Here is a 72,089-nt window from a genome sequence, read left to right as displayed (position 1 = left end):
TCCCGTAGATTTCAGGGTGGACCCCGACCACGACGACAGTGCTGGGCTCTACCATACACTCCTACGCCGGTAGCTGCAACCCATCATAGACCGCATTACCGTGGGGAATTAGAGTGGGATCCCCACCCTCCGGTTGTTCCGCAAGACACAACTGCTACGGCAAGCAATGCTTTACCGTGGGGAATTAGAGTGGGATCCCCACCCTCCGGTTGTTCCGCCAGATACAACTGCTACAGTAAGCGCATCCGTTGATGTACAAGAGGTGGAAATACAATTGACTAGTCCGTCCCATTCCAGATCTTATGGTTAACACGGGTATTACGGCACAAGAATCACTGGCGACATTTGTTGTTTAATCCTAGATGGATATAAACCCTTGCAATGGAACCTCCACCATATCAACACAATCCATGGTTCCATTGCCCACCACATAGTCATATTCATAGTTATGAAAGTAGTGGTTTTGGTTTTGATGCAATAGTGATAACCATAGTACTTTGCAAGTAATTTGATAGAAATACTCAAATGACATGAGCAAGTGATGAACTTGCCTTTCTTGACTGCAAGATTATGCAGGCAAGGCCTTCGATACGCAGTAACTCCAAATTCTGAAATAACATCATCGTCCGGTAAGGACGATGTTTAAAAGATTGGCAAGGATGCAATAATGCATAAGAATGAGATGCAATCGCTCTAAGCATGACCTAACCCCGATGATTTAGGATTAGTGAGTTGTAATGATTAATTTAGGGTGTGTTGCACTTTTTTAGAGTTATTCACATACAAGGTTCTTATTCAGGTGTGATTACTTGGTATTATAAACAGGTAGATAATAAAGCATAGTAATCAATTGAGCACACAAAGAATGATAATTGGCATAATGTTAGCAAGTAAAGAACAGTGGTTAGTTTTAGTACTATATGGCATGGTTAATGATTGATTATCATATACTTCAAAAGAATAACTTTTGAAGAACATGTTCTTTGATAAAGAACAAGTATGATAATTAGGTTGGGTTTCTATGGTTGAGTATGGCTTCATGTAGTTGCTAGAGTAAATATTAGATGGATCCCAACAAAGTTGGATTCATCAACACTTAGGACTTGTAAGGTTAAGATAAGCTTAGGCGTCCTAAGCAATTCATTATACATGGTTGTTTGTCAAGGTGGTTTATTTTGCTAGTGATAGCTGGCTAGGGTTTATAGGTCCTTATAAGCAGGGTTGATGATGATTCCTTATTTTCTTCAAAAGAATAACTTTTGAAGAACATACTTCTTAAGTCATGAGAAGTATCGCAATTAGGTTGAGATTGTCTAGGTTTTACTGTTGGTTCTATTAAGTAAGGAATAATTGGCCCCTAAATAGGATAGTGGATAAGTATCCCACACTAATATGGTTTAGTGGAACAGGGTTATGTAAAGTAAAATAGTAGGTTTGGTTGCTGTTAGGGTTAATCACAATAGTGTGATGCTAGATAGGAATGAATAAGGATGGCGACTTGGGTAATAGGATCTAGGGTTTACACTTGGTTAACCCTACTTAATTATCTAGGTCTGATGAAGATGAACACATGGGATGCTAATTAGTAGTGATAGGGTCCCCATATTTTATGTGGATTTGAACTAGTATTTAGTTGCTAGATATGAATCTATGATTATTGATGAAGTAACATGATCACATGTTACTTATGGTTTAGGTTTGGGAATAATTTAGGTTTCACACATAAAATAGTGGAGCTAGGGTTTCTAAGGAATTAGGGTTTTGGGTTTATACATGAAATGATGAGTTCCTAGTTTTCTTCTTTATGGAACTTGGGTTGCATAATTACTGTTGAATTCCTAACTTAATAACTTCATTAATAAATTTGAAGTTATTAATAACTTTGAAATAATAATATTGGATTTGGTATTTTTATTACTTTTCCATGAATTAATAATTAAGATAATTATTAATTAGGTTTAAATCCTTCTAATAAGGATTTAACAAAATAATAATTAAAGAAAATAATTTATAATGTTTTATTCAACTTCTTACTGGTTTTTATTTATTTTAGAAACTTTTCTTAATTTATTGAATTTTAATTGAATTTGGAATTAAAATTAAAGGCTTAATTAATAAGTATTAAATAAATGAATTTTTATTAAAAATAAAAATTTCATTTTATATTTTTATTGGATAGAGTTTTCTTTTCTAAGAATTTTAATATTTCATTTGTATTTTTCTGAATTATTATGAATTTGATACGAATTTGTAAAGTTGCAGCATTTATTGAATTGAAATTCAAAATGGAAATTGCTAAAGCTACACGGACTGAATACCCACGCAGTCAATGACTGGTGGGGCTTAGCCACGTTGGCTGCCACATGGTGCCGATGTGGCAACCAAGTGCTCTGCCGGCGGCCAGTGGTGGTCGACGCCGGCGATGCAGGGTTCCCGCGAGGGCATGCGTTAGTGCATCGGAACGAGGACGACAAGGCGATGCTAGTGGTGGTCGCGCCGCCACCAGATGGTCACCGGAGCTTGGCCGGCGGCGATGGTCTGCGGCGGTGGTCACGGGCCTATGGTGATGGGCTTGCTAGAGGAGGCTAGGGGAAGAGCTAGGATGCTCAGGCGAACCAGGAACTCACCGCGGACACGACAGGCTTGTCGGTGAGGCGTGAGGGGGTCGACATCGCCGGAATTTGTCAGTCCCAGCGTCGGGGAAGACGATCTCGACGGCGTCGATTTAGCGTGTGGCGGCTCGATTCCTCTGGCAGGAAGAGCAAGTCGAGGACGGCGGTTTCGTTGGTGGTCACGGCGAGGTTAGGGATGGCTCTGAACGGCGGCGAGGAAGATGACCGGGGCAAGCTAGGGTTTCGTCTGGGGAGAATTTTTGGAGCAGGGAGGAAGAACTCGAGGCTAGGGTTCGTCCTGAGGCTTTTATACGGCGTCGGAGGGTGCCTCGTCACGTCGTCGAGGAAGGAGAGTTCGACTGCGAGGGAGGAGAAGAGGAGCACGGCGTGCTGCTGGCGCCCATGCGCGTCGTGAGGATGAGGATGAACTCCTCATCGTTATTTTTTACGAAGGGGTATGTGGGCTGCTTAGTGGGCTGCTCCTGGGTGGTGGTTTGGGCTGTGTTGGTGGACTCCTGCTGGGCTGTGCCGGCTGGTAAGGTCCAGGTAAGTCTCCTCTCCTATTTCTCTTTTATTTATTTTCTGTTTTATATTTCTATCTTGAATTCATATTTGAATTCATATTTTAACTCTTTTCTGCTTTGCAGGTATCTGACAATATGTTAATTTTATTAAGATGTGGTGTAATGCTTATTACACCACTATTCTATTTGACACAATTATCTGGTATGAGATTGAGTTTATATGTGCTTATTCAAAATAGCAATTGGACATGAGTTTATATTTTAATTTTCTTTTTCCCATGAATTAATTCTGTTTGGAATGATTAGTGTTGATATTTTCAACTCAAAGTAATTCAGGTGTTGAATTAGGTCTTGGTTTCCATTTGAGAAATGATTACTTGCATGTTATTTTATGTGCACAATTATGTGTTAATAAATTAGAAATTCTACTTAAACTTCTTCCAAGTTTAGTATTAAAATTGTGGTTTAGTAACACTTTTAAATTTACCTAGAGGAAGTACTACTCTCCTCATGGTTTGGTTTAACTATAAGGATAAGTGGTTGATCACCCATATGGTTTTAATCATAGTATTTAGCACTAGGATAATCTTAGGTTCAATAATTGAAGCCTAAGGTTTAGTTTGTGAGCAATTCTAAGGTTCTACTGATATTCACCTAATGGCATATGGTTTGGAATTTAATTGTGACTTAGGTTTTAGTTGTGATCACCCAAGTGGTTCATAACTTGGTTTGAGATATAATTCTGGGTTGTAGAATTGAGATAACACCATAGTGCATTGGCTAGGGTTTAATCTCCCCTAACCATGGTAATATGGTTACTTGCTACATATCTTATGTGCTTCTCTAATCACTAAGGATTTGAGAATGGGCTCTATCTTATTCCATTGGACTACTATTAGAATCCTTAATTCATCATTGAAGTAACTAAATTGGTTATAGTTCTTTTTATAGTTAACTTTGGTCATATGGATGTATGGTTTCTCACCATATAAAATATAGAGTTTAACTCTAAGGTTTTCTTAGGTTCTTAAATCTATGGAATATAGATATGGTAGGATTCTACTTATGATCACCAAGTGATTCACAAGTTAAGGTTGGAATATAAGCATATGGTTGCTTACTAGTGATCTCCCCAGAATTTCATGTGGGGAGGAGATCTACTTATCCTAGTAGGGTTTAACTTATCCTCACATACCTCAAGAGCATGATCATGGATTAGGCCTGATCAACTTGTTCTTAATATCTCTACCTCAAGTTCTTAGGGTTTATGATCATCACTCAATTTATAATGATCAAGGTTTGGCTTCCTAAGGTATTTCTCATTAAATAGGTTTCTCATTCCCATGATCAAGCATTGTCTTGATCAACTAGGGTATAGTACTTCTAATTTACCTTCTTGGATGGGACTACTATGGTTGCCTCTAGAGTTTATATCCCAGGAGAATGCCTGAGATATTATGTTAGGGTTCTACTCAACAATGATGATATGATCATCTGGTCATAAGAATAGTTCTCTCTCTCAAATCCAGGTGTTGCCTCATCTATTTTTAGTGTAACTCCATAGTTTGAGTTCTCTCTTATAGGAATGGTTTATTCTAGGGTTTATGGTGTACTCCTAATATTTATTTAGGTTGCTGAGCTAAAGATTTAATTGTCTAACTTAGTTGGATTAGTCCAACCCTTATTTCACTAATTCATGGATATAGTCTTATTCCACTTGGTATTTGGTTATCTCACCACTCCAAGATGAAATGGTTTACAACCCAATTCTTTAGTTCAAAGATTGTCCTCTATTCATTAATAGGTAAAGCTAGAATTGATATGAATGGGCTCTCTCACTTGGGAAGGACTTGAATAATATCCTAGGGTTTCTCTTTAAGATGATGATTTGAATACTTGGATGCATATCCAAGGTTTAGCTCAAGGTTTGTTGCTTCTCTAATAATTATTGTAGAACTCTCATCTCTCTTGGTTTGATGTATACTAATATGGAATAGTGAAGGTTATATATATTTATAGAGTTGATCTCCTTGTCTTGTTTCCAAGATTGAAATATAATGGATACCATGAGGTTCATGGTAGGTTCAAGGATTAGCTTAAGACATGGAAAAGATAAGTCAGCTATGGTTTCTCCATTTTATTGTTACTTGATTTATAATTAAATGGATGTTCATAAGTTATGGCAAGGATTACCATATTATGGTTTGTTATAAGATCAAGCAATGGATCATTGATTGAAGTGTTGTTGTGTTAGATTTAATTCCATTTGATCTAACCCCTTAGATCAAATCATCTCTACCCCAAAACAAGGTTTTAGCAAAGTCACATTGAGGTTTATAGCGCTTGACTTGATGAGCTACTTCAATTCCACCAAGGTCAAGTGAAACTTCATTTACTGTGACTGTTTTACTTTAAAGCGCGAAAATTCCCCATATTTTCTATGCATGAATGCAATGCACACATCTGTTTCCTCTATATTTGTAACCCCAATACCTGGGATATTACAGTCTCTACCCCTTAAACTAAACTTCGTCCTCGAAGTTTGATCTCTCTCACGTTTCCGGAGTGTGGTTCTGACTTATGCAGACTTAACCTTTCTAGAACTCCGTAGTGATCTCACTGGATATAATTGAATATATCCCTTGTCCAGATTCTTCCTGGAATCCATTAAGGTTTGTCTCCGAACCATGGTTCTTACTTAGATTCATTGATCTCTTCCAACTCTATAAGCTTGTTTCCTTTCCCATTGAAGATTCAATGATTGAGACTTCTTCTGATGTTGCTAGTCTTAACTGAAGACTTGTTTGATAATAAACTCCTAATTGATAAATAGGTCTTTGTTTTCCCTTACTACCAAAACTGCAATAATGGTACTTGGTAAGGTACTAAACATGGAATGGTCGTGATGGTTTATTTTCCTAAGAATGGATTAGACTAATTTAGTCCATCCAATCCTGGTTTCTGGTTGATACCTATAACTATTTTGGGTTATTTAGGTTCCATGAAAGGAATCATTTTATTAGTCTTTGATATTGGTGTGTTCAATCTTCTTCATTCTTTGACCATCTTGAGCTGTATTTGGTCTACGGTATTTTCCTTATCCAACTTCTTTATGCTTGACTTACTTGAGCTTTCGTACTTCTGAGTAAATACTACTCACTTTCTCAAGTTATAGTCCACTTCTTACTTCCTCGAGGTATAAACCTCGGCTTCTAGTCTGACATCTTTCTGAAAGTAGTGTTCATTAATCTTATGAAAATAAGATCGAACTTCCTCTCAGTTCAGACCTTCTGCTTCTATCTAGCTTAAAGTATTGAGTAATTGTATATTCAACTCAATCTTTACTCTACCCCTTAGAGTTTTCTTATGGTCTTCAACTCCTTTTCTTCCAACCATTGGATTGATGGTTAGAATATTGGTCTAGGTGTAGCTTTGGTTTGTACTTCTTCTAAGGTCTCATGAAGAATGTTTGTGGTATATCCACTCAGTTGTGGACATCCAATGTGAATCCTTCGACTAAATGATTATAGGTCATTGTTAATTGGCTAACAAATTTTTATTTGTTCACAACTTCTTGGTACGAATAATCCAATTATGTACTACTTGATACCAATTGTGGCTATTTGTTATCTAAAAGGGTATTCTATTATAGGTTTTGATCAACTGGATGAGACATCCTCTACTTTATCTCGCAGTATTGATACTATACCAATTGTGGTCTTCTGATATCAACTATGGTCTTCTTATATCTGCTATGGTTTCATAAGTCATCTTCCTTTTTCGAGGGTTTATTGTTGCAAAAAAAAACCACTAGCTGACACTATGTATATAGTATCCTAAGTGATTTCCCATGCATTCCCTCTTCTGTGTTGACTATGGATCTGCTTCAGCTTCACCATAATCACAAGGTTTCTCACTTTCATGCTTCTCATGTACTAAAGTACTCCTCTGTTGAGGTAAAGCATGAGTTTTAGTTGGTACTTCCTTCTTAATATTGTGGTTGCTTCCCACAACTTTGTTTCCTTTATCTGATGAACCTTCATCTTGTCTTCGGAATCTTCCCGAATTCTTCGCTTCCTCACACGAATACTATTACCCTCTAGATCTATAGCATCAAGTAAGAACTTGATATTGCAACATGCATTTGCATATTGATACGCGTACAACATGCGTCCGTTGGGAACCCCAAGAGGAAGGTGTGATGCGTACAGCAGCAAGTTTTCCCTCAGTATGAAACCAAGGTTTATCGAACCAGTAGGAGCCAAGAAGCACGTTGAAGGTTGATGGCGGCGGGATGTAGTGCGGCGCAACACCAGGGATTCCGGCGCCAACGTGGAACCTGCACAACACAACCAAAGTACTTTGCCCCAACGAAACAGTGAGGTTGTCAATCTCACCGGCTTGTTGTAACAAAGGATTAGATGTATAGTGTGGATGATGATTGTTTGCAGAAAACAGTAGAACAGTATTGCAGTAGATTGTATTTCAGTATAGAGAATTGGACCGGGGTCCACAGTTCACTAGAGGTGTCTCTCCCATAAGATAAACAGCATGTTGGGTGAACAAATTACAGTTGGGCAATTGACAAATAAAGAGGGCATGACCATGCACATACATATTATGATGAATATTGTGAGATTTAATTGGGCATTACGACAAAGTACATAGACCGCTATCCAGCATGCATCTATGCCTAAAAAGTCCACCTTCAGGTTATCATCCGAACCCCCTCCAGTATTAAGTTGCTAACAACAGACAATTGCATTAAGTATTGCGCGTAATGTAATCAGTGACTATATCCTCGAACATAGCACTAATGTTTTATCCCTAGTGGCAACAGCACATCCATAATCTTAGAGATTTCTGTCACTTCCCCAGATTCACGGAGACATGAACCCACTATCGAGCATAAATATTCCCTCTTGGAGTTACAAGCATCTACTTGGCCAGAGCATCTACTAGTAACGGAGAGCATGCAAGATCATAAACAACACATAGACATAACTTTGATAATCAACATAACAAGTATTCTCTATTCATCGGATCCCAACAAACGCAACATATAGAATTACAGATAGATGATCTTGATCATGTTAGGCAGCTCACAAGATCCGACAATGAAGCACAATGGGGAGAAGACAACCATCTAGCTACTGCTATGGACCCATAGTCCAGGGGTAGACTACTCACACATCACTCCGGAGGCGACCATGGCGGCGTAGAGTCCTCCGGGAGATGATTCCCCTCTCCGGCAGGGTGCCGGAGGCGATCTCCTGAATCCCCCGAGATGGGATTGGCGGCCGCGGCGTCTCTGGAAGGTTTTCCGTATCGTGGCTCTCGGTACTGGGGGTTTCGCGACGGAGGCTTTAAGTAGGCGGAAGGGCAGGTCAGGAGGCGGCACGAGGGGCCCACACCATAGGGCCGCACGGCCAGGGGCCAGGCCGCGCCGCCCTAGGGTGTCGCCACCTCGTGGCCCCACTTCGTCTCCTCTTCGGTCTTCTGGAAGCTTCGTGGCAAAATAGGACCCTGGGCGTTGATTTCGTCCAATTCCGAGAATATTTCGTTACTAGGATTTCTGAAACCAAAAACAGCAGAAAACAAGAATCGGGCACTTCGGCATCTTGTTAATAGGTTAGTTCCAGAAAATGCACGAATATGACATAAAGTGTGCATAAAACATGTAGATATCATCAATAATGTGGCATGGAACACAAGAAATTATCGATACGTCGGAGACGTATCAGCATCCCCAAGCTTAGTTCTGCTCGTCCCGAGCAGGTAAAACGATAACAAAGATAATTTCTGGAGTGACATGCCATCATAACCTTGATCATACTATTTGTAAAGCATATGTAGTGAATGCAGCGATCAAAACAATGTATATGACATGAGTAAACAAGTGAATCATATAGCAAAGACTTTTCATGAATAGTACTTCAAGACAAGCATCAATAAGTCTTGCATAAGAGTTAACTCATAAAGCAATAATTCAAAGTAAAGGTATTGAAGCAACACAAAGGAAGATTAAGTTTCAGCGGTTGCTTTCAACTTGTAACATGTATATCTCATGGATATTGTCAACATAGAGTAATATAATAAGTGCAATATGCAAGTATGTAGGAATCAATGCACAGTTCACACAAGTGTTTGCTTCTTGAGGTGGAGAGAAATAGGTGAACTGACTCAACAATGAAAGTAAAAGAATGGTCCTCCATAGAGGAAAGCATCGATTGCTATATTTGTGCTAGAGCTTTGATTTTGAAAACATGAAACAATTTTGTCAACGGTAGTAATAAAGCATATGTATCATGTAAATTATATCTTACAAGTTACAAGCCTCATGCATAGTATACTAATAGTGCCCGCACCTTGTCCTAATTAGCTTGGACTACCGGATCATCACAATGCGCATGTTTTAACCAAGTGTCACAAAGGGGTACCTCTATGCCGCCTGTACAAAGGTCTAAGGAGAAAGCTCGCATTGGATTTCTCGCTATTGATTATTCTCAACTTAGACATCCATACCGGGACAACATAGACAACAGATAATGGACTCCTCTTTTATGCATAAGCATGTAACAACAATTAATAATTTTCTCATATGAGATTGAGGATATATGTCCAAAACTGAAACTTCCACCATGGATCATGGCTTTAGTTAGCGGCCCAATGTTCTTCTCTAACAATATGCATGCTTAACCATAAGGTGGTAGATCTCTCTTACTTCAGACAAGACGAACATGCATAGCAACTCACATGAAATTCAACAAAGAGTAGTTGATGGCGTCCCCAGTGAACATGGTTATCGCACAACAAGCAACTTAATAAGAGATAAAGTGCATAAGTACATATTCAATACCACAATAGTTTTTAAGCTATTTGTCCCATGAGCTATATATTGCAAAGGTGAATGATGGAATTTTAAAGGTAGCACTCAAGCAATTTACTTTGGAATGGCGGAAAATACCATGTAGTAGGTAGGTATGGTGGACACAAATGGCATAGTGGTTGGCTCAAGTATTTTGGATGCATGAGAGGTAATCCCTCTCGATACAAGGTTTAGGCTAGCAAGGCTTATTTGAAAAAAACACAAGGATGAACCGGTGCAGCAAAACTCACATAAAAGACATATTGAAAACATTATAAGACTCTACACCGTCTTCCTTGTTGTTCAAACTCAATACTAGAAATTATCTAGACCTTAGAGAAACCAAATATGCAAACAAAATTTTAGCATGCTCTATGTATTTCTTCATTAATGGGTGCAAAGTATATGATGCAAGAGCTTAAACATGAGCACAACAATTGCCAAGTATCACATTACCCAAGACATTATAGCAAATTACTACATGTATCATTTTCCAATTCCAACCATATAACAATTTAACGAAGAAGAAACTTCGCCATGAATACTATGAGTAGAAACTAAGGACATACTTGTCCATATGCTACAGCGGAGCGTGTCTCTCTCCCACAAAGTGAATGCTAGGATCCATTTTATTCAAACAAAACAAAAACAAAAACAAACCGACGCTCCAAGAAAAGCACATAAGATGTGATGGAATAAAAATATAGTTTCAGGGGAGGAACCTGATATTGTTGTCGATGAAGAAGGGGATGCCCAAGGCATCCCCAAGCTTAGACGCTTGAGTCTTCTTATAATATGCAGGGGTGAACCACCGGGGCATCCCCAAGCTTAGAGCTTTCACTCTCCTTGATCATATTACATCATACTCCTCTCTTGATCCTTGAAAACTTCCTCCACACCAAACTTAGAACAACTCATTAGAGGGTTAGTGGACAATAAAAATTAACATGTTCAGAGGTGACATAATCATTCTTAACACTTCTGGACATTGCATAAAGCTACTGGACATTCATGGATCAAAGAAATTCATCCAACATAGCAAAAGAGGCAATGCGAAATAAAAGGCAGAATCTGTCAAAACAGAACAGTTCGTATTGACGAATTTTATCGAGGCACCAGACTTGCTCAAATGAAAATTCTCAAATTGAATGAAAGTCGCGTACATATCTGAGGATCACTCACGTAAATTGGCATAATTTTCTGAGTTACCTACAGAGAAAACAGCCCAGATTCGTGACAGCAAAGAAATCTGTTTCTGTGCAGTAATCCAAATCTAGTACTAACTTTTCTATCAACGACTTTACTTGGCACAACAAAACACTAAACTAAGATAAGGAGAGGTTGCTACAGTAGTAAACAACTTCCAAGACACAAAATAAAAACAAAGTACTGTAGTAAAATAACACATGGGTTATCTCCCAAGAAGTTCTTTCTTTATAGCCATTAAGATGGGCTCAGCAGTTTTGATGATGCACTCGCAAGAAATAGTATTTGAAGAAAAAGAGAGCTTCAAGAGGCAAATTCAAAACACATTTAAGTCTAACATGCTTCCTATGAAGAGGAATCTTGTAAATAAACAAGTTCAAGAAGCATAATGCAACAAGCGTAGAAAGATAAAACAAGTATAGCTTCAAAAATTTCAGCACATAGAGAGGTGTTTTAGTAACATGAAAATTTCTACAACCATATTTTCCTCTCTCATAATAACTTTCAGTAGCATCATGAGCAAACTCAACAATATAACTATCATATAAAGCATTCTTATCATGAGTCTCATGCATAAAATTATTACTCTCCACATAAGCATAATCAATTTTATTAGTTGTAGTGGGAGCAAATTCAACAAAGTGGCTATCATCATATATAGGAGGCATATTGTAATCATAAAAGAAAATTTTCTCCTCAATGCTTGGGGGACTAAAAAGATCATGCTCATCAGAGCCAGCTTCCCCAAGCTTAGAATTTTCCATAGCATTAGCAACAATGGTGTTCAAAGCATCCATAGTAATAACATTCCCATTAGCATGCATATAAAGTTCCATGGGTTTTTTAATTCTCTCTTCAAACACATCATGTCCAAATTCAAGATAAAGTTCATAAAGATCTCTCATATTTTTGTTGTTTTCCATTATGCTTAACTAGTGAAATAAAAACATGCATGATATTAAGTAAAGTAAAACAAGTAACTAATTTTTTTTTTGTGTTTTTGATATAGCAAACAAGATAGCAAATAAAGTAAAACTAGCAACTAATTTTTTTGTGTTTTGATTTAGTGCAGCAAACAAAGTAGTAAATAAACTAAGCAAGACAAAAACAAAGTAAAGAGATTGGGAAGTGGAGACTCCCCTTGCAGCGTGTCTTGATCTCCCCGGCAACGGCGCCAGAAAAAGAGCTTGATACGCGTACAACACGCGTCCGTTGGGAACCCCAAGAGGAAGGTGTGATGCGTACAGCGGCAAGTTTTCCCTCAGTATGAAACCAAGGTTTATCGAACTAGTAGGAGCCAAGAAGCACGTTGAAGGTTGATGGCGGCGGGATGTAGTGCGGCGCAACACCAGGGATTCTGGCGCCAACGTGGAACCTGCACAACACAACCAAAGTACTTTGCCCCAATGAAACAGTGAGGTTGTCAATCTCACCGGCTTGCTGTAACAAAGGATTAGATGTATAGTGTGGATGATGATTGTTTGCAGAAAACAGTAGAACAGTATTGCAGTAGATTGTATTTCAGTATAGAGAATTGGACCGGGGTCCACAGTTCACTAGAGGTGTCTCTCCCATAAGATAAACATCATGTTGGGTGAACAAATTACAGTTGGGCAATTGACAAATAAAGAGGGCATGACCATGCACATACATATTATGATGAGTATTGTGAGATTTAATTGGGCATTACGACAAAGTACATAGACCGCTATCCAGCATGCATCTATGCCTAAAAAGTCCACCTTCAGGTTATCATCCGAACCCCCTCCAGTATTAAGTTGCTAACAACAGACAATTGCATTAAGTATTGCGCGTAATGTAATCAGTGACTATATCCTCGAACATAGCACTAATGTTTTATCCCTAGTGGCAACAACACATCCATAATCTTAGAGATTTCTGTCACTTCCCCAGATTCACGGAGACATGAACCCACTATCGAGCATAAATACTCCCTCTTGGAGTTACAAGCATCTACTTGGCCAGAGCATCTACTAGTAACGGAGAGCATGCAAGATCATAAACAACACATAGACATAACTTTGATAATCAACATAACAAGTATTCTCTATTCATCGGATCCCAACAAACGCAACATATAGAATTACAGATAGATGATCTTGATCATGTTAGGCAGCTCACAAGATCCGACAATGAAGCACAATGGGGAGAAGACAACCATCTAGCTACTGCTATGGACCCATAGTCCAGGGGTAGACTACTCACACATCACTCCGGAGGCGACCATGGCGGCGTAGAGTCCTCCGGGAGATGATTCCCCTCTCCGGCAGGGTGCCGGAGGCGATCTCCTGAATCCCCCGAGATGGGATTGGCGGCGGCGGCGTCTCTGGAAGGTTTTCCGTATCGTGGCTCTCGGTACTGGGGGTTTCGCGACGGAGGCTTTAAGTAGGCGGAAGGGTAGGTCAGGAGGCGGCACGAGGGGCCCACACCATAGGGCCGCGCGGCCAGGGGCCAGGCCGCGCCGCCCTAGGGTGTCGCCACCTCGTGGCCCCACTTCGTCTCCTCTTCGGTCTTCTGGAAGCTTCGTGGCAAAATAGGACCCTGGGCGTTGATTTCGTCCAATTCCGAGAATATTTCGTTACTAGGATTTCTGAAACCAAAAACAGCAGAAAACAACAACTGGCACTTCGGCATCTTGTTAATAGGTTAGTTCCAGAAAATGCACGAATATGACATAAAGTGTGCATAAAACATGTAGATATCATCAATAATGTGGCATGGAACACAAGAAATTATCGATACGTCGGAGACGTATCACATATCAAAGTCAAACTTCATGTATGGATCTAGTCAAACAATGAAAATCCATTAAAATCCAAGAAGATTCAGCTTTGTGTTTATAGTACACACCATCATAAGCCTGAATATACTAGTTGAGTAAGACATCTCTAAACATCAGGCTCTGATGTGTAGTATATAACACCACATAATATAGGTTTATATCGTGATACTTAGCACGAATATATGGGATTCTACTATTTATCTCAACATTTACCGTAATTGCACATTTGCAATGAGATAAACTGGAAACAAAGTGGTTTGGGATGGTTAAGATTAACCTTATTTTTCTTTGGAAGTACTACTTAACCTTCATTTTATTGGGAACTATCTCACATGATATGTCTAGGTTCTAACATTGCTACTCCAAACACATAACTATGGAAATATATATACTTCCATATGTTCTTACCATATAACTAGGGTTCTGATGTACTTGACACAGTTCCCATGGTTTTGGAACACAAATCTTACTCTATTGTTTCGCACTTGACTTATGATTGTACTTCTCCTAATTACTTTAGATGTTCATCACATAATGATTCTCAGGTGAATCATATATGATTAGCTACTCTACTATGTAGGTAGACATATAATATTCCTATCATTCTTCCTTATTTCCCATGATTGACACGTCATGGTCTATACTACCTCATATCACTTGTTTTTATCACTTACTATCAATTGTTTCACAAGTTTGGATAATTTACTTACTCATTACTTAACTTGGTCTACATTTTCTATTAGGATATCTTAATTATCTTCATCACTTGATTTACTCCTATTACATGTCTGAATAATTCTTACTTAATCATAACTTGTGTTGGTACACATCTTCCAATAGGATATCTTCCTTATGGTTGTATCCTCTCTTTGGACTACCATGTATTGTATACCAACTGGGGTCTACTCATCTATTGTTTTAAGGACTTAATTGTGTACTACATGTTTGGGATTAGCTGACTAACTTTACTTTATCTTGGTAAGTTAGGTAAGAAATGTTGACTCAAGTGTGTCAGGATTATTCTCAAGTGAATATCCATCTCAAGTCATAAGAAGATTTGGTTTAACTAATACAACTTCCTATAGACACTACCAATCCTATAGGTCTCCTTTAAAGGGTTTTAATCCTAGGTCAAAGCATTTGCTCTGATACCAACTGTGGTGACCCGGCATACCACTGCATGGTGTAGTATGCAAGTCTGATATAACACCAATGAAACACCATTCCACTAGTATTATATCGCTCAGAGTGGTACAACAGAAACATATGCGGGTCCAAGGCATGTCTATAGAATTACAACATTGACTCTGTTACATAAGATCATCACAGCCTCCTACTTTACAATGAGGTAAATCTGCAAATAAACACCAGAAGAACGACTCGTAGTCTAATCCTATCACGAACTCTATTTGTAGAGTATTTGACTAGCTATAGAGGCTATGAATAGATTCTAGCTAAGTAGGAGCTAGGTTTAGGAAGCTAGTTCCCTTCTATGGCTAAACTATGTTTTCGCCTTGTTGGATGTGGTATCTGACTCCTCTGACAGGGTCCTGTCTCTTGAAGTAGTTGTTGACTCCTCGGCCTTCGAGTTGCACTGCAGATCCTCCTTCGATGCCTCCATATCTAAGCAGGGGATTTAAGAGTGGGATGAGTATGAGCGTACTCAACAAGTTCATTATAGGAAAGAGGTGTTTAATGCACTAGCTACGGCATTAGACCAGAAAGTCTAATTCCAATGCAGGTTTTCAAAACCATTTCTTCAAAAGGTTGCTTTTATTCAGAAGAACTATGTCCGTCAGCCTTCACCGGTTTACTAGAACTTCATGGAGCTCCTTTCCGGCCGCGTTCGCAGTTCCATATCCCGGAACAGGGAGTGACAGGTCACGGTTCTTTACACTCTGCAGAGGTGTGTTGCTTTACCCATAAGAGATCTTAACCTTGGTGCCAACCGGGCGCGCAACCCGTCCACACTTCCTATGCTATGAGGCCCGGTATAAGGTCATAGTCAATCATATTCCTCCGCTACCTCGCACACCCACCCTTTGTTGCATGCCCCGACCCTGGGTCCACGCCGGTCCCATTATTCCCGTAGATTTCAGGGTGGATCCCGACCACGACGACAGTGCTGGGCTCTAACATACACTCCTACGCCGGTAGCTGCAACCCATCATAGACCGCATTACCGTGGGGAATTAGAGTGGGATCCCCACCCTCCGGTTGTTCCGCAAGACACAACTGCTACGGCAAGCAATGCTTTACCATGGGGAATTAGAGTGGGATCCCCACCCTCCGGTTGTTCCGCCAGATACAACTGCTACGGTAAGCGCATCCGTTGATGTACAAGAGGTGGAAATACGATTGACTAGTCCGTCCCATTCCAGATCTTATGGTTAACACGGGTATTACGGCACAAGAATCACTAGCGACATTTGTTGTTTAATCCTAGATGGATATAAACCCTTGCAATGGAACCTCCACCATATCAACACAATCCATGGTTCCATTGCCCACCACATAGTCATATTCATAGTTATGAAAGTAGTGGTTTTGGTTTTGATGCAATAGTGATAACCATAGTACTTTGCAAGTAATTTGATAGAAATACTCAAATGACATGAGCAAGTGATGAACTTGCCTTTCTTGACTGCAAGATTATGCAGGCAAGGTCTTCGATACGCAGTAACTCCAAATTCTGAAATAACATCATCGTCAGGTAAGGACGATGTCTAAAAGATTGGCAAGGATGCAATAATGCATAAGAATGAGATGCAGTCGCTCTAAGCGTGACCTAACCCCGATGATTTAAGATTAGTGAGTTGTAATGATTAATTTAGGGTGTGTTGCACTTTTTTTTAGAGTGATTCACATACAAGGTTCTTATTCAGGTGTGATTACTTGGTATTATAAACAGGTAGATAATAAAGCATAGTAATCAATTGAGCACACAAAGAATGATAATTGGCATAATGTTAGCAAGTAAAGAACAGTGGTTAGTTTTAGTACTATATGGCATGGTTAATGATTGATTATCATATACTTCAAAAGAATAGCTTTTGAAGAACATGTTCTTTGATAAAGAACAAGTATGACAATTAGGTTGGGTTTCTATGGTTGAGTATGGCTTCATGTAGTTGCTGGAGTAAATATTAGATGGATCCCAACAAAGTTGGATTCATCAACACTTAGGACTTGTAAGGTTAAGATAAGCTTAGGCATCCTAAGAAATTAATTATACATGGTTGTTTGTCAAGGTGGTTTATTTTGCTAGTGATAGCTGGCTAGGGTTTATAGGTCCTTATAAGCAGGGTTGATGATGATTCCTTATTTTCTTCAAAAGAATAACTTTTGAAGAACATACTTCTTAAGTAATGAGAAGTATCGCAATTAGGTTGAGATTGTCTAGGTTTTACTATTGGTTCTATTAAGTAAGGAATAATTGGCCCCTAAATAGGATAGTGGATAAGTATCCCACACTAATATGGTTTAGTGGAACAGGGTTATGTAAAGTAAAATAGTAGGTTTGGTTGCTGTTAGGGTTAATCACAATAGTGTGATGCTAGATAGGAATGAATAAGGATGACGACTTGGGTAATAGGATCTAGGGTTTACACTTGGTTAACCCTACTTAATTATCTAGGTCTGATGAAGATGAACACATGGGATGCTAATTAGTAGTGATAGGGTCCCCATATTTTATGTGGATTTGAACTAGTATTTAGTTGCTAGATATGAATCTATGATTATTGATGAAGTAACATGATCACATGTTACTTAGGGTTTAGGTTTGGGAATAATTTAGGTTTCACACATAAAATAGTGGAGCTAGGGTTTCTAAGGAATTAGGGTTTTGGGTTTACACATGAAATGATGAGTTCCTAGTTTTCTTCTTTATGGAACTAGGGTTGCATAATTACTGTTGAATTCCTAACTTAATAACTTCATTAATAAATTTGAAGTTGTTAATAACTTTGAAATAATAATATTGGATTTGGTATTTTTATTACTTTTCCATGAATTAATAATTAAGATAATTATTAATTAGGTTTAAATCCTTCTAATAAGGATTTAACAAAATAATAATTAAAGAAAATAATTTATAATGTTTTATTCAACTTCTTACTGGTTTTTATTTATTTTAGAAACTTTTCTTAATTTATTGAATTTTAATTGAATTTGGAATTAAAATTAAAGGCTTAATTAATAAGTATTAAATAAATGAATTTTTATTAAAAATAAAAATTTCATTTTATATTTTTATTGGATAGAGTTTTCTTTTCTAAGAATTTTAATATTTCATTTGTATTTTTCTGAATTATTATGAATTTGATACGAATTTGTAAAGTTGCAGCATTTATTGAATTGAAATTCAAAATGGAAATTGCTAAAGCTATACGGACTGAATACCCACGTAGTCAATGACTGGTGGGGCTTAGCCACGTTGGCTGCCACGTGGTGCCGATGTGGCAACCAAGTGCTCTGCCGGCGGCCAGTGGTGGTCGACGCCGGCGATGCAGGGTTCCCGCGAGGGCGTGCGTTAGTGCATCGGAACGAGGACGACAAGGCGATGCTAGTGGTGGTCGCGCCGCCACCAGATGGTCACCGGAGCTTGGCCGGCGGCGATGGTCTGCGGCGGTGGTCACGGGCCTACGGTGATGGGCTTGCTAGAGGAGGCTAGGGGAAGAGCTAGGATGCTCAGGCGAACCAGGAACTCACCGCGGACACGACAGGCTTGTCGGCGAGGCGTGAGGGGGTCGACATCGCCGGAATTTGTCAGTCCCAGCGTCGGGGAAGACGAACTCGACGGCGTCGATTTAGCGTGTGGCGGCTCAATTCCTCTGGCAGGAAGAGCAAGTCGAGGACGGCGGTTTCGATGGTGGTCACGGCGAGGTTAGGGATGGCTCTGAACGGCGACGAGGAAGATGACCGGGGCAAGCTAGGGTTTCGTCTGGGGAGAATTTTTGGAGCAGGGAGGAAGAACTCGAGGCTAGGGTTCTTCCCGAGGCTTTTATACAGCGTCGGAGGGTCCCTCGTCACGTCGTCGAGGAAGGAGAGTTCAACAGCGAGGGAGGAGAAGAGGAGCACGGCGTGCTGCTGGCGCCCATGCGCGTCGTGAGGATGAGGATGAACTCCTCATCGTTATTTTTTACGAAGGGGTATGTGGGCTGCTTAGTGGGCTGCTCCTGGGTGGTGGTTTGGGCTGTGTTGGTGGACTCCTGCTGGGCTGTGCCGGCTGGTAAGGTCCAGGTAAGTCTCCTCTCCTATTTCTCTTTTATTTATTTTCTGTTTTATATTTCTATCTTGAATTCATATTTGAATTCATATTTTAACTCTTTTCTGTTTTGCAGGTATCTGACAATATGTTAATTTTATTAAGATCTGGTGTAATGCTTATTACACCACTATTCTATTTGACACAATTATCTGGTATGAGATTGAGTTTATATGTGCTTATTCAAAATAGCAATTGGACATGAGTTTATATTTTAATTTTATTTTTCCCATGAATTAATTCTGTTTGGAATGATTAATGTTGATATTTTCAACTCAAAGTAATTCAGGTGTTGAATTAGGTCTTGGTTTCCATTTGAGAAATGATTACTTGCATGTTATTTTATGTGCACAATTATGTGTTAATAAATTAGAAATTCTACTTAAACTTCTTCCAAGTTTAGTATTAAAATTGTGGTTTAGTAACACTTTTAAATTTACCTAGAGGAAGTACTACTCTCCTCATGGTTTGGTTTAACTATAAGGATAAGTGGTTGATCACCCATATGGTTTTAATCATAGTATTTAGCACTAGGATAATCTTAGGTTCAATAATTGAAGCCTAAGGTTTAGTTTGTGAGCAATTCTAAGGTTCTACTGATATTCACCTAATGGCATATGGTTTGGAATTTAATTGTGACTTAGGTTTTAGTTGTGATCACCCAAGTGGTTCATAACTTGGTTTGAGATATAATTCTGGGTTGTAGAATTGAGATAACACCATAGTGCATTGGCTAGGGTTTAATCTCCCCTAACCATGGTAATATGGTTACTTGCTACATATCTTATGTGCTTCTCTAATCACTAAGGATTTGAGAATGGGCTCTATCTTATTCCATTGGACTACTATTAGAATCCTTAATTCATCATTGAAGTAACTAAATTGGTTATAGTTCTTTTTATAGTTAACTTTGGTCATATGGATGTATGGTTTCTCACCATATAAAATATATAGTTTAACTCTAAGGTTTTCTTAGGTTCTTAAATCTATGGAATATAGATATGGTAGGATTCTACTTATGATCACCAAGTGATTCACAAGTTAAGGTTGGAATATAAGCATATGGTTGCTTACTAGTGATCTCCCCAGAATTTCATGTGGGGAGGAGATCTACTTATCCTAGTAGGGTTTAACTTATCCTCACATACCTCAAGAGCATGATCATGGATTAGGCCTGATCAACTTGTTCTTAATATCTCTACCTCAAGTTCTTAGGGTTTATGATCATCACTCAATTTATAATGATCAAGGTTTGGCTTCCTAAGGTATTTCTCATTAAATAGGTTTCTCATTCCCATGATCAAGCATTGTCTTGATCAACTAGGGTATAGTACTTCTAATTTACCTTCTTGGATGGGACTACTATGGTTGCCTCTAGAGTTTATATCCCAGGAGAATGCCTGAGATATTATGTTAGGGTTCTACTCAACAATGATGATATGATCATCTGGTCATAAGAATAGTTCTCTCTCTCAAATCTAGGTGTTGCCTCATCTATTTTTAGTGTAACTCCATAGTTTGAGTTCTCTCATATAGGAATGGTTTATTCTAGGGTTTATGGTGTACTCCTAATGTTTATTTAGGTTGCTGAGCTAAAGATTTAATTGACTAACTTAGTTGGATTAGTCCAACCCTTATTTCACTAATTCATGGATATAGTCTTATTCCACTTGGTATTTGGTTATCTCACCACTCCAAGATGAAATGGTTTACAACCCAATTCTTTAGTTCAAAGATTGTCCTCTATTCATTAATAGGTAAAGCTAGAATTGATATGAATGGGCTCTCTCACTTGGGAAGGACTTGAATAATATCCTAGGGTTTCTCTTTAAGATGATGATTTGAATACTTGGATGCATATCCAAGGTTTAGCTCAAGGTTTGTTGCTTCTCTAATAATTATTGTAGAACTCTCATCTCTCTTGGTTTGATGTATACTAATATGGAATAGTGAAGGTTATATATATTTATAGAGTTGATCTCCTTGTCTTGTTTCCAAGATTGAAATATAATGGATACCATGAGGTTCATGGTAGGTTCAAGGATTAGCTTAAGACATGGAAAAGATAAGTCAGGTATGGTTTCTCCATTTTATTGTTACTTGATTTATAATTAAATGGATGTTCATAAGTTATGGCAAGGATTACCATATTATGGTTTGTTATAAGATCAAGCAATGGATCATTGATTGAAGTGTTGTTGTGTTAGATTTAATTCCATTTGATCTAACCCCTTAGATCAAATCATCTCTACCCCAAAACAAGGTTTTAGCAAAGTCACATTGAGGTTTATAGCGCTTGACTTGATGAGCTACTTCAATTCCACCAAGGTCAAGTGAAACTTCGATTCTTTGTATTGTTTTACTTTAAAGCGCGAAAATTCCCCAGATTTTCTATGCATGAATGCAATGCACACATCTGTTTCCTCTATATTTGTAACCCCAATACATGGGATATTACAAGTGTCATCATCAAGAATTAAAGATGGTTTAGGCTATTATCCAGTGTGCAATGGTGTGTAACACAAAACTGAAACAATGCCAGCAAGGTGTTCGGCATAATGCCCGCAAGAAGATTTTTGATGAATTTTGGAAATCTTTTTGGTACAACTCAATTATATAATTAATGTGAAAGATTGGTGGTGGTGGTGTTCATTTTGGAGTTGAATTGCAAAGTTTCAAATTTGAGGTCATCTTCACTTTGTTTCAACACCACCACTGGTCAAACTCATTCTGGTCAACCTGGTCAACATTAGCAATGGTGGTCAACATGAAAGTTGCTCACCTTGACAAGGTCTTGGATGACATGGCAGTGGTTGACCAAGTTTAGTTTGAGAAAAGAGAAAACCAGGGGGGTAAAGTAGGGAACATTTTATAAAAGTCACTTTGGACCATTATCACATGTATGTAGGTTTTGAGATTTGCTTTGGTTTGATTCTTGTTTCTTTGATGCGTTTGTGTTTGTTTATCATATATAAACATTCTACAAGCAAGAGATCAAGCAATGGTGGCCTTTGATGATGATTTGCATATTTGGCCAAAGTTGTATGTGAGTGAGAATTGGGTTTTTCTCTATTTCTTCTATTTTTCTCAAAATAGGGTTAGGTGATCTTTGATTAAGGTTTAAGCACTCTTTAATCAACAAGAAACACTCATCATGGCAATTGCACAAAAGAAAAACACTATTATGCATGAAACTATATGTGGCACTATATGCATAGAAAAAGTTTTTGTTTGTGGCAAATTTTGAGTTTGGGAAATTCTCTTTCTTGATTATTATTGTTGAAATTTGGGATGTTACAAACCCTTCCCCCTTACAAAAGATCTCGTCCCGAGATCTGAGAGAAAACTAGGTACTAAAGAGATCTGGGTACTCAGTCCTCATGAAGTCTTCTCTCTCCCAAGTGGCTTCTTCTTCGGTGTGGTTACTCCATTGGATCTTCAGAAACTTGATACTCCGGGTACGGGTGGTTCTGAAAGCTTCTTCCAAGATGCGAATAGGTACTTCGCGGTATGTCAGATCTGAGTTGATATCCACAGCTCGATGATCGATGTTCTTGAAAACCTCGGTCTTCTCAGGTATCTCTAAGCACTTCCGGAGTAGCGAGATGTGAAACACATTGTGCACCGCTGCCATTTCTTCCGGTAATTCTAGTTGATAAGACACTTCTCCTCGGCGACTCAGGACCTTGAAGGGTCCGACATATCGGGGTGCAAGCTTTCCTCTAAGCTGGAATCTCTGCATTCCTTTAAGGGGGGACACTTTGAGATACACGAAATCTCCGATCTCGAAGGTCATCTCTCGGCGTCTCTTGTCGGCGTAGCTCTTTGATACGTCCAAAACGTATCTACTTTCCCGAACACTTTTGCTATTGTTTTGCCTCTAATTTGTGTATTTTTGATGCAACTAACACGGACTAACGCTGTTTTCAGCAGAACTGTTCTGGTGTCTCGTTTTTGTGCAGAAATCCAACTTTCGGGAAAATCCTCGGAATTTATGCAGAAGGCCCTATTTTCCCAGAATACTGACGGAGCCAGAAGGACAAGTAAGGTGGAGGCCCGAGGGCCCCACACCATAAGGCGGCGCGGCCTAGGGGGGGCCCGCGCGGCCCTATGGTGTGGCCCCCTCGGCCGGCCTCCGACGCCCTCCTTCGGACTACTTATTGGCCTCGACCTAAAAACGCACGGGGAGAAGTCGAAGTCGCCAGAAAGCCTCCAGAATGCCGCCACATTGCGAAACTCCGTCGCGGGAGCCAGAAGTCTCCGTTCTGGCACTCCGCCGGGACGGGGAATTGGAGGAGATCATCGCCATCATCACCGCCAACGCCTCTCCATCAACCAGCCATGCTTCCCCCATCCATGTGTGAGTAATTCCCCCGCTATAGGCCGAAGGGGATGGTAGGGATTGGATGAGATTGGTCATGTAATAGCATAAGATTGTTAGGGCATAGTGCCTAGTGTCCGTAATTGGTACTTTGATGATATTGTTGCAACTTGTTATGCTTAATGCTTGTCACTAGGGCCCGAGTGCCATGATCTCAGATCTGAACATGTTATTGTTTCATCATGATATTCATTGTTTATTGATCTTACCTGCAAGTTGTATACACATGTCGCTGTCCGGAACCGATGGCCCCGAAGTGACAGAAATCGGGACAACCGGAGGGAATGGTAGTGATGTGAGGATCACATGTGTTCACGGAGTGTTAATGCTTTGCTCCGGTACTCTATTAAAAGGAGTACCTTAATATCCAGTAGTTTCCCTTGAGGCCCGGCTGCCACCGGCTGGTAGGACAAAAGATGTTGTGCAAGTTTCTCATTGCGAGCACGTACGACTATAATTGGAACACATGCCTATTGATTGCTTTGTACTTGGACACCGTTTTATTATTATCTGCAAATGCCCTGCTATGATTGTTACATGAGTTTCTCTCATCCATGCAACGCCCGTTCATCCGTCCCCGTGCCTACAGTATTTTAATCCTGCTGTTTACTATAATCACTACTGCTGTCTTTGTTACTCTGCTGCTGTTATTTCACTACTGCTACTGCTATAAAACTGTTACTACTGATAAACTCTTGCGAGCAAGTCTGTTTCCAGGTGCAGCTGAATTGACAACTCCGCTGTTAAGGCTTCCAAGTGTTCTTTGTCTCCCCTTGTGTCGAATCAATAAATTGGGTTTTACTTCCCTCGAAGACTGTTGCGATCCCCTATACTTGTGGGTCATCAAGACTATTTTCTGGCGCCGTTGCCGGGGAGCATAGCTTTATTTGGAAGTTCACTTGGATTGATATTGTTCGCTGCAAATTCTCCATCATGGGTAAACCTCGCGATACTAAGGTCGCCATATTACCATCCACTACAAGAAAAGGTACAACTCTGAGTACCTCTGCTGCTCTTGATTCACCATCTGTGATTGATAAACTTGTTTCACCACCACATGCTTCACATGCGGGTACTTCTGCTGAATCTGAAAACTCTCATAATATTGATAATATTTCTGCTGTGCTTGATGATAGTGGTTCATTGGGATTTTTTCTAGATGCTACGATTGCTAGGTCTAGACAAATTGAATATACTGAAACTCCTAATGCTACTACACCTGTTAATTCACCTGAACTTGATTATTCTAGTGATGATCCTGATGAAGATTATGTGGAGCTTAATGATGATTTTATTGAAAAATGCAATGCTACTACTGATGCAAGAAAAATTAAAAAGTTGCTTGCAGAACATCTTTATTAGATATAAACTGTCTCCTGATCCTAAGTTTGCCACATCTCCTATAAACATTAAGGATAAAGATTATGATTTTTCTCTTGATTTATCTCATATAGCTATTGTTGAGAAAACACCCTTTTGTGGTACTGAAAAAGAAAGTGTTGTTGAACACATGATTGAGCTATCTACTCTGAGTAGCTTGTTTTCTGATGATGTTAAGAAGCGTACTTACTTTGTTGCTAAAATCTTTCCATTTTCATTAAAGGATGACGCTAAAACTTGGTATAATAGTTTGCCACCTGATTCTATTAAAAGTCCAAAAGAATTGCTTGATGTTTTCTTCCGTAAATACTTTCCTGCTAGTGCTCAACATATTGCTTTGCAGAGAATCTATAATTTTGACCAGGGAGATGGAGAGAAATTGCCTGAGGCTTGGGCGAGATTTTGCTCTCTTATTACAGCTCGGCCCGATCATGATTTGGAAAAGCATGATTTACTTGATATATTTTATAGTGGACTAACCATTGAGTCTAGGGCATACCTGGATAGTTGTGCTGGTTGTGTTTTCAGGAAAAGAACTCCAGACGACGCTGAAGAATTATTGGCTAAAATAGGCCGGAATCATGATGATTGGACTACGCCTGAACCAACTCCAACGCCAATATTGAAGAAGAGGGGTATGATTAAATTAAATGATGAAGATATGAGGGAAGCCAAGAAGTCTCTCAAGGAGAAAGGTATTAAATCTGAAGATGTGAAGAATCTTCCTCCCATAGAAGATATATGTGAGATAATTCCCCTTCATCCATGATTGAGGTAAACTCCCTTCAACGCTTTACTAGGGAAGATATTCCGTATTCGAAACCTCCTGCACAATGCTTAGATGAGTTTGATAATTATATTGTTAAGCAAGAAAATTTTAATATGAGAGTAGAGAATCATTTAATGGAAAATTCTCGAGCTATTAGTGAATGGCATGATATTGTAGAGAGAACCTCCAATGATGTTAAGATGCTTGTTAAACATTTTCATATGGTTCAAACTCAAATTGATCAACTCACTAAAGTGCAAAATGACTTTTTGGGGAATAATTCTAAAGAGAAACATGCTTATGAAGTAACAACTAGAGGTGGTGTCTCTACCCAGGATCCTCTATATCCTGAAGGGCATCCCAAAAGAATTGAACAAGATTCTCAACGCATTGAACCTAGTGCTCCTTCTAAGAAGAAAAAGAAGAAGAAACATAAAAATGTTGTAGAATCCTCTGAACCTGCTAATGATCCTAATAGTATTTCTATTTCCGATGCTGAAACTGAAAGTGGAAATGAACATGATAATGGTAATGATAATGATAAGAATGATGCTTCTGATAAAGAAGAGGTAGAAGATGAACCCGAAAAGCATGCTAAAAATAAAAAGTACACTAAAGAAGATTTTATTGCTGAGAAACATGGTAATGAAAGAGAACCTTGGGTCCAAAAGCAAATGCCTTTTTCCTGCTAAGAAACTAAAATCAAAGGAAGAAGAACACTATAATAAATTTTGCGATTGGATGAAACCTTTATTCTTGCGAATCCCTTTGACTGATGCTATTAAATTGCCTCCTTATTCAAAGTATATGAAAGATATTGTTACTAACAAAAGGAAAATCCCCAATGAGGAAATTTCCACTATGCTTGCTAATTACTCTTTCAATGGCAAAGTGCCAAAGAAATTGGGCGACCCAGGTATACCTACTATTCCTTGTTCTATCAAGAATAATTATGTTAAAACTGCTCTATGTGATTTGGGAGCCGGTGTTAGTGTTATGCCTTTTTCTCTTTATAAGAGGCTTTATCTAGATAAGTTGATACCTACTGATATATCTTTGCAAATGGCTGATAAATCTACTGCTATTCCTGTTGGTATATGTGAGGATGTTCCTGTTCAAGTTACTACTAACTGCTTGATATTAACTGATTTTGTTGTGTTGGAAATGCCTGAAGATGATAATATGTCTATTATTCTTGGGAGACCCTTTCTTAACACCGCAGGGGCTGTTATTGATTGCAATAAAGGAAAGGTTACCTTCAATGTTGATGATAAGGAGCATACCGTCTATTTCCCCAAGAAGATTGATAAAGTATGTGGAGTCAATACTATTTCTAATGTGAGAACTATCAAAGTGGGAACTATTGATTGTCCTATATATGAGCCTAAAGAAGAATATCAAACTCTCGTGATTGGATCCATATCAATACAATTCAAGGTAACATGATTGATTTGAGGTTTATTTCTTCTTATGCTATGTAAAATTTATTTGGTGGCAAGACTTGATCAACCTTGTTAACAAATACTTTTTATATGCATAGAGGAGGTAAACAACATCTCTTTCTTACTCCATTTGCTCTAGTTGCTGTAGCACTTATAATTTGCAAAGTTCCTTAGTTAATTGGAGATTTCAAAAAATTTCCTGGCCAGTAATAATAAACTAAATACCCAGAAATGTGCATTTTTCAAAGTTTTCAAAAATTCACAAAAATTATACCGTTGGTCCTATTTTTCGAAGAGGCACCTGGGAGCACCAGAGGATGACCTGTGGGGCACCCCAGGGTGCCACACCACAGGCCGGCGCGGCCAAGGAGGGGGGCGCGCCACCCTGTGGTGTGGGCCCCTCCTTGCCCCACTATCTCATCTCTTTCTCCCAGCATATTCTCTCTCCCGAAAAAACTCGAACCAGCTTTCTCTCACTCGCGTTTTTGCTCAAGAGCTCAGGATTTTTCGATCTCTTTGCTCAGCCCAGATTTCTGTCTGAAATTTGGCACATTTGCTCTCCGGTATGTGACTCCTCCGCCTATCCAAGTAGAATTTTGTTTGGTTGAGTATATCTTGAATATTTTGCTGCTGTAGGTAACATGTTTAGTGAGCTTGCATGCTTGTTCTAAGTGGTAGAAACTAGTTTTGATGCATGATTAGTACTCTAGCAAGTTCCTATAGTAGTTCCCCTTGATTATATGTCACCAAATAAAATTTTATATTATTTGTTGAAAATTTCAGAAAATGGAGTGGAATAGATATCAACTTAACCAACAAGAATTGGAGGTCCAACAAGTTATGAGAGTGAACCGTGAAGAGGGAGTATACCCCTCTTACTACCCGTGCGCGGATTTCATGAGAAGCGCGGGAATATTGGAAGATGTTCGGAGTCTAATTTCTCGTGCAGGGCTGAGTGATTTTGTTGAAGGAGAGTCAAGCCAATATGCAAAATTAACTATGTCTATTGTGCAGGACTTTAAGTTCAATTGGTCGCGATCTAACCCCATGGTTCAGTATAAAATTTACAATAAAGTTGTCAACTTGCCATTCAGTGATTTTTGTGCAGCAATTAGAGTACCGCAATGGGGATCATGCGAGAAGATAAGGGGATCGCCGCAAGAACTTTTAAGCCTCTTCAAGATGATTTGCTGTGGGAGGAGTTTCTCAGAGGATAGTGGTAAAATCACTAGCATTCAGCTCCCAGCTATCCGCTACTTTGCTTATTTCATTACTAAATGCGTTCTTGCTAGAAGGATTGGTGGTAGACTATCTATTCCGGATTTAGCTTTTCTAGCTGCGGCACTGCAAAGTAGTAGGACTTATAATTTGGGGGCATTGATAGCTTATAGACTTGCCACTAACCGTGAGAAAGGTGGAATTTGTGGAGGTCTCATTGCCTCTCGTTTACTAGCTTTTCATAATGTAGAACCTCATCATCTTGACATTCCACTTTCCATAGAAAAACTTGACATAGTCTCTATGATTAGACATGAATTTATTTCAGACTCCTCCAACTTGGGTAACCTGTTTTACAAGATGACATTTTATAAGAAAGTCTGGAGAATAACTAAGAAAACTGAGGAACTAGTAAGATTGTCTGCGCCTGTTCTGCTTAACCTTGATTCCAGGGAATATTGGTCGGTCACAGAAGGTGCACTGAATGCACACATAGAGGGAGGAGGCCATCATGCAAGAGACAACACGGAGGAGACCGAGGAACACCTCGACTCATCATCCGATGCAGCAAGTTCCTCGCATCAACATGTTGGGTATGTGGAGCCTCCACGCTTTTCTTCTGCACAGGAACTTTACTATGACTACGCCATGAATTATCCACCGGCGAGGAACAGCGACCCTCGTTGGGGTTGAACTCCACTTAGGCCAAAAGCCTAAGCTTGGGGGGAGGTATACCGGCATCACTTATTCTTTGCATATTATGATTTCTGGATACTTGTATATACTTGTTTTGTTTGTTTGAGTGGTTTTCTAATGAGAGGAAGATGATATTTGGGGAAGTGCTGCCTGAAAACAGATTCTGGACTGTTACCGTAAAAATTCTAAAAAATAGCCAGAACAGTATTTTGCGAAGCCAATTTTTGTGCATGTTCCCCAGGTGGTTATCTAACTTTCATTAGTTGAACACTTTTCGATTTGAGCAGTCGAAGAATTTATTAAAAATCGGGTACTGTACTGCTGTCAAGATTGACGAATCTCTGCTGCTTTGTGTTTATGTGAGTTTTCTAGCTTGCTATTTCTTGTTTTTGCTTTGTTTCTTTCCCAAAACACAAAAAGACCAAAAATATTTCTGTTGTTTGTCTTCACCATTTGTTTGTTTTGGTTTCTTGCATTTGTTTCGCTTTATTTGCTATTGCTAGTTTGCTATAAGAAAACCCAAAAAGATTTTGCTTTGTTTGCTTGTTTTCTTTTGTTCTTGTTTCTAATTCGAAAACACCAAAAATATTTGCTGTTCTTCTTTGGTTTGTAAAGTTCATTATGAGTTCAATGGTCTTCGGTGGCTGGAGCGTGGTTTTCATTTCATATTATCCAAGCTACACAAGTGAAAAGGCAATAATGACGATCTACGACAATCTGATTGTGGTGAGAGGCCGGTATGAACTCTATTTGTTTTCATTTTTGTACATATACTCATCCATGTGAGCATGATTGGTTGGTTCATGTGAGGTATATGCCATTTGAGAAAGTCTAGTAGTTTATGATCTCTCATGTTTAGCTCCAATTTATTAATATGAGTAGCATGTCATGGATGTTTGTTGCATTGTTTTATTCATAAGTAAGTATGGCATTGTGGTATCCTCCTCTGAATAATTCATTTATATCGACTTGGCACATGCTCACGCATGCATATGACTGAACCAAAGTCAATTAAGCCTCGATGATTTATATTGCTTCAGAGTTCTTGTATCACTTTTATACCTCCGTTAATTTATTTTGCCGCAAGCATGATTATGACAGTTACTGCTCTCTTGATTTGTCGCTCCCTAGTCTTTTGCTAGCCTTCACTTGTACTGAGCGGGAACGCTGCTCGTGCTTCCAAACACCTGAAAACCAAGTTATTCCAGAGTGTCCACCATAAATACCTATGCATGGCATTTCAAACCATTCCAAGTAAATTCTCATGCGCTACCTTTAAAACCTTCAAAATGCTTCTCAATTTGTGTTTATGTTTCATAGCTCATGAGGAAGTATGTGGTGTTTAGCTTTCAACCTTGTCATTTACTTTTGACGGACTCTCATATGGACTAGTGGCACATCCGCTTATCCAATAATTTTGCAAAAAGAGCTGGCAATGGGATTCCCAGTCCTGAATTAATTAACTTAAATAGACACTCCTCCATGGTATGTGATTGTTGGACGGCACCCGAAGGATTCGGTTAGCCATGGCTTGTGTAAGCAAAGGTTGGGGGGAGTGTCATCATCATAATAAAACTAAACTAAAAAGGCACTCCTTCATGGTATGAGATTGTTGGCAGGCACCCGAGGATTCGGTTAGCCATGGTTTGTGTAAGAAAGGTTGGAAGGAGTGCCACCTAAACATGCAAATAATTCATGGGAGCCGCTCTTGAAAGTCCGGTTGGCGAGGTAGTTGGTGTACCCATTACCATTCGTTGACAACAACAAACACCTCTCAAAACCATTTTACTCCTGTCTTTATAAAAATGAAAAGCTCTAGCGCATGTTAATCCCTGCTTCCCTCTGCGAAGGGTCAATCTTTTACTTTTATGTTGTGTCCCCATTATTTCTTTGAGCACTATCTTGAGAGCACAACTGTCATTCTTAGTATAATATGCTTGTCTCAAAATATGATTGATTGTGGTATAACTTTGATGCTTTTATTTTTGCCAATCACTACTTCCAGTCTTTCTATGAACTCCAGAGGTGCCTGGGCATTTATGTTTTGCCGATCAAATACGGGCAAGCGAGATACCACTTTATCATACTCTCTTATGAACATTGCAATCCTGCTTATATACATGATTCATGATGCTTATTATTAATTGTTGGTACCTCTCCATGATTGACATAGCTGTTAGATGATCTTATTTGCACGTATCTCATTATGAACTGCTTAAGTATTAGCCATAGCATGAGAATATATACATCATATGAGCAAATATGTTCGTGAAAGTTCTTTTATCGCTCAGTTGTTAACTGAATTGCTTGAGGACAAGCAATAAGCTAAGCTTGGGGGGAGTTGATACGTCCAAAACGTATATACTTTCCCGAACACTTTTGCTATTGTTTTGCCTCTAATTTGTGTATTTTGGATGCAACTAACACGGACTAACGCTGTTTTCAGCAGAACTGTTCTGGTGTCTCGTTTTTGTGCAGAAATCCAACTTTTCGGGAAATCCTCGGAATTTATGCAGAAGGCCCTATTTTCCCAGAATACTGACGGAGCCAGAAGGACAAGTAAGGTGGAGACCCGAGGGCCCCACACCATAAGGCGGCGCGGCCTAGGGGGGGCCCGCGTGGCCCTATGGTGTGGCCCCCTCGGCCGGCCTCCGATGCCCTCCTTCGGACTACTTATTGGCCTCGACCTAAAAACGCACGGGGAGAAGTCGAAGTCGCCAGAAAGCCTCCAGAACGCCGCCACATCGCAAAACTCCGTCGAGGGAGCCAGAAGTCTCCGTTCTGGCACTCCGCCGGGACGGGGAATTGGAGGAGATCATCGCCATCATCACCGCCAACGCCTCTCCATCAACCAGCCATGCTTCCCCCATCCATGTGTGAGTAATTCCCCCACTGTAGGCCGAAGGGGATGGTAGGGATTGGATGAGATTGGTCATGTAATAGCATAAGATTGTTAGGGCATAGTGCCTAGTGTCCGTAATTGGTACTTTGATGATATTGTTGCAACTTGTTAGGCTTAATGCTTGTCACTAGGGCCCGAGTGCCATGATCTCAGATCTGAACATGTTATTGTTTCATCATGATATTCATTGTTTATTGATCTTACCTGCAAGTTGTATACACATGTCGCTGTCCGGAACCGATGGCCCCGAAGTGACAGAAATCGGGACAACCGGAGGGAATGGTAGTGATGTGAGGATCACATGTGTTCACGGAGTGTTAATGCTTTGCTCCGGTACTCTATTAAAAGGAGTACCTTAATATCCAGTAGTTTCCCTTGAGGCCCGGCTGCCACCGGCTGGTAGGACAAAAGATGTTGTGCAAGTTTCTCATTGTGAGCACGTACGACTATAATTGGAACACATGCCTATTGATTGCTTTGTACTTGGACACCGTTTTATTATTATCTGCAAATGCCCAGCTATGATTGTTACATGAGTTTCTCTCATCCATGCAACGCCCGTTCATCCATCCCCGTGCCTACAGTATTTTAATCCTGCTGTTTACTATAATCACTACTGCTGTCTTTGTTACTCTGCTGCTGTTATTTCACTACTACTACTGCTATAAAACTGTTACTACTGATAAACTCTTGCGAGCAAGTCTGTTTCCAGGTGCAGCTGAATTGACAACTCCGTTGTTAAGGCTTCCAAGTGTTCTTTGTATCCCCTTGTGTCGAATCAATAAATTGGGTTTTACTTCCCTCGAAGACTGTTGCGATCCCCTATACTTGTGGGTCATCACTCTTCTGTCTTGATTGGGCTGTTTTGAGGTACTCGCGGATCTTGTGAACCTTCTCTTCCGTACAGTGCTTCGAAGGGGGCCATCAGCAAGCTGGCTTGATAGCTGTTGTTGTACGAGAATTCTGCGTACGGTAGGCAGTCTTCCCACTTGGATCCATACTCTAGCACACATGCTCTCAACATATCTTCCAGTATCTGGTTGACTCGTTCCGTCTGTCCATCTGTCTGCGGGTGATAGGCTGTGCTGAAATTCAGACGAGTTCCGAGTCCTTCATGTACTTTCTGCCAGAATCTGGAGGTGAATTGGGATCCTCTATCGGATACTATCGACTTCGGGGTTCCGTGCAAGCTGACTATCCTTGAGATATATAACTCTGCGAGTCTTGGTCCTTGATAGGTGGTCTTGACGGGGATGAAGTGGGCGACTTTGGTCAGTCTGTCGACCACTAACCAGATGGAATCATTTCCTTTGCTAGATTTGGGCAGTCCGGTGATGAAGTCCATTCCTACGGAATCCCACTTCCATTCGGGAATCTGTAGGGGTTGTAACAATCCTGTGGGGCGTTGGTGTTCTGCTTTGACTCTTTGACAGATGTCACATTTGGCGATGTAGCTTCCAATTTTTCTCTTCATTCCATGCCACCAAAATTGTTCCTTCAAATCTTGGTACATCTTGGTTCCTCCGGGATGAATGGAGTAAAGGGTGTCATGGGCTTCTTTCAGAATAACTTGCTTCAACTCTGAGTCTGATGGCACGCAAAGGCATCCGTTGTACCATAGCACTCCTTCTTCATCTATGGTGAATCCGGGTGCCTTTCCCGCAGCTATTTGGCTCTTTATCCCATCAATGCTAGCATTTCCTTTCTGAGCTTCCTTGATCTGACTAATCAGGGTGGGTTGGAGTTCAATGCTGGCTAGGTATCCTTCGCTAACCAGTTCAAGTCTAAACTGTTCAAACTCTTGAAACAGGCTGGGTTGCTCGCTTGCTAACATGGAGTTCAACTGACACGGCAGTCTACTCAGAGCATCCGCTACCACATTGGCCTTGCCGGGGTGATAGTGGATTTCCATATCGTAATCCTTGATTAACTCTATCCATCTGCGCTACCTCATATTCAGCTCCTTCTGCGTGAAGATATACTTCAGGCTCTTGTGATCCGAGTAAACCTCGCATCGATTACCCATGAGGTAATGACGCCATACTTTTAGTGCTAAAACCACGGCTGCTAGCTCTAAGTCATGGGTTGGATAGTTCTGCTCATGCTACTTCAGCTGTCTTGACAGGTAAGATATAACTTTGCCTTCTTGCATGAGCACACATCCAAGACCAATCTTGGAGGCATCACAATACACATCAAATGGCTTGGTAATGTCCAGCATAACCAGTATTGGGGCTGATGTCAATCTACTCTTGAGCTGTTGAAAGCTCTCTTCACACTTGTCAGTCCATTCGAACTTCTTGTCCTTCTTCAATAACTGAGTCATCGGTCTTGCTATGCTCGAGAATCCTTCAACGAACCGGCGGTAATATCCCGTCAATCCGAGAAATGCACGGACTTCGGTCTGAGTGGTTGGGGCTTTCCATTCTTCAACAGTCTTGATTTTTGAGGGGTCAACGGCAATTCCTCCGGCAGACAAGATATGACCCAGGAATCCTACTTCCTTCAACCAGAACTCACACTTGTTGAACTTGGCATACAACTGATGCTCCCGAAGGGTATCTAGGACCACTTCCAAATGTTACTCATGTTCTTCTTCGGATTTGGAGTAGATGAGGATGTCGTCGATGAAGACAACAACAAACTTATCCAGGAAGTTCATAAAGATCTTATTCATGAGATTCATGAAATAAGCGGGGGCATTGGTCAATCCAAATGACATGACATTGTACTCATACAATCCATATCTGGTGGTAAAGGCAGTTTTGGGGATATCGTTGGCACGAATCTTCAGTTGATGGTATCCTGTTCTCAGATCAATCTTCGAGAATACTTTGGCACCGGTCAGTTGGTCAAACAGATCTTCTATCTTGGGTAACGGATACTTGTTCTTGATGGTGAAATCGTTAAGCTTACGATAGTCCGTAACCAAATGAGTGGCACCATCCTTCTTATCCACAAACAAAACTGGTGATCTCTAAGGCGACGCACTTGGTCGAATCAGACCTTTGAACAGCATATTGATGACCCACAAGTATAGGGGATTGCAGCAGTCTTCGCGGGTAGTAAAACCCAATTTATTGATTCGACACAAGGGGAGACAAAGAGTACTTGAAAGCCTTAACAGCGGAGTTGTCAATTCAGCTGCACCTGGAAACAGACTTGCTCGCAAGAGTTTATCAGTAGTAACAGTTTTATAGCAGTAGCAGTAGTGAAATAACAGCAGCAGAGTAACAGAGACAGCAGTAGTGATTATAGTAAACAGCAGGATTGAAATACTGTAGGCACAGGGATGGATGACGGGCGTTGCATGGATGAGAGAAACTCATGTAACAATCAAAGCAGGACATTTGCAGATAATAATAAAACGGTGTCCAAGTACAAAGCAATCAATAGGCATGTGTTCCATATATAGTCGTACGTGCTCGCAATGAGAAACTTGCACAACATCTTTTGTCCTACCAGCCGGTGGCAGCCGGGCCTCAAGGGAATCTACTGGATATTAAGGTACTCCTTTTAATAGAGTACCGGAGCAAAGCATTAACACTCCGTGAACACATGTGATCCTCACATCACTACCATCCCCTCCGGTTGTCCCGATTTCTGTCACTTTGGGGCCATTGGTTCCGGACAGCGACATGTGTATACAACTTGCAGGTAAGATCATAAAACAATGAATATCATGATGAAACAATAACATGTTCAGATCTGAGATCATGGCACTCGGGCCCTAGTGACAAGCATTAAGCATAACAAGTTGCAACAATATCATCAAAGTACCAATTACGGACACTAGGCACTATGCCCTAACAATCTTATGCTATTACATGACCAATCTCATCCAATCCCTACCATCCCCTTCGGCCTACAGCGGGGGAATTACTCACACATGGATGGGGGAAACATGTCTGGTCGATGGAGAGGCGTCGGTGGTGATGATGGCGATGATCTCCTCCAATTCCCCGTCCCGGCGGAGTGCCAGAACGGAGACTTCTGGCTCCCGAGACGGAGTTTCGCGATGTGGCGGCGTTCTGGAGGGTTTCGGGCGACTTCGACTTCTTGGTCGCGATTTTTAGATCGAACCCTTTAAGTAGTCCAGAGGAGGGCATCGGAGGCCGGCCGAGGGGGCCACATGCTAGGGCCGCGCGCCCCCCTCCTGGGCCGCGCCGCCCTAGGGTGTGGGGCCGTCGGGCCTCCACCTGACTTGCCCTTCTGGCTCCGTGAGTCTTCTGGAAAAATAAGACCTTTCGCATAAATTCCGAGGATTTCCCTGAAAGTTGGATTTCTGCACAAAAACGAGACACCAGAACAGTTCTGCTGAAAACAGCGTTAGTCCGTGTTAGTTGCATCCAAAATACACAAATTAGAGGCAAAACAATAGCAAAAGTGTTCGGGAAAGTAGATACGTTTTGGACGTATCAACTCCCCCCAAGCTTAGCTTATTGCTTGTCCTCAAGCAATTCAGTTAACAACTGACGCGATAAAAGAACTTTCACGAACACATTTGTTCATATGATGTATATATTCTCATGATATGGCTAACACTTAGGCAGTTCATAATAAGATGCATGCAAATAAGATCATCTAACAGCTATGTCAATCATGGAAAGGTACCAACAATTAATAATAAGCATCAAGAATCATGTCTATAAGCAGGATTGCAATGTTCATAAAAGAGTATGATAAAGTGGTATCCCGCTTGCCCATATTTGATCAGCAAAACATAAATGCCCAGGCACCTCTGAAGTTCATAGAAAGACTAGAAATAGTGATTGTCAAAGATAAAAGCATCAAAGTTATACCGCAATCAATCATATTTTGGGACAAGCATATTATACTAAGAATGACAGTTGTGCTCTCAAGGTAGTGCTCAAAGAAAGGATGGAGACACAACATAAAAGTAAAAGATTGACCCTTCGCAGAGGGAAGCAGGGATTAACATGCACTAGAGCTTTTCATTTTTAAAACAGGAGTAAAATTATTTTGAGAGGTGTTTGTTGTTGTCAACGAATGGTAATGGGTACACCAACTACCTCGCCAACCGGACTTTCAAGAGCGGCTCCCATGAAGGATGTTATCTCTACCAGCAAGGTAGATCATCCCTCTTCTCTTTTGTTTACACACATATTTTAGTTTTATTATGGGCGACACTCCCCCCAACCTTTGCTTACACAAGCCATGGCTAACCGAATCCTCGGGTGCCTTCCATCAATCACATACCATGGAGGAGTGTCTATTTGCAAAATTAAGTTGCTTACTGATGAATCAGAGCAAAACATGTGAAGAGAATTATTAATGAAGTTTGATTAATCGGGGCTGGGAACCCCATTGCCAGCTCTTTTTGCAAAATTATTGGATAAGCGGATGTGCCACTAGTCCATAATGAAAGTCCATCAAGAGTAAATGACAAGGTTGAAAGTTAAACACCACATACTTCCTCATGAGCTATGAAACATTAACACAAATTGAGAAGCATTTTGAAGGTTTTAAAGGTAGCGCATGAGAATTTACTTGGAATGGTTTGAAATGCCATGCATAGGTATTTATGGTGGACACTTTGGAACAACTTGGTTTTCAGGTGTTTGGAAGCACGAGCAGCGTTCTGCTCAAGACAAGTGAAGGCTAGCAATAGACTGGGGAGCGACAAATCAAGAGAGCAGTCACTGTCATAATCATGCTTGCGGCAAAATAAATTAACGGAGGCATAAAAGTGATACAAGAACTCTGAAGCAATGTAAATCATCGAGGCCTGATTGACTTTTGTTCAGTCATATGCATGCGTGAGCATGTGCCAAGTCGATATAAATGAATTATTCAGAGGAGGATACCACAATGTCATACCTACTTATGAATAAAACAATGCAAGCAAACATCCATGACATGCTACTCATATTAATAAATTGGAGCTAAACATGAGAGATCATGAACTACTAAACTTTCTTAAATGACATATACCTCACATGAACCAACTAAGCATGCTCACATGGATGAGTATATGTACAAAAATGAAAACAAACAGAGTTCATACCAGCCTCTCACCACAATCCAATTGTCGTAGATCGTCATTATTGCCTTTCACTTGTGTAGCTTGGATAATATGAAAACCACGCTCCAGCCACCGAAGACCATTGAACTCAAGATGAACTTTACAAACCAAAGAAGAACAGCAAATATTTTTGGTGTTTTCGAATTGGAAACAAGAACAAAAGGAAACAAGCAAACAAAGCAAAATCTTTTTGGATTTTCTTATAGCAAACCAACAATAGCAAATAAAGCAAAATAAATGCAAGAAACCAAAACAAACAAATGGTGAAGAGAAACAACAGAAATATTTTTGGTCTTTTTGTGTTTTAGGAAAGAAATAAAGCAAAAACAAGAAATGACAAACTAGAAAAGTCACATAAACACAAAGCAGCAGAAATTCGTCAAACTTGACAGCAGTACAGTACTCGATTTTTAATAAATTCTTCCACTGCTCAAATCGAAAAGTGTTAAACTAATTAAAGTTATATAACAACCTGAGGAACATGCACAAAAATTGTCTTCGCAAAATATCATTCTGGCTATTTTTGAGAATTTTTTCGGTAACAGTCCAGAATCTGTTTTCAGGCAGCACTTCCCCAAATATCATCTCCCTCTCATTAGAAAACCACTCAAAGAAACTAAACAAGTATATACAAGTATCCAGCAACCATAATATGCAAAGAATGAGTGATGCCGGTATACCTCCCCCCAAGCTTAGGCTTTTGGCCTAAGTGGAGTTCAATCCCATGGTGTCCAGGAGGTAGCACCTCCGTAGTATGAAGACGGATCATATTCCGGGTATGTGCTAGAAGAAGCACCCGGATACGTGATGGTGTAGTCGTAGGAGGGCTCGGCGTCCTCGGAGTCATGCTGCTGGTGGAAGCCATGTATCTTCAGTTTCTCCTCCACCTCCTCCTTAGAGTGCGACCATGGTTTTCTGTCAATACTGAACAAATCTGGCTGGGGCAAAGGGATTTCCTTCTCATCCCCGTCAGCAAACAACATTCTATAGACCAAATTATCTGAAGTGGAATCAGCGGTAACAAAATGATGGCTCTTCATAGCAGCAATATCAAGCCTCGTAGGAGTTAATGACACATCATTAGAGTCAAGAGGAATTTCTAAATGTGTTAAAATGTGCAATGCAATAGTTCCTCCAAAAATAGGCCCCCTGTTAGACAGACGGCGAGCAATAAGAGAACCAAGATGATAAGGTGTCTCTCCAGTAAGTGCAGCAATTAAGAAAGCAAGATGGTAGCTAGAAATATTGCTAGTGTTCTCCCTACCAAGAATGCTAGTAGCAATGTAATAGGCAAAATACTTAATGGCGGGGAGCTGGATATTCCTTATCTTGCCACGCTGAATGGTGCGACAATCATCATTGGTGATCCCTCGATAGAGCTCCAACAAGACCCTGGGGTTGTCCTCAATCTTCCTTGCTGTACCTACAGGGGCAATACCCAATGCAACACAAAAGTCTTCCAATGTCATAGTAATAGCATCACCATAAATCTTGAATGCAACTGTCGGGCCATAGTGCTTGTTGTGGAACTTGAAGCTCTCAACAAAGATTTTGGTGAGCATGTAGTATTGCTCCCTTTCATCTCCCACGTAGGCGGCTAAGCCCGCCTTGTTGACGAGGGCAAAGAAATCATCCAACAACCCTGCATTACTCAAAAAATCATAACATGGGAAAGATGAAGCGTTAGGAACTCCATTGTCTTCTTCGGGCTCGAAGCTTGGCGTGATGACATCCTCATTGTAGGATCGCCTGAATCGGGTGGCGGTCCTAGAGGGCCTTCCGGTGCTGGTTGTCTCTCTCTCAAACACTTCTCCAAAGTTGAAATTATCCATCTTCCTTTTCTGAAATTTTTCAACGAACAATATAAAATTTGATTTGGTGACATATAATTGAGGGGAACTACCATAGGAACTTGCTAGAGTACTAATCATGCATCAAAACTAGTTTATATAACTTAGAACAAGCATGCAAGCTCACTAAACATGTTACCTACAGCAGCAAAATATTCAAGATATACTCAACCAAACAAAATTCTACTTGGATAATCGGAGGAGTCACATACCGGAGAGCAAATGTGCAAATTTCAGATAGAAATCTGGGCTGAGCAAAGAGATCGAAAAATCCTGAGCTCTTGAGCAAAAACGCGTGTGAGAGAAAGCTGGTGCTGATTTTTTCGGGAGAGAGAAGAGTGTGGGGGGAAGAGATGCTGAAGTGGGGCAAAGGGGGACCCACACACCAGGGTGGCGCACCCCCCTTGCTGGCCGCGCCGGCCTGTGGGTGCCACCCTGGGGTGCCCCACTGGTCATCCCCAGGTGCTCCCGGGTGCATTTTCGAAAAATAGGACCAACGGTATATTTTTTGTAATTTTGGAAAACTTTGAAAAAGGCACATTTCTGGGTATTAAGTTTATTATTATTATTACTGGACAGGAAAAATCTTGAAATCTCTAATTAACTAAGGAACTTTGCAAATCAAAAGTGCTACAGCAAGTAAGACAAGTGGAGGAAGAAAGAGATGTTGTTTACCTCCTCTATGCATATAAAAAGTATTTGTTAACAAGGTTGATCAAGTCTTGCCACCAAATAAATTTTACATAGCATAAGAAGAAATAAACCTCAAATCAATCATGTTACCTTGAATTGTATTGATATGGATCCAATCATAAGACTTTGATAACCTTCTTTAGGCCCATATATAGGAAAATCGATAGTTCCAATTTTGATAGTTCTCACATTAGAAATAGTATTGACTCCACATACTTTATCAATCCTCTTGGGGAAATAGACGGTATGCTCCTTATTGATACGCGTACAGCACGCGACCGTTGGGAACCCCAAGAGGAAGGTGTGATGCGTACAGTGGCAAGTTTTCCCTCAGTACGAAACCAAGGTTTATCGAACCAGTAGGAGCTAAGAAGCACGTTGAAGGTTGATGGCGGCGAGATGTAGTGCGGCGCAACACCAGGGATTCCGGCGCCAACGTGGAACCTCACTACAAGAAAAGTTCCATGGCCGACGAAGTTGAAGTCGCGCCGTGGTTGCTGGTGTACCATGGCCGACGATTTTGGTCCCTCCGTGGTGCATGTCAAAACTTTTTTTTTCTCGTTTTTGAGGCCACCTAGCCCGACGAAAGCGGCCAAAACGTCGCGTATGGTGGCCCGGGACGTGGTGCATCGCGAATTCTCGGGTTCGCCGGCCGAGTCAACGCAAATCCGCACCGCCGAGGGATGTAGGGCCCAGATGGCAGCCTCTCTGGCATTGTTTTTTTTCTCGATCGCGCCATCTCGTTCAACGTTCTCCGATCGAGCCGTTTACGATGCAGGATCATGGGTCCCGCATGTCATCCTCTATGAACCAAAATTCTTTCTATTCTTGGATTTTTTTGACCCCCTGATTTCTGGCTACTTCCTTTTTCTTTTGATCCCTTGCTGCCTTGGAAACGTTGAGACCGCTGCTGCTAAATGGGACCCGCATGTCATCCTCTATGTGCAATCAACTTTCTTTTCTTGGAGTTTTTTTTGGCACCTCAAATTTGGTCACTTGCCTTTTTCTTTCGATCCCCTGCCGCCTCTCAAACGGTGATACCGCTGCTGCTAACTGGGACCCGCATGTCATCCTCTATGTACTATAAAACATTCTTTTCTTGAATTATTTTTGGCACCTCATATTTGGTCACTTACCTTTTTCTTTCGATCTCATGCCACGTTTGAAACGTTGAGGAACCTGCAGGCTCATGGGACCCGCATGTCATCCTCCATGCACTATAAAACTTTCTTTTCTTGAATTATTTTTGGCACCTCATATTTGGTCACTTACCTTTTTCTTTCGATCCCCTGCCGCCTCTCAAACGGTGATACCGCTGCTGCTAAATGGGACCCGCATGCCATCCTCTATGTACTATAAAACTTTCTTTTCTTGGAGTTTTTTTTGGCACCTCAAATTTGGTCACTTGCCTTTTTCTTTCGATCCCCTGCCGCCTCTCAAACGGTGATACCGCTGCTGCTAAATGGGACCCGCATGTCATCCTCTATGTACTATAAAACTTTCTTTTCTTGAATTATTTTTGGCACCTCATATTTGGTCACTTACCTTTTTCTTTCGATCCCCTGCCGCCTCTCAAACGGTGATACCGCTGCTGCTAAATGGGACCCACATGTCATCCTCTATGTACTATAAAACTTTCTTTTCTTGGAGTTTTTTTTGGCACCTCAAATTTGGTCACTTGCCTTTTTCTTTCGATCCCCTGCCGCCTCTCAAACGGTGATACCGCTGCTGCTAACTTGGGACCCGCATGTCATCCTCTATGTACTATAAAACTTTCTTTTCTTGAATTATTTTTGGCACCTCATATTTGGTCACTTACCTTTTTCTTTCGATCCCCTGCCGCCTATCAAACGTTGATAAAGCTGCTGACACATGGGACCCGCATGTCATCCTCTATGTACTATAAAACTTTCTTTTCTTGAATTATTTTTGGCTCCTCATATTTGGTCACTTGCCTTTTTCTTTCGATCTCATGCCATGTTTGAAACGTTGAGGAACCTGCTGGCTCATGGGACCCGCATGTCATCCTCTATGTGCTATAAAAGTTTATTTTCTTTAATTTTTTTTCACCCTCGATTTTTGGCTATTTCCTTTTTCTTTTGATCCCCGCCGCCTTGGAAACGTTGGGTAAGCTGCTGACTCATGGGACCCGCATGTCATCCTCTATGTACAATCAACTTTCTTTTTCTTTTGATCTCAAGCCGCATTTGAAACGTTGAGACCGCTTGCTAAATGGGACCCGCATGTCATCCTCTACGTACAATAAAGTTTCTTTTCTTGGATTATCTTTGGCTCCTGATATTTTGTCACTTGCCTTTTTCTTTCGATCTCATGCCGCCTTTGAAACGTTGAGTAAGCTGCTGGCTCATGGGTCCCGCATGTCATCCTCTACGAACAATAAAAGTTTCCTTTCTTGGATTTATTTTTTACCCCTAATTTCTGGCTATTTGCCTTTTTCTTTTGATCTCCTGCCCCCTCTGAAACGATGAGGACGCTGTTGGCAGGTCGGTCCCACATGTCATCCTCTATGAACAATAAAAGTTTCCTTTGATGTATTTATTTTGAACCCCTAATTAATTTCTCGGATATTTCCCCGCCGCCTTGGAATCGTTGAGGATGCCGCTGCCTCATGGGTCCCGCATGTCATCCTCTCAGAACGGTAAATGTTTATTTTCTTGGATTTTGTTGACCAAACGATTTTTGGCTTATTTTTTCTTTCGATCACCTGCAGCCTTTAAAACGTTGAGGACGCTGCTGGCTCACGGGTCCCACATGTCAACCTCTATGAACAATAAACGCTGAGGCTGCTGCTGCCTCATGGGTCCCGCATGTCATCCTCTCAGAACGAAAATGTTTCTTTTCTTGGATTTTTTACCAACAGATTTTTGGTTTATTTTTTTTTTCCATCCCCTGCCGCCTTTAAAACGTTGACGACGCTGTTGGCTCATGGGTCCCCGATGTCAGCCTTCCCGTACAAGAAACATATGATATCTTGATTATTTTGCAGACAATAAACAATGTATTGCGCTCTGAGCTATTTCAAATGGATAATTAAATCTTTATTTTTACATAAACAAACTTATATGTTGAATCTCCTTGTTTTTTTGTCTTTGCGAAGCATAGGACTTTCCTCTTTTTTAGAAAATTCGGAACTTTCCTGTTTTGGAGTGGGCTGAAATTGTACGAGTCAAAAGTCCTAGCAGGATAGTTCGAAGGCCCGTATGTCCGTATGCAGCCCAATTGAAATCTTTCTTCTTGGATTTTTTCACCCCCGATTTCTGGCTACTTCATTTTTCTTTTGGTTCTGTGCCGCCTTGGAAACGTTGAGACCGTCGTCGCAAAATGGGTCCCGCATGTCATCCTCTACGTACAATAAAATTTCTTTTCTTGGATTATTTTTGGCTCCTGATATTTGGTCACTTGCCTTTTTCTTTCGATCCCATGCCACGTTTGAAACGTTGAGGAACCTGCTGGCTCATGGGACCCGCATGTCATCCTCTAAGAACAATAAAAGTTAAGTTTCTTTGTTTTTTTCACCCTCTCGATTTTTGGCTATTTCCTTTTTCTTTTGATCCCCCGCCGCCTTGGAAACGTTGAGTAAGCTGCTAGCTCATGGGACCCGCATGTCATCCTCTATGTCCATCAACTTTATTTTCTTGGATTTTTTTGACCCCCTAATTTCTCGGCTACTTTCTTTTTCTTTTGATCTCAAGCCGCATTTGAAACGTTGGGACCGTCATGCAAAATGGGACCCGCATGTCATCCTCTATGTAAATAAAGTTTCTTTTCTTGGATTATCTTGGGCTCCTGATATTTTGTCACTTGCCTTTTTCTTTCGATCTCATGCCGCCTTTGAAACGTTAAGTAAGATGCTGGCTCATGGGCCCCGCATGTCATCCTCTACGAACAATAAAAGTTTCCTTTCTTGGAGTTATTTTTTACCCCTAATTTCTGGCTATTTGCCTTTTTCTTTTGATCTCCTGCCCCCTTTGAAACGATGAGGACGCTGTTGGCAGGTCGGTCCCACATGTCATCCTCTATGAACAATAAAACTTTCCTTTGATGGATTTATTTTGAACCCCTAATTAATTTCTGGCTATTTCCTTTTTTTTTCTTTGATCCCCGCCGCTGGGAAACGTTGAGGATGCTGCCGCCTCATCGGTCCCGCATGTCATCCTCTCAGAATGATAAATGTTTTCTTTTCTTGGATTTTTTTACCAACTGATATTTGTTTTTTTTTTATTTTCGATCCCCTGCCGCCTTTGAAACGTTGACGACGCTGCTGGCTCATGGGTCCCTGATGTCAGCCTCCCCGTACAAGAAACATGTGATATCTTGATTATTTTGCAAACAATAAACAGTGTATTTCGCTCTGAGCTATTGCAAACGGATAAATTAAATCTTTATTTTTACAACTTATATCTTGAATCTCCTTGTTTTTTGTTTTGGCGAAGCATAGGACTTTCCTGTTTTTTTTTTTTGAGAAAAATCCGAACTTTCATGTTCTGGAGTGGGCTGAAATTGTACGAGTCAAAAGGCCCAGAAGGATAGTTCGAAGGCCCAGATGTCCAGATGCAGCCCAATTGAAATCTTTCTTTTCTTGGATTTTTTTCACCCCTGATTTCTGGCTACTTCATTTTTCTTTTGGTCCTGTGCCGCCTTGGAAACGTTGAGACCGCTGCTGCAAAATGGGACCCGCATGTCATCCTCTATGTACAATAAAGTTTCTTTTCTTGGATTATTTTTGGCTCCTGATATTTGGTCACTTGCCTTTTTCTTTCGATCTCATGCCATGTTTGAAACGTTGAGGAATCTGCTGACTCATGGGACCCGCATGTCATCCTCTATGTACAATAAAAGTTTGATTTCTTGGATTTTTTTCACCCTCTGATTTTTGGCTATTTCCTTTTTCTTTTGATCCCCTGCCGCCTTTGAAACGTTTAGTAAGCTGCTACCTCATAGGTCCCACATGTCAGCCTGTATGAACGATAAAGCTTTCCTTTCTTGGAGTTTTTTTTGACCCCCTAATTTCTGGCTACTTTCATTTTCTTTTGATCTCAAGCCGCATTTGAAACGTTGGGACCACTGCCGCACAATGGGACCCGCATGTCATCCTCTATGTACAATCAAGTTTCTTTTCTTGGATTATTTTTGGCTCCTGATATTTGGTCACTTGCCTTTTTCTTTCGATCTCATGCCGCCCTTGAAAACGTTGAGGAACCTGCTGGCCCATGGGACCCGCATGTCATCCTCTATGTACTACAAAAGTTTCTTTTCTTGGATTTTTTTTCACCCTCTGATCTTTGGCTATTTCCTTTTTCTTTTCATCCCCTGCCGCCTTGGAAACGTTAGTAAGTCGCCGATCGGTGGGACCCGCATGTCATCCTCTATGTACAATCAAGTCTCTTTTCTTGGATTTTTTTTACCCCCTTATTTTTGGTCACTTGCCTTTTTCTTTCGATCTCATGCAGCCTCTGAAACGTTGAGGAAGCTGCTGGCTCATGGGACCCACATGTCATCCTCGATACTATAAAAGTTTCTTTTTTTGGATTTTTTTCACCCTCTTATTTTTGGCTGTTTCCTTTTTCTTTTGATCCCCTGCCGCCTTGGAAACGTTGATTAATCTGCCGAAAAATGGGGCCCGCATGTCATCCTCTATGTACAATCAACTTGCAAGATCTTCTAAGGAAGAGCTTGTATAAGTGGGACCCATATGTTATCCTCTATGTACAATAAAAGTTTCTTTTAGTTGGATAATTTTTTGCTCCTGGTATTTGGTCTCTTTCCTTTTTCTTTCGATCTCATGCCGCCTCCGAAACGTTGAGTAAGGTGTCGGGTCATGGGACCCGCATGTCATCCTCTATGTACAATCAACTTTCTTTTCTGGGAGTTTTTTACCCCTAATTTCTGGCTACTCTTTTTCTTTTGATCTCAAGCCGCATTTGAAACGTTGACACCGCTGCTGCAAAATGGGACCCGCATGTCATCTTTTATGTACAATAAAGTTTCTTTTCTTGGATTATTTTAGGCTCCTGATATTTGGTCACTTGTCTTTTTCTTTCGATCTCATGCCCCCTTTGAAACGTTGAGGAAGCTGCTAGCGCATGGGTCCCGCATGTCATACTCTATGAACAATAAAAATTTCCTTCCTTGGAGTTATTTTGACCTCTAATTTCTGGCTACTTCCTTTTTCTTTTGATCCCCTGCCGCCTTGGAAACGTTGAGTAAGCTGCTGACACAAGGGGCCCGCATGTCATCCTCTATGTACAATCAACTTGCAAGATCTTGGAGCGAAAGAGCTTGTATAAGTGGGACCCATATGTCATCCTCTATGTACAATAAAAGTTTCTTTTCTTGGATTATTTTTTGCTCCTGATATTTGGTCACTTTCCTTTTTCTTTCTATCTCATGCCGCCACTGAAACGTTGAGTAAGGTGCTGGCTCATGGGACTGTACAATAAAGTTTCATTTCTTAGATTTTTTTTACCCACTGATTTTTGCTAACTTGCCTTTTTCTTTTCGATCATATGCCGCCTTTGAAATTGAGGTCGCCGCTGGCTCATGGGTCCCACATGTCAGCCTCTATGAACAATAAACCTTTCCTTTGTTGGATTTATTTTTTACCCCTAATTTCTGGCTATTTGCCTTTTTCTTTTGATCCCCTACGGCCTTTGAAACGATGAGGACGCTGCTGGCAGGTCGGTCCCACATGTCATCCTCTATTAAGAATAAAAGTTTCCTTTTTGGATTTATTTTTGACCCCTAATTTCTGGCTATTTGCCTTTTTCTTCTGATCCCTGCCGACTTCGAAATGATGAGGATGCACTGGCAGATCGGTCCCACATGTCACCTCTATGAACTATAAATGTTTCCTTTGTAGGATTTATTTTTTACCCCTATTTTCGGGCTACTTGCCTTTTTCTTTGAAACGTTGAGGACGCTCTTTGCCTCATGGGTCCCACATGGCATCCTTCTGAATGATAAACCTTCATTTCTTGTTAACGACAGGTTTATCGCATTATTTTCGCAGACTAATACAAGCTCTTTGGCTCCAAGATCTTGCAAGTTGATAGATTAAATCAAGGAATTATTAGGATATGTTTTAAATTTCAAATCCACTTTATGAATTTTTAAAAATACCGTTATCCATGTGGGTATGGAGCGATCAAGGATTTTCATATTGGGCATGAGCAGTTTCAAAAATTGGAACCCTATAATTCAAAATAAATAAAAACAACTTTTATGTACAATCTCCGTGTATTTTTATTTGCCAATCATAGGATCTGTGTTTCATTAGAAAAGGGCCCAAATTGCATGAGCAGAAAGGCCCATTTGTAGTTATTGGGCTTCGACAAATGGATCAAGTAGACCGATAACAATTACCATGTAGATGTTCCTTGGCAACCCAAAAGTGAAATATTGGGCCCAACAGGGAAGGTTGAACAAGATTTTTCTATTGGGAAGGTGGTACATGGGGTTATCCCGACAAAAAAATGGAACATGGGTTACCGAAGGTTGCCCATTTGTGCCTAATATGTTTGTCGGCCAGAGCTTTACCTTCCGCCGCCGCCGCTCCGCTTTCCGCCGCCGCCGCCATGCCTCGTCGCGAGTCGAGCTACCGCACGGCGGCGTCTCGAGCTCGGGGTACCGCAGCGTCCGCGCGCGCCCAAATTAAGGTACTTCCTCCTCGGGATGGCACCTACGATAGGCTCGGCTGGCCTTGGGGCATTTACCCCTAGCCTGCTCCATGCTCAAGTTTTTGAAATGTTTCGGCTCTGTTCAACACCGGATCAAATTTGTCAACATGACCATTCTTATGGAGTAGCAACGAGTTGAATCTCTCAAAACTCTTTAAGTTCTCGCAATATAACGACTAATTGGTACTACCTTATACAAAATGATTACATATCCTTATTTTGGAAGCAAGCAATCACACACTTATAGTTTGCTAGTCAGCTGCACGTAACGTTAAAAATCGGCAATTATAATGAATAAACCTATAATTTTCACTTAAAATGCATTAAGGAGCATCAAATTTGACAAATCAAACCATGTCGTACTGAAAATTGACATGTCTTTCTCATGCGTAAATGTAAAATTATCCATGCATGTGCGTTTATACAGGTTAAGTTTTGCACGTATTAATTTTTGTAACTTTTCTGACTACCTTCAAAGCTCCAATCCTTCTTCATCATCTTTGTTGTACCGCACTGATGCAAGTGAATGCGAGCTGCTTGCCAGACGCGACTTCGTGTCCGATATGTGTACTATGCCTTCTCCATCTAGTGCTAGTTACGCCTCTGTGCTAATTAATTCAGCACAAACCTCTGTCATTGCAGCTGTGACTCACCTCGACCATTGGAGCCCAATCACAAGAGCGAGCTCAGTCTCAACCAGAGAGGCATGTGTCTCATGGTTAGCTATCTACAACTTGCTGTCTTACTAAAACCGTGCCTATCATAGAGATCACCTCGCTGGTGTAGCAATGGCTGCAAGTAGCTGCTAGCATGAGCGAAGGGGATAAGGAAGAAAAGATTAAAAAATGGGGTGGGGCCAACAAGCACGAAAGCTATCTACTAGCTTTATGGATGTTTCTGGAATTGGGTAGAAAATAGTAGATGACACTGTAGCAGCGAATCCCAGAGACCAAGGCCGTTGGATGATGTCTAATGAACGGCAGAACAAAATCGGCGAAATTAGCTTGAATTTTGATAATAAATCTTGGGCATTTTCCCTCGAACATGATTTATCAACTTTGGGTAGTCTCTGGACTAGTCTCCCTCGTCCACCAATTACTATTATCATACTACTGCGGAAAGTTGAGGGCAGTCCCTAGTCCCGAGCACTTCGCCCACTTCCCCTGGCCTCATCCCAGAGATCTCACACCAACCACCTCACCGTCGACTAGCCGCCAGTCTACAGCCCTCCGAAGAATCCCCAATGGCGGCGACGCCCCTACTAGAGCGCTCCTCACGCGAGCGCATCATCGAGTCTGGCCCACATGTCTTCCGTGCCTGCCGTGTGTCGGCAAGCACGACCGACTTCTCCGTCGGCGAGCCGCCGGCCGTGGGCGAGGGCGAGGCGTCCCCGTACACTATGAAAGTGCACATCTTCTTCTCGAGGACGTACGAGCTCAGGAGGATGGCCGGCCCCCTCCCTGCCCCACTGGATGAGGACGATATCACCACTACACCCTGCGAAGAGGTGGTGCTGGATCTTGGCTTGCCTCCGAGGGAGCTGCGTAGTGGGGGCAATGTCGTGCGAACTATGCGCGAGATTCTTGCCCGTGTATGGCTGCTCAAGAACCTGAACCTCACGGAGGAGGAGTGGGACATCATCATGCCTTACGATGTTATGCACCTGATGTGGCAGCAGGCGTGTCGTCGGCTCGGTGGCCTGGACTTCGACCTCACCCTTAGGGTGGACCACCGGCTCATCGTCAACTTGCCGGCGCTGCAGACGCTTGGGTCCTAGTTGCGCCGGAGGACGGCCACCGCAGCATATGCATCTTTGGGGTCATGCGGCGCACAACGGTGCGTCTCCGGGATGCAAACACCCGTTCCATAGGAAGTGCATCTTCTCCTGGTTTGTAACGAACGCCACCTGCCCTATCTGCCGCGATAAAGTGCTGACCCATCTTATTTTCGATTTGTAGCATAGTATGAATAAAACCCCTGTATGATAGGGATGCCATGCCAACTTGAATCCTATGTCAAGAGAAATTCTATTTGATTGTGGTTATAAGATATTCTGCATTAGTTTGATCAAGTATTATCATTCTATTTTCCTATGGGATATGACCCTATGAATCAAACAGCATGGGATTACTTCCACACAATTAAGTTTGACCAACTTTTAGTAGGACAACAAACATAAATAATTAGTCATCATGGGATTACAATCCAACAGATAATTGTCTTCAGGACTCATACATTTCCCAAATAGAAAAATCAAAACAAATCATGGTTCTTCATCTCACAAAGATGATACAGAGACAAGAGTCTAATCATCATCATCATCATCATCATCATCATCATCACCTCCGTCTTCATTCTCGATATTCGTGCATGGTCTCATCCTGCTCGTCGTGTCCATTCTCCTCCCGAGATTCACTGTAGCTTCAGTTTATCCATCTCTTTGTCGACTATGCTAACCTCAACAGTGAAATCTACTTCTCCATCATGTGCAGGGATACCTGTATCCAACGAGGTTTCATCAATGTCAGCAACTTTAGTTTGCATACAACCAGCGAAATCATCTTGCTGGGCACCAATTATTGGATCTGCATTCTCATCCAAATCATATATGTTCCTTGCCACAAACTTTTGCACATACCGCCATCCTTTTCTAGATCTGTCTTCCAAGAAAAGTACCTTGGCCGCTTGAGGTACCAAAATATAAGGATCATCCTTGTACCACCGAGCAGTAGTATTAACCGATATGAAATACCCATCATTTCGGCACCTTTGGCCTTGTTTGGATCTTGGTTGTACCAATAACACTTTATTAGAACCACAGATCGGACAGTAACCTTATCGCTATAGAACAACCGAATAACCTCTTCTATGTGACCATAATGGTCAAATGACTCGATCTCTTCTTTCTGGTTGTCAAGTGATCTCCACCGGTTGTGATGCCACTATTTCGTGTCTTCAAATGTTGTTCACGCTCATAGGAGCTGTAATGGACACCATTGGCATTGCAAAGTCGCGCCTACCAACACCCTCTTATCCGGACCACGTGATAGGACAAGGAGATCAGCACTAACAGCCTGGATTCTCCGCATGGAGTTTGGAGATCTACGATTACAAAATAGACAAGAGGTCATCTCATGTGAAAACACATAGACAAGTCAGAGTGCAATTGAACATCTTACATATTTCTCAAACCAGTCCTGAAACCCACTCCCACGTGCCGATAGCTTTCCATTCGTTTCCATGTACAACCCGCAAAACATAGCCAAGTTAGCTGAATATATTTCATTTTGATACAAGTTCATAGTATATGCGAGGAACTGAGTATTTCGTGTGCATAGTACTCACTTAACATATTCATCAGCCTCTCGTAGCATTATTCAGCACATACCAAGACAGCTGTTCAAATTCAGATCGCTCTAATGTTTTTTCGGTCCTCTTTCCTATTAGCTCAACACCATGAATAAAAACAGATCCTCCAACTTCCAAAATTCTGCGACCCCGGTTGAATCTGGTCTCAATATCGTGAATATATCTTGAGGCAAATGTATATGCTTCAGCAGCAATATACGCCACCGCAATGCAAGCCTCCGGTCTAGCTTTGTTCCTAATCGTATTCTTGAAAGTGCACAATGACGTTCTATAGGGTACATCCATCCATACTGCATCGACCTCTTAAAAGTGCCTCATCAGGTAGATGAACAGCCAAATGCACCATCACATCAAAGAAGGCTGGAGGATATATCAGCTCTAGCTTGCACAGGATTACTGCTATGTCCACCTTAAGACGTTCTACAACAGCTCTGCTTAGAGTTTTACTACATATTTCCCTAAAGAACCTTCCCAACTCTGCAATCACGTTGTACATATTTGGCTTCACTAAATCTTTAATGCCAATAGCTAAAAGCCTTTGCAGCAGGATATGACAATCGTGAGTTTTCAACCCTTGGAGCTTGTTTCCTTCAGCATTGAGACAATTTGCAATGTTGGAAGCAAATCCGAACGGGAACATCACACCTCGGAGGTACTCACAAAATAATCTCCTTTTAGGCATCGGCAATGTGAATTCCGCGCCTCGAAATTTATAATGTTTTTCCTTGCCTTTGTTCACTTTGTCATTACGATCCAGCTTGCAAGTGCCTGTTAACATTCAATGTTGCACAATCAATCCTAGCATTTGAGCTATCTTTTGTCTTGGATGGAATGTTGAGTAATGTGCCGACAATGCTGTCACATATATTCTTCTCCATGTGCATGATATCAATATTATGCCGAAGCTTCTTACCAGCCCAATACGGCAAGTCCCAAAGAGTGGTCCTGCGCTTATAAAATATTCTCGGTCTATCATTTTCCATTTCCTTCCTCTTGGTACATGCTGCTATTTCACCTCCCATCTTCCTTTTGGTAGCTGCTAGACTCAGTTCATCTCCTCTCTTCTTCCTTTTTCTATCTGCTACTACTGCTGCTGCATCTTCTGTATCCTTCTCTCGTCGTACTTGTGGCGGCTGGTGGTTTTCCCGGTTTAACATTTCGATCGCTTCTAGGTGCGCCTCCAACTCGTGACTCTTAAAGTGCTGCGGTTTAGTCTTTTACTGTACCTGATCACCAATAAATTGCAATTTTTTCTATTTTTTCAGAAACTGTGATCTAATGGAAGGAAACGGCGATGGCCCATATAGCATATCTTGTTTATTATCCTCACCGCCACCTGATCAAGATCACGGTGAACACATGCATTATAACCTGATGTTACTCGCGACATAGTGCCCAAAGCTGGATAATCATGGGTGCAATACATCACAAAGAACACGTAATAGAAAATTTTGTTCTTTAGGTTGACACACATCCCGTGTAGGACACCCTCCCATAATGTTTGCAAGTCTCTAATAAGAGGCTGCATGAACACATCAAAATCCTTCCCAGAGATTTGGGACCTGGGATGAGTAAGGCCATCATACGATTCGACTGATCGGTGCATGTCCAGGGAGCCTGGTTGTAAGGTGTAACTAGTACCGGCCACATGCTATACGAGTTGCTCATGTTGCCAAATGGGTTGAATCCATCGTAGCAAGGCCAAGTCTCAGGTTCCTTGGATCTGCAGCAAAATCTGGATGATCCAGGTCGAATTGCTTCCATTCATCGCCATCAGCAGGATGCCTCAGTAAATCAGGGTCGGGCGTGAGAATCTCTTTGTGCCATCTTGTTTCCCGAGATGTTTGTTCTGAAGCAAACAACCTCTGCAATCTTTGTACAAGTGGAAAGTATCTCAGAACCTTCCAAGGAATCTTTTTCTTACCACCAGCTCCATCATGTTTCCATCTTGATTCCTTACATACTGGACATTCATCGAGGTCATTATACTCCATCCAAAACAAAGGTACGCTATTTTTGCAAAAATCAATCTTCTCATATCCAAGTCCCGGTACCTTGATGTACCGCTTCACCTCATAAAAGGATTTTGGCAGTCCAGCCCCAGGGAGTGCATCGTCGTATGTCTTCGCAATCGCATTGAACGCTTTATTGGTAATCCTGGTATGACTTGTCATGAAGTAATTTCACAATTAATTCGAATCTTGACATAACAGAACCAGGGGCCACTAAGCGCTTAGCATCTTCTATCAGGTCATGGAAAAGAGGCTTTTTGTGATAACCATGGGGCTGTTGGCTTGCATATGGATACAGATCCCGTAACAAATTAGCAGTAGCCTCATCCTGGACGAGATCTTCAGGCTGATAACCATCAGAATAAAGAGGATCAATAATGTCACCCTGATCATAGTGTTCACCATGGTTAATCCACCTGATATATGTCCTGTCCATCCCATAAACGAATAAATGATCTGAGACTACATGTTGAGGCTTGGACCCAATATTCAAACATACGCGGCATGGACAAATCACTTCCTTTGTCTTGTCGCCGTCAGTAAAATCACTAACGTGCTTCATGAAGTCTTCAATACCACTCAAATATGTTGGTGTGTTTAATGAGTGAAATAATATCCAAGTTCTGTCCATCTGTTGAGGAGATAGATGGTCAGAGAAGCGATAAGCTATTTCAACAAACAGGTCACCTACGAATGTAAGCAAACATACCCGAGCAAACAGGTCGAATATAAAACTATAAATGCTACATTATTTGAGCCGATTTCAGCAAACGAACTGAGTGCAAAACTACGGCTACCTAGCGAACAGATTTTTTTTAGGCTGACCACTGGGTTTCCCCACTTTGTATTTTTTTATTAATAAAAAGAGGGAAATATGTACAAAAGTTGCTGGAGAGCAGCAACTAAAAGGATCATAGATCCCAAACAGCAAAATATATATAAAATGTTCTACCCATGATATGATTTCCTCTTTGCCTTATGAACAAGGAGAGCAATTTCATCCTTGAATCTCTTGTGCCATCTGTAAATGCTTGGGGGGGAGGGGCGAACAGATCTATCGAAAGCAATACAATACCAACACATTCTTTCTTCTTTTTTGCCGTAATTCCGCCGATCTATTAGCAGTGCAAAGAAGCCAAAAGTAATAAGATTACATACAGGTTCATAGACCACCAGGGCCGTACCTGAGAATACGGAGGGCCTGAGCAAAACAAGAAATAGAGGCCCTCAACATGATCATTGGCAACTAAAATGATTTTATATATACTACTCACTCCATTTCAATAAACAATGCACCCTTGTTTTTCGTATTTTATCTTCGAAAAAATATTAATCTATATCTCTCTATTTAAAAATGATGTTTCAATTTTATGTAGATATACATGTATTTAGATGAGTTTAGTTTGCAGATACATGCAAGTTTTGATGAAGTTGAAACATATTTTTCAGGATGAAGTATATATAAAAAATTGATATAAAACTGGTATCATTAGAAAGTATTTTCCAACACGATTCTAACAATGCTGCTTATGTATTATATGATCGTGATATTGTTGTCCTATTTATTTGGTCAAGGTTCACATTGAAATGTGGTAAAATAAATTAAAAGAAGTGCATCGTGTGAAAAAGCAATCTAAGAATTCAAAAGTGCTAATTGTTAGTCGAAACATGACATCATTGAGACAAAATATTAATATTCATTGGAAGACTAACTGAATTAGCTGCACTCGCGATGAAAGAGAAAGAGAAGATATGGGTAAGAGCAAGTACAATAAGGTACAGTCTTTTTTGTTTGTTTGGGTTGCTCATCAAGCTTATCGCTCGATACAATAAGGTACAGTCAGCGGGAGTGGTGTTTGGAACATGGGTGCATAGTGGGTGGTATCATAGAGTACTATCATAGATATGCTATATTTATTATAGTGGAGTATTGAGGAGTGGCATAAACACAACTTGTGAATTGAGGAGTGGCATAGAACCAATTAACACTTGTTTCAATAACAGCCATCAAAAGCCAATCGAACGCACGAGAATGGATCCAAAATTTACCATTTTAAGTTTCACGAGAAAATTTTAAACTTAAAATTCAGATCGCCTAGAAGTTTTTGAAACAAAAATCCAGTAAATCTTATATGTCGGGTTATGCATTCTGGGGAGTTTCATCAGATTCAGCCATATTGTTTATCAATAAACCTCATTTTATGTTTTACAACCAACTTTAAACTTAAAATTCAAACTGTCCAGTAAAAAGAACAACATTCCAGTAAATCTTATATATTTCTTCTGCATTCCGGGAAAGATTGGTCGGATTAAAAAAAATAGTTTGGGAATAAACATTGTTTTAGTCTGGAAACGACTTATTGTAGAGTGATTTTTGGTTGGATACATTCATGTGTGTTCGATTGGCTTTGGATGGCTGATATTGAACCAAAGTCAACGCTGGGCTTTTGACCTGAACATCACTGGAGCTGCGTCAAAAGTCCAGCTATGACTTTGTCTCAATAACAGCCATCAAAAGCCGATCGAACGCACAGGAATGTATCCAACCAAAAATCACTCAACCGCTGGAATTTTGACCTGAAAGTCACTGAAGCTGTGTCCATACTTGCCCAACAGGTTGCGTATGAATGTAAACCAACATATCTGAGCAAACAGGTCGAATATAAAACTATATAACTAAATGCCACGTTATTTGAGCCGATTTCAGCAAACCAACTGAGGTCTATTTTTTTTAGGCTGGACAGTGGTTTCCTCGCTGTGTATTTTTGACTGTAATAAAAAAGAGGGAAAATGTTACTGGAGAGCAGCAACTAAAAGGATCATAGATCCCAAACAGCAAAATCTAGCTAAAAAGGTTATACCCATGATGATAAGCCATGATATGATTTCCTCTTTGCCTTACAAACAAACGATTAATACGACATTTAACGAATTCGAGCAAATAGGTAAAGCGGAAAACAATGTCAAACAAACACATCGAGAGGAAAACAATATCAACCGATCGATTCGAACGAACTAACGAACTTATAAGGGCTGGGCGACGGCGACTGACTTCGATTGAGCTATAATGAATCGTACTTGCCCAGGCCTGAAGATAGCATGCATACCGTGAGGATCTACCAGCTGACCGCGCCTGCCGGTGCGGCTGGAGAAGAACGGCGCCACCAGCAATCGCCGACTGACGCGGCTGATAGACAGCGTGGGGAAGTTTTGGTGCGCGGCCTGGTTCACCGAGGGTGTGTCTAGAGAAGAACAGCGCGCCGAAGGAGGTGTCTAGAGAAGAACAAGGTGGGCTGGGTGCTGAGTTAAAGGCGAGCGTTCGAAATATTGGGCGCGCGTTCGAAAGTTTAGGTGCGCGAGGGAGGTGTCTGCTGAGTTAAAGGCGAGCGTTCGAAATTTCCCCGTCCTCTTCTTTTTTGGGCTAATCTATCTATACCTCTATTCTATCTACATGTTTTTTATTTTTTTTTCTATTCTATACATGAGTTTTTGAATTTGAATTTTTTCACTCTGTCAGCCTTCCGGCCAATGCTCATTTGAAGTAATTGAAGCTGTTGATTTGCAGCTTAGAGGTGCTATCTACCGCTCATCATACAAGGACTCTTCAGATCTAACGGCTGTGAATGCACGGATTCGTCACCCATCCTTCCCTTGGACTGACGATGCTGAAAGCCTGAAACACTGGAACCCTCTAGATACTTCGGGATACCTCACTGCCCCACATTATTAAACAGGCCTTTTCCGACACGGGAAGTCAAAAGTTGGGGGCTCCATGCAGTACATATGAATACTCGCTAGCTGCATGGTCTAGAAGCAGACTAGAGTAAATCATCAATTCGTCAAATCAATTGGTGTATAATTTTTTGAGGAGCTAAGACGCCGGCATGAACCATTTTATCAACTTGAATGCTTACTACATGACATAAGAAGACTATGTACTTTGGTTTTTCATTTTTCTGATTTTTTAAATTTTGTGCCCATTTGAATCTTGGTCAAATCCTAGGTTTGACCAAGATTAAAAAAGTTTAAAACATGAAAATGAAAAGGTAATCATGGATCCTTCTTAGTCACTCTAAAATGAAGCTTTTGGGATGTTCTTGAAATTTCCATGTTTGAAACCCAAAACGACTTCTCTTCATGCTTGACTTCATAAGACAGAGTTTAGGGGTTAGGGGGTAGATACATGATTTGTCTAGTTTGCATATGTCTAGACCTTGTTTATCAACTTTAATGCTTACTATATGACATAAGAAGACTATGTGCTTTGGTTTTTCATTTTTCTATTTTTTTGAATTTTATGCCCATATATTTGAATCTTTGTCAAATCCTAGGTTTGACCAGGATTTAAACAAGTTTAAAACATGAAAATGAAAAGGTAAGCCTGGATCCTTCTTAGTCACTCTAAAATGAAGCTTTTGGGAGGTTCTTGAAATTTCCATGTTTGAAACCCAAAACCACTTCTCTTCATGATTGACTTCATAAGACAGAGTTGAGGGTTAGGGGTAGATATATACATGATTTTCTGGTTTGAATATGTCTAGACCTTGTTTATCAACTTGAATGCTTACTATATGACATAAGAAAACTATGTGCTTTGGTTTTCATTTTTCTGGTTTTTTTATGCCCGTTTGAATCTTTTGGTCAAATCTTAGGTTTGACCAAGAATTGAACAAGTTTAAGACATGAGAATGAAAAGGGGAGCATGCATCCTTCTTAATTAGTCACTCTAAAATGAATTTTGCAAGAGGTTTTTGAAATTTCCGTGTTTGAAACCCAAAACCACTTCTCTTCATGCTGGACTTCATAAGACATAGTTTAGGGGTTAGGGGGTAGATACATGATTTGTCTAGGTTGAATATGTCTAGACCTTGTTTATCAACTTTAATGCTTGCTATATGACATAAGAAGACTATGTGCTTTGGTTTTTCATTTTTCTATTTTTTTGAATTTTATACCCATATATTTGAATCTTTGTGAAATCCTAGTTTTGACCAGGATTTAAACAAGTTTAGAACATGAAAATGAAAAGGTAAGCCTGGATCATCCTTCTTAGTCACACTCTAAAATGAAGCTTTTGGGAGGTTCTTGGAATTCCTATGTTTGAAACCCAAAACCACTTCTCTTCATGATTAACTTCATAAGACAGAGTTTAGGGTTAGGGGTAGATATATACATGATTTTTCTGGTTTGAATATGTCTAGACCTTGTTTATCAACTTGAATGCTTACTATGTGACATAAGTAGACTATGTGCTTTGGTTTTCATTTTTCTATTTTTTATATTTTATACACATATATTTGAATCTTTGTGAAATCCTGGGTTTGACCAGGATTTAAACAAATTTAGTACATGAAAATGAAAAGGTAAGCTTGGATCCTTCTTAGTCACACTCTAAAATGAAGCTTTTGGGAGGTTCTTGAAACATCCATGTTTGAAACCCAAAACCACTTCTCTTCATGATTGACTTCATAAGACAGAGTTTAGGGTTATGTGTAGATATATACATGATTTTCTGGTTTGAATATGTCTAGACCTTGTTTATCAACTTGAATGCTTACTATATGACACAAGAAGACTATATGCTTTTATTTTTCATTTTTCTGATTTTTTTTTGAATTTTATGCCCGTTTGAATCTTTTGGTCAAATCTTAGAGGTTTGACCAAGATTTAAACAAGTTTAAGACATGAAAATGAAAAGGGAAGCTTGCATCCTTCTTAGTCACTCTAAAATGAATTTTTAAGAGGTTTTTGAAATTTCCATGTTTGAAACCCAAAACCACTTCTCTTCATGCTTGACTTCATAATACAGAGTTTAGGGGTTAGGGGGGAGATACACGATTTGTCTAGTTTGAATATGTCTAGACCTTGTTTATCAACTTTAATGCTTACTATATGACATAAGAAGACTATGTGCTTTCGTTTTTCATTTTTCTATTTTTTTGTATTTTATACCCATATATTTGAATCTTTGTGAAATCCTAGGTTTGACTAGGATTTAAACAAGTTTAGAACATGAAAGTGAAAAGGTAAGCCTGGATCCTTCTTAGTCACACTCTAAAATGAAGCTTTTGGGAGGTTCTTGAAATTTCCATGTTTGAAACCCAAAACCACTTCTCTTCATAAGACAGAGTTTAGGGTTAGGGGTAGATATATACATGATTTTTCTGGTTTGAATATGTCTAGACCTTGTTTATCAACTTGAATGCTTACTATATGACATAGGAAGACTATATGCTTTTGTTTTTCATTTTTCTGATTTTTTTGAATTTTATGCCCGTTTGAATCTTTTGGTCAAATCTTAGGTTTGACCAAGATTTAAACAAGTTTAAGACAAGAAAATGAAAAGGGAAGCCTGCATCATATCCTTCTTAGTCACTCTAAAATGAATTTTTAAGAGGTTTTTGAAATTTCCATGTTTGAAACCCAAAACCACTTCTCTTCATGCTTGACTTCATAAGACAGAGTTTAGGGTTAGGGGGTAGATACATGATTTGTATGGTTTGAATATGTCTAGACCTTGTTTATCAACTTGAATGCTTACTATATGACATAAGAAGACTATGTACTTTGGTTTTTCATTTTTATGATTTTTTTAATTTTCTGCCCATTTGAATCTTTGTCAAATCCTAGGTTTGACCAAGATTTAAAAAAGTTTAAAACATGAAAATGAAAAGGTAAGCCTGGATCCTTCTTACTCACTCTAAAATGAAGCTTTTTGGGATGTTCTTGAAATTTCCATGTTTGAAACCCAAAACGACTTCTCTGAACTACAGTTTGTACATACTCTCAGATAATCTGGACCGTACTTTGCACCTATGTTTAATGGATCATATGTGCCCAGAAATGGCTCATATTAGAATAGTAGACTCATATTAGTGTTCTTGACATTCTGTAAAATTATCAGATTTTTCGAAGTTTGTTTTTTTGGACAAAATTTTACCAATTTCTAGACAGAACAGAAAATGTCAGTCTTTTTATGCAAATCTGCACATAAATGGCTCAAATTAAAACAGTATACTCGTTTCAGTGTTTTTGATTTCCTATAAAAAAATAGATTTTCCTGAGAAGTTCTAATTTTTGCCAGAATTTGAAAAATTTGGATTTCTTGTGTGCCCGAAACACCCAAAAGTCGCTCGAAATCTGAACACAGGATTATTTTGGTCAATACGAAAGTATAAACTGAAATATGACTATTTATTGAACCGTTTTCATGTTGTATTGTTGAAAATGGCATAGAAGGGGGTATTGAGAATTGAGAGTGGCATAAACACAACTTCAGTTTTTGGAATGGCATAAACACAACTTGTGAACTGAGGAGTGGCATAGAACCAATTAATCCTAGAACCAATTAACCCCACCAAAAATGGGTGATGCATGTCTCCTTCACCAAAACAGCAATACCTGTCTGAAACAAGTACATGAACACAAGTACACCACCATAATAATAATACTAGGTGACTCAACGACTCAACATTGACTCGACTCAGACACAACTACTACATTGACACAAGTACTAATATAACTAGTTGATACCCCGCGCTTTGCTGCGGGAACATGCTTAAAAATGCATAACTATTAGGTACAAAATGAACTTGATAATGCAAATGAAATGTAAGAGTTATGGATTTACATTTTAAAATAGAAGAATTAAATGTCAAGAACTTCTCGATGGTATCTTTGTTCAGTGTTGCTAAGGTAGAAGTTGACACTGTACACCCAAGCAACATTACCAAGATAATATGCAAGAAAAATCATGGTCCTGGTACTGATCAAGTTTCCTTTAACCTGTTCTATTGTATTATATATCTGGTCAGCCATCGTCCTCGAACTGTTCTTAAAAAAAGGAAGAGACACCCACGTAAGTGTTAGTAGCAATGGGAGCCTGTGTAAGAATGAATTATCAATTGTACTTTTAAAAAATTGTAGTGAACAAAAGTATTGATACCAAATGTCAGCAAAATAGTGGACTGAAAAAGTACTTACAGCCAATAAATCCAACATGAATTGGGGTGACGTTTGCCGGATCGTATGCCTGCATAAAGATTTTCTTTCTTTACAACAGATACATCAACATGATATTTAACGAACCTCTGCTGCCTATCTGCATCCATAAGTTGTGTGCGTTTGAGCCTGCAGTCAGAAGCAGCATATGGCTATGTTTCAATAGTTAGATTAAGAACTGACTGGGTCATGAATTGAATTTGAGGATTGAGGAACATACATGCAGAATACTGAGATACTAAATCTTGCATGGTGATTCCTTCCCAATTCTCGCGGAAGAAATCAGCTGGTATTGTAATGAAATACCAAATGATTGCCGGGACACGATTTACCTGAAAGATATACTTTAAAAAACAATGGTTTGGGGCTTGACAATCATGCATCTCCCTTGCAATCGGCCCAACGAAATCTGAGAAAGTCGTCTGAAAAACTGGCAGAATGTTGAGAAGAGGCAAGGGTTACTCGTCGGTATATATTTGTGATAATCACCTAGAAGCTAATCTAAATTGCCGGCTGGATGTCAGGAATGGATTGGCTCATGATAAGAACAATCAATTTAAAGGGAGACGATGACTGCTTGGCTGCCTTCATCAGTTCCTTCCTCACGATCTGCTGCCTTTCCATCAGTTTCTTATGTGTTATTATGGTGGAGGATCCAAAACAACGTAGTGGCATGCATACTGTTGGAGAGGTGACCTGCAGGATACAACTAGTTAACGGAGAAGACCAAGGATCGTGCAGCAAGCAGATGACATGCTCGGGTTTTTTTATTGAACTGTAGATAATGTGGGCTTTTAATCTGATTGATGATGTGGAGATTGCATGCTTAGACAAATAGGCAAATGATGTGGCATAGCTGCATGTTGAGAGAAGCCCTTGTAGTGGGGTGCTCCTATTTAGAAATAGAAGATAAAGTAAGAGTACTAGTTTGTTTACATTTCCACAGGCCAATTTTACGAACAAAATTTCGAAAATTAATCTTCAGAAACTCGGAAGCCAGGTGACACAGCAGTCATCAAGGATTGCAGCTAGTGGTACACAGTGACCTGGTCAAGATCTACCTTGAGCCTGCTTGACGCTTCAGCTCGGAGTTGAGAGCCTTCTCCTGTGACAGCTCGGCCTCTAGTTTGTCCGTCCTAACCGTGAGGTTCAGGATCAGTCCGGCGAGTTTGTCCATGGTCTCCGCCTGGCCGAGGCTCCGCCGCTGGATCTCATTACTCGCAGTGAACGATTTCATGGCGATATCGTCGAGAATGCGAATCCGGATCTTCTCAGTGGCGAGCTCAGAATAAAGTCTCATGCACTCATCGGCGAGGGCGCTTCTGTCCGCCGTCTCGACGCAGCAATCGCCCATAACCATTTCTAAAATGGGCCCGATCTCGTAGCGGGGCTTCTATCAGATGGGGATGGAGCACAAAATCAGAAGTGTACCCAGAGAAGTACCAAGAAAGAGAAAATGGGAATCCCAATTTTCACGAATGTCTATACCTCGCTGCTTTGAGAACTTGGCTCCGTGGAAGATGTTTCCGCAGGCAGGAGGGCTGCGGGAAAACTAAGGCCGCCCGACCTGAATATACGATTGAGAGAAGGTAAGAAAAGGAGGGGATGATAAGTTGTGAAAGACATAGAAAGATGCGCAAGAACGGAGGATCGCCTGAAGGTGGCAGTCGCGGGCTGCGACGCCCTTGAAGACTCTTGCGCAGAAGGCACCTCGACGCACACGGGGACGGCATTGCTGGGATTCCCTCAGCTTCGCCGCAGCCGCACGAGCCCTTCTGTGGCGAGACTTGCTCCCGGTCATGGTGGCGAAGTAGTATTCCAAGAGGTAAACAAAGTGGTGAACTGAGGAAGACGGCAAGAGCAAAGGTTAGTCCTTAAATTTGGCCTCCCCATCTCCTCGGCACCTCGCGAGTAGTAATACTTATCTGGTCAAAGAGCAAACTTCGAGGCAGAGACTTGGTGGGCCATTCATCTCCAACTATACTTCCTCCGATCTTATTATACTACTACATTTATACAAAGTTTCCTATGGATTCAAGGGTACGAAAGCCAAGTTAAATCTTTTACATGACATTATTTTTTCCATGAAGCCAAGTTAACTCATTTATCAATTGGTACATTTTGGAGTGACTAAGAAGGATCCAGGCTTACTTTTTCATTTTCATGTTTTAAACATGTTTAAATCTTGGTCAAACCTATGACTTGACCAAGATTCAAATGGGCATAAAAATTCAAAAAAAATCAAAAAAAAAGCACGCCGTCTTCCTATGTCATATAGTAAGCATTCAAGGTGATAAACAAGGTCTGGCATATTCAAACCACAAAAATCATGTATCTGCCCCCTAACCCTAAACAAGGATCCAGGCTTACCCTTTTCATTTTCATGTTTTAAACTTGTTCAAATCTTGGTCAAACTTAGGATTTGACGAAGATTCAAATGGGCGTAAAAATACTTAGAAAAATCATGTACGTATCTACCCCAAACCCTAAACTCTATCTTACGAAGCCAAGCATGAAGAGAAGTGGTTTTGGGTTTCAAACATGGAAATTTCAAAAACCACCCAAAAGCTTCATTTTAGAGTGACTAAGAAGGATCCATGCTTACCTTTTATTTTCATGTTTTAAACATGTTCAAATGTTGGTCAAACCGTACGTACCTAGGATTTGACCAAGATTCAAATGGGCATAAAAATTCAAAAAAAAAAATGAAAAACCAAAGCACATAGCCTAGCTTCTTATATATGCCATATAGTAAGCACTCAAGTTGATAAACAAAGTCTAGACATATTCAAACCAGAAAAATCATGTATCTACCCCTAACCCTAAACTTTGTCTTAATTATGAAGTCAAGCACGAAGAGAAGTCGTTTTGGGTTTCAAACATGGACATTTAAAAAAACCTCCCAAAAGCTTCATTGTGGTGTGACGTACTAAGAAGGATACATGCTTACATTTTCAACAACCCCCCTAAAAGCTTCATTATAGAGTGACTAAGAAGGATCCAGTCTGGCGGGCTTACCTTTTATTTTCTTGTTTTAAATTTGTTCAAATCTCGGTCAAACCAAGGATCTGACCAAGATTCAAAATGTGCATCAAAATTCAAAATAAATTATAAAAATTAAAAACCAAATTAAAGCACATAGTGTTCTTATGTCATATAGTAAGCATTAAAGTTGATAAACAAGGTCTAGACACATATTCAAACAAGACAAATCATGTATCTATACCCCTAACCCCTAAACTCTATCTTATGAAGTCAACAACATGAAGAGAAGTGGTTTTGGGTTTCAAACATGGAAAATTCAAAAACCTCCCAAAAGCTTCATTTTAGAGTGACTAATATATATAAGAAGGATCCATGCCTGCTTACCACCTTTTCATTTTCATATTTTAAACTTGTTTAAATCCGTGTCAAATTAAACCAAGGATTTGACCAAAAGATTCAAATGGGCATAAAATTTAAAAAAATCAGAAAAATGAAAAACAAAAGCATATAGTCTTCTTATGTCATATACTAAGCATTCAAGTTGATAAACAAGGTTTGGACATGCATATTCAAACCTAGGCAAATCATGTATCTATCCCCTAGCCCCTAAACTATATCTTATGAAGTCAAGCATGAAGAGAAGTGGTTTTGGGTTTCAAACATGAAAATTTCAAGAACATCCCAAAAACTTCATTTTAGAGTGACTAAGAAGGATACAGGCTTCCCCTTTTCATTTTCATGTTTTATACTTGTTTAAATCTTGGTCAAACCTAGGATTTGGCAAAGATTCAAATGTGCATCAAAATAAAAAATCAGAAAAATTAAAAACCAAAGCACATAGTTTTCTTATGTCATATAGTTAGCATTAAAATTGATATAAACAAGGTCTAGATATATTCAAACAAGAAAAATCATGTATCTACCCCTAACCCTAAACTCTGTATGTCTTATGTAGTCAAGCATGAAGAGAAGTGGTTTTGGGTTTCAAACTTGGAAATTTCAAGAACCCCCCAAAAGCTTCATTTTAGAGTGAATAAAGGATCCAGGCCGGGCTTACCTTTTATTTTCATGTTTTAAAATTGTTCAAATCTTGGTCAAACCATGTCTAGGATTTGATCAAGATTCAAAAATGGGCATAAAATTTCCAAAAAAATGAAAAACCCAAGCATATAGCCTTCTTATGTCATATAGTAAGCACTCAAGTTGATAAACAAGGTCTAGACATATTCAAACCAGAAAAATCATGTTTCTACCCCTAGCCCTAAACTTTGTCTTATGAAGTCAAGCACGAAGAGAAGTCGTTTTGGATTTCAAACATGGAAATTTCAAAAACCCTTCCCAAAAGCTTCATTTTGGAGTGACTAATTAAGAAGGATACAGGCTTACCTTTTCATTTTCATGTTTTAAACTTGTTTAAATAATGGTTAAGCCTAGGATTTGACCAAGATCAAATGGGCATAAAAATTCAGAAAAAATCAAAAAAAATGAAAACCAAAGCACATAGTATTATTATGTCATATAGTAAGCATTTAAGTTGATAAACAAGGTCTAAACAACAAACTAGACAAATCATGTATCTACCCCCTAACCCTAAATTAACTCTGTCTTATGAAGTCAAGCATGAAGAGAAGTGGTTTTGGGTTTCAAACATGGAAATTTCAAAAAACTCCCAAAAGCTTCTCATTTTAGAGTGACTACGAAGGATTCAGGCTTACCTTTTCATTTTCATGTTTTAAACTTGTTCAAATCTTGGTCAAACTTAGGATTTGACCAAGATTCAAACGGGCATAAAAATTGGGAGGAAGGGTATGAATTACAATTCAAAAAAACAAGGTAACTTAAATACTTGGATGCCCCAAAGATGTGTGGAAGCCCAAAACAATGGCAAAACATGTGCGCACGCTGCATCCAATTCAAGTAGAACACATAGTAGGCATCGATAGTTTGACCTAAATTTGAAATCAAAGAGAAGGTGGTTAGAAAAAATCGAAATTGGCAAAGCAAAGCATGAAATCATAAATTTGTGATGCACTATAGCTATGAAAAGTATCAAACAATGCATACCAAAATGATTTTTTAGAGGAATACTAGTTCAACTTATTTTAATTTTATATTAGTAGCCCAAAATCGAACTAGTAGTTGGATATTTTTGAACATGATCTGTAGTAGTGGGCAAAACCCTAGTTTAACCTATTTAATCATAGATTCGTAGGTCGATTTTTCTACTTTTTTATTATTACTATGCAGCACATGTGTGTTTGCCCGTCGAGTGAAACTCGGAGGAAGAGGGATCACTCGGAAGGAGAGAAGAAGGGAGAGAATTATGGTGTCTCCCCTTTTTCGTGTGATGATGTTGACTTTTGTGCAGGGTTTGTCAGTGAGCAGGAGCGAGCGAGCGAGCGAGCGAGCGAGTCGAGCGAGGCCGAGAATGAGAGAGATTTGTTTTTTTTTTGTGAGAGGGACAACCGAAGGATCTAGAAGGACCCACATACTTCCGATACGCATCCTGATGCGTCTTCTCTTGACAAAGAAAATGGCTGGGAGTTTGCGTACCTATTGCACGTGACTTGTGCTCACTGAAGTGTGGGACCTCACGCATGGGCACCACACGTAAGTGACAGACCTGTTGATGTAAAAACTCGGTTGATTATTATACTACTACATTTATACAAAGTTTCCTATGGATTCAAGGGTACGAAAGCCAAGTTAAATCATTTACATGACATTATTTTTTCCATGAAGCCAAGTTAACTCATTTATCAATTGGTACATTTTGGAGTGACTAAGAAGGATCCAGGCTTACTTTTTCATTTTCATGTTTTAAACATGTTTAAATCTTGGTCAAACCTATGACTTGACCAAGATTCAAATGGGCATAAAAATTCAAAAAAAAAATCAAAAAAAAAGCACGCCGTCTTCCTATGTCATATAGTAAGCATTCAAGGTGATAAACAAGGTCTGGCATATTCAAACCACAAAAATCATGTATCTACCCCCTAACCCTAAACAAGGATCCAGGCTTACCCTTTTCATTTTCATGTTTTAAACTTGTTCAAATCTTGGTCAAACTTAGGATTTGATGAAGATTCAAATGGGCGTAAAAATACTTAGAAAAATCATGTACATATCTACCCCAAACCCTAAACTCTATCTTACGAAGCCAAGCATGAAGAGAAGTGGTTTTGGGTTTCAAACATGGAAATTTCAAAAACCTCCCAAAAGCTTCATTTTAGAGTGACTAAGAAGGATCCATGCTTACCTTTTATTTTCATGTTTTAAACATGTTCAAATCTTGGTCAAACCGTACGTACCTAGGATTTGACCAAGATTCAAATGGGCATAAAAATTCAAAAAAAATGAAAAACCAAAGCACATAGCCTAGCTTCTTATATATGCCATATAGTAAGCACTCAAGTTGATAAACAAAGTCTAGACATATTCAAACCAGAAAAATCATGTATCTACCCCTAACCCTAAACTTTGTCTTAATTATGAAGTCAAGCACGAAGAGAAGTCGTTTTGGGTTTCAAACATGGACATTTAAAAAACCCTCCCAAAAGCTTCATTGTGGTGTGACGTACTAAGAAGGATACATGCTTACATTTTCAACAACCCCTAAAAGCTTCATTATAGAGTGACTAAGAAGGATCCAGTCTGGCGGGCTTACCTTTTATTTTCTTGTTTTAAACTTGTTCAAATCTCGGTCAAACCTAGGATTTGACCAAGATTCAAAATGTGCATCAAAATTCAAAATAAATTATAAAAATTAAAAACCAAATTAAAGCACATAGTGTTCTTATGTCATATAGTAAGCATTAAAGTTGATAAACAAGGTCTAGACACATATTCAAACAAGACAAATCATGTATCTATACCCCTAACCCCTAAACTCTATCTTATGAAGTCAACAACATGAAGAGAAGTGGTTTTGGGTTTCAAACATGGAAAATTCAAAAACCTCCCAAAAGCTTCATTTTAGAGTGACTAATATATATAAGAAGGATCCATGCCTGCTTACCACCTTTTTATTTTCATATTTTAAACTTGTTTAAATCCGTGTCAAATTAAACCAAGGATTTGACCAAAAGATTCAAATGGGCATAAAATTTTAAAAAAATCAGAAAAATGAAAAACAAAAGCATATAGTCTTCTTATGTCATATACTAAGCATTCAAGTTGATAAACAAGGTTTGGACATGCATATTCAAACCTAGGCAAATCATGTATCTATCCCCTAGCCCCTAAACTATATCTTATGAAGTCAAGCATGAAGAGAAGTGGTTTTGGGTTTCAAACATGAAAATTTCAAGAACATCCCAAAAACTTCATTTTAGAGTGACTAAGAAGGATACAGGCTTCCCCTTTTCATTTTCATGTTTTATACTTGTTTAAATCTTGGTCAAACCTAGGATTTGGCAAAGATTCAAATGTGCATCAAAATAAAAAATCAGAAAAATTAAAAACCAAAGCACATAGTTTTCTTATGTCATATAGTTAGCATTAAAATTGATATAAACAAGGTCTAGATATATTCAAACAAGAAAAATCATGTATCTACCCCTAACCCTAAACTCTGTATGTCTTATGTAGTCAAGCATGAAGAGAAGTGGTTTTGGGTTTCAAACTTGGAAATTTCAAGAACCCCCCAAAAGCTTCATTTTAGAGTGACTAAAGGATCCAGGCCGGGCTTACCTTTTATTTTCATGTTTTAAAATTGTTCAAATCTTGGTCAAACCGTGCCTAGGATTTGATCAAGATTCAAAAATGGGCATAAAATTTCCAAAAAAAATGAAAAACCCAAGCATATAGCCTTCTTATGTCATATAGTAAGCACTCAAGTTGATAAACAAGGTCTAGACATATTCAAACCAGAAAAAACATTTTTCTACCCCTAGCCCTAAACTTTGTCTTATGAAGTCAAGCACGAAGAGAAGTCGTTTTGGATTTCAAACATGGAAATTTCAAAAACCCTTCCCAAAAGCTTCATTTTGGAGTGACTAATTAAGAAGGATACAGGCTTACCTTTTCATTTTCATGTTTTAAACTTGTTTAAATATTGGTTAAGCCTAGGATTTGACCAAGATCAAATGGGCATAAAAATTCAGAAAAAATCAAAAAAATGAAAACCAAAGCACATAGTATTATTATGTCATATAGTAAGCATTCAAGTTGATAAACAAGGTCTAAACAACAAACTAGACAAATCATGTATCTACCCCCTAACCCTAAATTAACTCTGTCTTATGAAGTCAAGCATGAAGAGAAGTGGTTTTGGGTTTCAAACATGGAAATTTCAAAAAACTCCCAAAAGCTTCTCATTTTAGAGTGACTAAGAAGGATTCAGGCTTACCTTTTCATTTTCATGTTTTAAACTTGTTCAAATCTTGGTCAAACTTAGGATTTGACCAAGATTCAAATGGGCATAAAAATTGGGAGGAAGGGTATGAATTACAATTCAAAAAAACAAGGTAACTTAAATACTTGGATGCCCCAAAGATGTGTGGAAGCCCAAAACAATGGCAAAACATGTGCGCACGCTGCATCCAATTCAAGTAGAACACATAGTAGGCATCGATAGTTTGACCTAAATTTGAAATCAAAGAGAAGGTGGTTAGAAAAAATCGAAATTGGCAAAGCAAAGCATGAAATCATAAATTTGTGATGCACTATAGCTATGAAAAGTATCAAACAATGCATACCAAAATGATTTTTTAGAGGAATACTAGTTCAACTTATTTTAATTTTATATTAGTAGCCCAAAATCGAACTAGTAGTTGGATATTTTTGAACATGATCTGTAGTAGTGGGCAAAACCCTAGTTTAACCTATTTAATCATAGATTCGTAGGTCGATTTTTCTACTTTTTTATTATTACTATGCAGCACATGTGTGTTTGCCCGTCGAGTGAAACTCGGAGGAAGAGGGATCACTCGGAAGGAGAGAAGAAGGGAGAGAATTATGGTGTCTCCCCTTTTTCGTGTGATGATGTTGACTTTTGTGCAGGGTTTGTCAGTGAGCAGGAGCGAGCGAGCGAGCGAGTCGAGCGAGGCCGAGAATGAGAGAGATTTGTTTTTTTTTTTTGTGAGAGGGACAACCGAAGGATCCAGAAGGACCCACATACTTCCGATACGCATCCTGATGCGTCTTCTCTTGACAAAGAAAATGGCTGGGAGTTTGCGTACCTATTGCACGTGACTTGTGCTCACTGAAGTGTGGGACCTCACGCATGGGCACCACACGTAAGTGACAGACCTGTTGATGTAAAAACTCGGTTGATTATTATACTACTACATTTATACAAAGTTTCCTATGGATTCAAGGGTACGAAAGCCAAGTTAAATCATTTACATGACATTATTTTTTCCATGAAGCCAAGTTAACTCATTTATCAATTGGTACATTTTGGAGTGACTAAGAAGGATCCAGGCTTACTTTTTCATTTTCATGTTTTAAACATGTTTAAATCTTGGTCAAACCTATGACTTGACCAAGATTCAAATGGGCATAAAAATTCAAAAAAAAATCAAAAAAAAAGCACGCCGTCTTCCTATGTCATATAGTAAGCATTCAAGGTGATAAACAAGGTCTGGCATATTCAAACCACAAAAATCATGTATCTACCCCCTAACCCTAAACAAGGATCCAGGCTTACCCTTTTCATTTTCATGTTTTAAACTTGTTCAAATCTTGGTCAAACTTAGGATTTGACGAAGATTCAAATGGGCGTAAAAATACTTAGAAAAATCATGTACGTATCTACCCCAAACCCTAAACTCTATCTTACGAAGCCAAGCATGAAGAGAAGTGGTTTTGGGTTTCAAACATGGAAATTTCAAAAACCTCCCAAAAGCTTCATTTTAGAGTGACTAAGAAGGATCCATGCTTACCTTTTATTTTCATGTTTTAAACATGTTCAAATCTTGGTCAAACCGTACGTACCTAGGATTTGACCAAGATTCAAATGGGCATAAAAATTCAAAAAAAAATGAAAAACCAAAGCACATAGCCTAGCTTCTTATATATGCCATATAGTAAGCACTCAAGTTGATAAACAAAGTCTAGACATATTCAAACCGGAAAAATCATGTATCTACCCCTAACCCTAAACTTTGTCTTAATTATGAAGTCAAGCACGAAGAGAAGTCGTTTTGGGTTTCAAACATGGACATTTAAAAAACCCTCCCAAAAGCTTCATTGTGGTGTGACGTACTAAGAAGGATACATGCTTACATTTTCAACAACCCCTAAAAGCTTCATTATAGAGTGACTAAGAAGGATCCGATCTGGCGGGCTTAACTTTTATTTTCTTGTTTTAAACTTGTTCAAATCTCGGTCAAACCTAGGATTTGACCAAGATTCAAAATGT

This window comes from Lolium perenne, chromosome 3, assembly GCF_019359855.2.
Source record: "Lolium perenne isolate Kyuss_39 chromosome 3, Kyuss_2.0, whole genome shotgun sequence".
Taxonomy (NCBI): Eukaryota; Viridiplantae; Streptophyta; class Magnoliopsida; order Poales; family Poaceae; genus Lolium; species Lolium perenne.
Note: the sequence above shows the minus strand (reverse complement) of the source record.